A 72,089-nucleotide genomic window follows, 5' to 3' on the forward strand; every position below is an offset into this window, starting at 1 on the left:
GTCATCCGCACTCTGTTTCCGTGTCGATTCCCCAGTGTCTACCTCTGCTCAAAACACTTCTAATGTCACGACGAACGGCGTTCTAGGACGTACTCATCACAGGGACGAATCTGTGGAAAGTGCGTAGCTCTGGGACCTGTCTGTGTTGAAATGATTAAGTGTTGCACACAGGGCCCTGACAGGTGATTCATAGGAAAATATCTGTTTGGGGAAACGACTTCAGGTGGATACTCATTCATAACAGTGTCTTCTCCTTGGAGGAATGAAGATAGAACAGAGACGGACTATGGGCACTTTGGGTACTGTGAGTGAAGTGCAGCCTATGGTGCGTAGGCATCCCAAACACATAATGGATGTTCACGACCAGTTGTCATCCGTACTGTCTTTCGTGTCAAGAAAGCTTCACACATTGGGAGACAAGTGTGCTTGAGGAGGGATTCGTGGCAGTGTTCAGTCTGTCCAAGAAAGAAGCTGCTGGGACTGCATTGTGGCAAACAGGAATAGTCGCGAATAGGGCTCTAGTATCAGACGTCCATCCCCTTGACCCTAGGACATTCTGTTTCAGGCAAACTGCTTCAGGCGGATCCTCATATCTGACAGTCTCTTTCCAGTGGAGGAAAGATGATAGAACAAGGCCGGACAGAGGGCAGGTTGCATACTGTGTGTGAAGGGCAGGGAAATGCACTTAGGCCTCTAAGACACATACTGGCAGTGTATTGAACCCTTGAGAGTTCACAGAGTCTACCTCTGCTCCAAACACTTCAATTTTGCGAGACAACTGTGATATGGCACGTACTCATGACAAGGAAGCCTCTGTGCAAAACTGAATACAGTGGTACCTGTCTTTGTTGAAATCATGATGTGTTCCCTACAAGGCACTTACCTGTGTTCCGAGGAAGGTACCTATGCAGAGAAACGAGTCCGGGTGGATACTCAATCCAACCAGTGTGTTCTCCTTTTACGAAATAAGGTAGAACAGGGACGGACTATGGGCACCGCAGGTACACTGAGTGAAGTGCAGCCTAAGGCGCTTAGGCATCCCAAACACATAGTGGATGTTCAATACCTGTGGTTATCCTCACTCTGTTTCTCTGTCGAAAAGGCTTCAAACCTTTGGAGGGAAGTCTGTTTTAGGTGGGTTTCGAGGCCTTGTTGAATGTTTCATGAAAGAAGCTGTTAGGACTGCCTGTGTGCTAAACAGGAATAGGCGCGTATAGGGCTCTAGTGTCAGATGGCCATCCCCTCGAGCATAGGACATTCTGTTTGAGGCAAACTCCTTGAGGCGCATTCTCCTTTCTGACAGTGTCTTTCCAGTGGAGGAAAGCAGATAGAAAAAGGACGGAGAGAGGGCAGGTTGCATACTGTGAGTGAAGGGCAGGGTAATGCACTTGGCCTCACAGACACATACTCGACGTGCAGCACCCTTGATATTCCGCAGAGTCTAGCTCTGCTCAAAACACTTCAAATGTTCTGAGAAAACAGTGCCATGGGACGTACTCATTACAGGGATGCGTCTGTGCAAAGCTGGAAACTGTGGTACGTGTCTGTGGTGAGATCATGATGTGTTCCATATAGGGCTCTTACCTGTGTTCATAGTAAAGTGCTATTCAGGGAAACTAGTTCAGTTGGATACTCACTCATAACAGTGTCTTCTCCATTAAGGAATGAAGGTAGAACAAGGACGGACTATGGGCACTTCAGATACTGTGAATGAAGTGCAGGCTATAGCGTGTAGGCATCCAAAACCAATAAGGAATGTGCACGATATATGGTCATCCACACTCTGTTTCTGTGTCGATTCCCCAGTGTCCACCTCTGCTCAAAACACTTCTAATGTCACGAGGAACGGCGTTCTAGGACGTACTCATGACAGGGACGAATCTCTGGAAAGTGGGTAGCTCTGGGAACTGTCTGTGTTGAAATGATTAAGTGTTGCACACAGGGCCCTTACAGGTGATTCATAGGAAAATATCTGTTTGGGAAAACGACTTCAGGTGGATACTCATTCATAACAGTGTCTTCTCCTTGGAGGAATGAAGATAGAACAGAGACGGACTATGGGCACTTTGGGTACTGTGAGTGAAGTGCAGCCTATGGTGAGTAGGCATCCCAAACACATATGGATGTTCACGACCGGTTGTCATCCGTACTGTCTTTCTTGTCAAAAAAGCTTCACACATTGGGAGACAAGTGTGCTTGAGGAGGGATTCGTGGCAGTGTTCAGTCTGTCCAAGAAAGAAGCTGCTGGGACTGCATTGTGGGAAACAGGAATAGTCGCTTATAGGGCTCTAGTATCAGACGTCCATCGCCTTGACTCTAGGACCTTCTGTTTCAGGCAAACTGCATCAGGCGGATCCTCATATCTGACAGTGTCTTTCCAGTGGAGGAAAGCAGATAGAAAAAGGACGGACAGAGGGCAGGTTGCATACTATGAGGGAAGGGCAGGGTAATGCTCTTGCGCCTCTCAGACACATACTAGACGGGCAACACCCTTGATAGTCCACAGAGTCTACCTCTGCTCAAAACACTTCAAATGTCCTGAGATAACTGTGCCATGGGACGTACTCATGACAGGGATGCGTCTGTGTAAAGCTGGAAACTGTGGTACCTGTCTGTGGTGAGGTCATGATGTTTTCCATACAGGGCGCTTACCTGTGTACATAGTAAAGTGTCTATTCAGGGAAGCTAGTTCAGTTGGATACTCACTCATAACAGTGTCTTCTCCTTTAAGGAATGAAGGTAGAACAAGGACGGACTGTGGGCACTTCAGATACTGTGAATGAAGTGCAGGCTATAACGTGTAGGCATCCAAAACCAATAAGGAATGTGCACGACATGTGGTCATCCGCACTCTGTTTCCGTGTCGATTCCCCAGTGTCTACCTCTGCTCAAAACACTTCTAATGTCACGACGAACGGCGTTCTAGGACGTACTCATCACAGGGACGAATCTGTGGAAAGTGCGTAGCTCTGGGACCTGTCTGTGTTGAAATGATTAAGTGTTGCACACAGGGCCCTGACAGGTGATTCATAGGAAAATATCTGTTTGGGGAAACGACTTCAGGTGGATACTCATTCATAACAGTGTCTTCTCCTTGGAGGAATGAAGATAGAACAGAGACGGACTATGGGCACTTTGGGTACTGTGAGTGAAGTGCAGCCTATGGTGCGTAGGCATCCCAAACACATAATGGATGTTCACGACCAGTTGTCATCCGTACTGTCTTTCGTGTCAAGAAAGCTTCACACATTGGGAGACAAGTGTGCTTGAGGAGGGATTCGTGGCAGTGTTCAGTCTGTCCAAGAAAGAAGCTGCTGGGACTGCATTGTGGCAAACAGGAATAGTCGCGAATAGGGCTCTAGTATCAGACGTCCATCCCCTTGACCCTAGGACATTCTGTTTCAGGCAAACTGCTTCAGGCGGATCCTCATATCTGACAGTCTCTTTCCAGTGGAGGAAAGATGATAGAACAAGGCCGGACAGAGGGCAGGTTGCATACTGTGTGTGAAGGGCAGGGAAATGCACTTAGGCCTCTAAGACACATACTGGCAGTGGAAAACCCTTGAGAGTTCACAGAGTCTACCTCTGCTCCAAACACTTCAATTTTGCGAGACAACTGTGATATGGCACGTACTCATGACAAGGAAGCCTCTGTGCAAAACTGAATACAGTGGTACCTGTCTTTGTTGAAATCATGATGTGTTCCCTACAAGGCACTTACCTGTGTTCCGAGGAAGGTACCTATGCAGAGAAACGAGTCCGGGTGGATACTCAATCCAACCAGTGTGTTCTCCTTTTACGAAATAAGGTAGAACAGGGACGGACTATGGGCACCGCAGGTACACTGAGTGAAGTGCAGCCTAAGGCGCTTAGGCATCCCAAACACATAGTGGATGTTCAATACCTGTGGTTATCCTCACTCTGTTTTTCTGTGGAAAAGACTTCAAACCTTTGGAGGGAAGTCTGTTTTAGGTGGGTTTCGAGGCCTTGTTGAATGTTTCATGAAAGAAGCTGTTAGGACTGCCTGTGTGCTAAACAGGAATAGGCGCGTATAGGGCTCTAGTGTCAGATGGCCATCCCCTCGAGCATAGGACATTCTGTTTGAGGCAAACTCCTTGAGGCGCATTCTCCTTTCTTTTTTTTTTTTTTTTTTCCCAATTTATTTATTTTCAGAAAAACAGTATTCATTATTTTTTCACCACACCCAGTGCTCCATGCAAGCTGTGCCCTCTATAATACCTACCACCTGGTACCCCAACCTCCCACCCCCCCGCCACTTCAAACCCCTCAGACTGTTTTTCAGAGTCCATAGTCTCTCATGGTTCACCTCCCCTTCCAATTTACCCAAATTCCCTACTACTCTCTAACGCCCCTTGTCCTCCATGCTATTGGTTATGCTCCACAAATGAGTGAAACCATATGATAATTGACTCTCTCTGCTTGACTGATTTCACTCAGCATAATCTCTTCCAGTCCCGTCCATGTTGCTACAAAAGTTGGATATTCGTCCTTTCTGATGGAGGCATAATACTCCATAGTGTATATGGACCACATCTTCCTTATCCATTCATCCGTTGAAGGGCATCTTGGTTCTTTCCATAGTTTGGCGACTGTGGCCATTGCTGCTATAAACATTGGGGTACAGATGGCCCTTCTTTTCACGACATCTGTATCTTTGGGGTAAATACCCAGGAGTGCAATTGCAGGGTCGTAGGGAAGCTCTATTTTTAATTTCTTGAGGAATCTCCACACTGTTCTCCAAAGAGGCTGCACCAACTTGCATTCCCACCAACAGTGTAAGAGGGTTCCCCTTTCTCCACATCCTCTCCAACACATGTTGTTTCCTGTTTTGTTAATTTTGGCCATTCTAACTGGTGTAAGGTGATATCTCAATGTGGTTTTAATTTGAATCTCCCTGAGGGCTAATGATGAGGTAAAGGATCTATACTTGAGGAACTATAGAACACTCATGAAAGAAATTGAAGAAGACACAAAAAGATGGAAGACCATTCCATGCTCTTGGATCGGAAGAATAAACATCGTTAAAATGTCTATACTGCCTAGAGCAATCTATACTTTTAATGCCATTCCGATCAAAATTCCACCGGCATTCTTCAAAGAGCTGGAGCAAATAATCCAAAAATTTGTATGGAATCAGAAGAGACCCCGAATCGCTAAGGAAACGTTGAAAAACAAAAATAAAGCTGGCGGCATCACCTTACCTGATTTCAAGCTTTATTACAAAGCTGTGATCACCAAGACAGCATGGTACTGGCATAAAAACAGACACATAGACCAGTGGAACAGAGTAGAGAGCCCTGATATGGACCCTCAACTCTATGGTCAATTAATCTTCGACAAAACAGGAAAAAATATACAGTGGAAAAAAGACAGTCTCTTCAATAAATGGTGCTGGGAAAACTGGACAGCTATATGTAGAAGAATGAAACTCGACCATTCTCTTACACCGTACACAAAGATCAACTCAAAATGGATAAAAGACCTCAACGTGAGACAGGAATCTATCAGAATCTTAGAGGAGAACATAGGCAGTAATCTCTTCGATATCAGCCACAGCAACTTCTTTCAAGATACGTCTCCAAAGGCAAAGGAAACAAAAGCGAAAATAGACTTCTGGGACTTCATCAAAATCAAAAGCTTCTGCACAGCAAAGGAAACAGTCAAAAAAACAAAGAGGCAACCCACGGAATGGGAGAAGATATTTGCAAATGACAGTACAGACAAAAGGTTGATATCCAGGATCTATAATGAACTCCTCAAACTCAACACACACGAAACAGACAAACACATCAAAAAATGGGCAGAAGATATGAACAGACACTTCTCCAATCAAGAAATACAAATGGCTATCAGACACATGAAAAAATGCGCATTCTCCTTTCTGACAGTGTCTTTCCAGTGGAGGAAAGCAGATAGAAAAAGGACGGAGAGAGGGCAGGTTGCATACTGTGAGTGAAGGGCAGGGTAATGCACTTGGCCTCACAGACACATACTCGACGTGCAGCACCCTTGATATTCCGCAGAGTCTAGCTCTGCTCAAAACACTTCAAATGTTCTGAGAAAACAGTGCCATGGGACGTACTCATTACAGGGATGCGTCTGTGCAAAGCTGGAAACTGTGGTACGTGTCTGTGGTGAGATCATGATGTGTTCCATATAGGGCTCTTACCTGTGTTCATAGTAAAGTGCTATTCAGGGAAACTAGTTCAGTTGGATACTCACTCATAACAGTGTCTTCTCCATTAAGGAATGAAGGTAGAACAAGGACGGACTATGGGCACTTCAGATACTGTGAATGAAGTGCAGGCTATAGCGTGTAGGCATCCAAAACCAATAAGGAATGTGCACGACATATGGTCATCCACACTCTGTTTCTGTGTCGATTCCCCAGTGTCCACCTCTGCTCAAAACACTTCTAATGTCACGAGGAACGGCGTTCTAGGACGTACTCATGACAGGGACGAATCTCTGGAAAGTGGGTAGCTCTGGGAACTGTCTGTGTTGAAATGATTAAGTGTTGCACACAGGGCCCTTACAGGTGATTCATAGGAAAATATCTGTTTGGGAAAACGACTTCAGGTGGATACTCATTCATAACAGTGTCTTCTCCTTGGAGGAATGAAGATAGAACAGAGACGGACTATGGGCACTTTGGGTACTGTGAGTGAAGTGCAGCCTATGGTGAGTAGGCATCCCAAACACATATGGATGTTCACGACCGGTTGTCATCCGTACTGTCTTTCTTGTCAAAAAAGCTTCACACATTGGGAGACAAGTGTGCTTGAGGAGGGATTCGTGGCAGTGTTCAGTCTGTCCAAGAAAGAAGCTGCTGGGACTGCATTGTGGGAAACAGGAATAGTCGCTTATAGGGCTCTAGTATCAGACGTCCATCGCCTTGACTCTAGGACCTTCTGTTTCAGGCAAACTGCATCAGGCGGATCCTCATATCTGACAGTGTCTTTCCAGTGGAGGAAAGCAGATAGAAAAAGGACGGACAGAGGGCAGGTTGCATACTATGAGGGAAGGGCAGGGTAATGCTCTTGCGCCTCTCAGACACATACTAGACGGGCAACACCCTTGATAGTCCACAGAGTCTACCTCTGCTCAAAACACTTCAAATGTCCTGAGATAACTGTGCCATGGGACGTACTCATGACAGGGATGCGTCTGTGTAAAGCTGGAAACTGTGGTACCTGTCTGTGGTGAGGTCATGATGTTTTCCATACAGGGCGCTTACCTGTGTACATAGTAAAGTGTCTATTCAGGGAAGCTAGTTCAGTTGGATACTCACTCATAACAGTGTCTTCTCCTTTAAGGAATGAAGGTAGAACAAGGACGGACTGTGGGCACTTCAGATACTGTGAATGAAGTGCAGGCTATAACGTGTAGGCATCCAAAACCAATAAGGAATGTGCACGACATGTGGTCATCCGCACTCTGTTTCCGTGTCGATTCCCCAGTGTCTACCTCTGCTCAAAACACTTCTAATGTCACGACGAACGGCGTTCTAGGACGTACTCATCACAGGGACGAATCTGTGGAAAGTGCGTAGCTCTGGGACCTGTCTGTGTTGAAATGATTAAGTGTTGCACACAGGGCCCTGACAGGTGATTCATAGGAAAATATCTGTTTGGGGAAACGACTTCAGGTGGATACTCATTCATAACAGTGTCTTCTCCTTGGAGGAATGAAGATAGAACAGAGACGGACTATGGGCACTTTGGGTACTGTGAGTGAAGTGCAGCCTATGGTGCGTAGGCATCCCAAACACATAATGGATGTTCACGACCAGTTGTCATCCGTACTGTCTTTCGTGTCAAGAAAGCTTCACACATTGGGAGACAAGTGTGCTTGAGGAGGGATTCGTGGCAGTGTTCAGTCTGTCCAAGAAAGAAGCTGCTGGGACTGCATTGTGGCAAACAGGAATAGTCGCGAATAGGGCTCTAGTATCAGACGTCCATCCCCTTGACCCTAGGACATTCTGTTTCAGGCAAACTGCTTCAGGCGGATCCTCATATCTGACAGTCTCTTTCCAGTGGAGGAAAGATGATAGAACAAGGCCGGACAGAGGGCAGGTTGCATACTGTGTGTGAAGGGCAGGGAAATGCACTTAGGCCTCTAAGACACATACTGGCAGTGGAAAACCCTTGAGAGTTCACAGAGTCTACCTCTGCTCCAAACACTTCAATTTTGCGAGACAACTGTGATATGGCACGTACTCATGACAAGGAAGCCTCTGTGCAAAACTGAATACAGTGGTACCTGTCTTTGTTGAAATCATGATGTGTTCCCTACAAGGCACTTACCTGTGTTCCGAGGAAGGTACCTATGCAGAGAAACGAGTCCGGGTGGATACTCAATCCAACCAGTGTGTTCTCCTTTTACGAAATAAGGTAGAACAGGGACGGACTATGGGCACCGCAGGTACACTGAGTGAAGTGCAGCCTAAGGCGCTTAGGCATCCCAAACACATAGTGGATGTTCAATACCTGTGGTTATCCTCACTCTGTTTTTCTGTGGAAAAGACTTCAAACCTTTGGAGGGAAGTCTGTTTTAGGTGGGTTTCGAGGCCTTGTTGAATGTTTCATGAAAGAAGCTGTTAGGACTGCCTGTGTGCTAAACAGGAATAGGCGCGTATAGGGCTCTAGTGTCAGATGGCCATCCCCTCGAGCATAGGACATTCTGTTTGAGGCAAACTCCTTGAGGCGCATTCTCCTTTCTGACAGTGTCTTTCCAGTGGAGGAAAGCAGATAGAAAAAGGACGGAGAGAGGGCAGGTTGCATATTGTGAGTGAAGGGCAGGGTAATGCACTTGGCCTCACAGACACATACTCGACGTGCAGCACCCTTGATATTCCGCAGAGTCTAGCTCTGCTCAGAACACTTCAAATGTTCTGAGAAAACAGTGCCATGGGACGTACTCATTACAGGGATGCGTCTGTGCAAAGCTGGAAACTGTGCTACGTGTCTGTGGTGAGATCATGATGTGTTCCATATAGGGCTCTTACCTGTGTTCATAGTAAAGTGCTATTCAGGGAAACTAGTTCAGTTGGATACTCACTCATAACAGTGTCTTCTCCATTAAGGAATGAAGGTAGAACAAGGACGGACTATGGGCACTTCAGATACTGTGAATGAAGTGTAGGCTATAGCGTGTAGGCATCCAAAACCAATAAGGAATGTGCACGACATATGGTCATCCACACTCTGTTTCTGTGTCGATTCCCCAGTGTCCACCTCTGCTCAAAACACTTCTAATGTCACGAGGAACGGCGTTCTAGGACGTACTCATGACAGGGACGAATCTCTGGAAAGTGGGTAGCTCTGGGAACTGTCTGTGTTGAAATGATTAAGTGTTGCACACAGGGCCCTTACAGGTGATTCATAGGAAAATATCTGTTTGGGAAAACGACTTCAGGTGGATACTCATTCATAACAGTGTCTTCTCCTTGGAGGAATGAAGATAGAACAGAGACGGACTATGGGCACTTTGGGTACTGTGAGTGAAGTGCAGCCTATGGTGAGTAGGCATCCCAAACACATATGGATGTTCACGACCGGTTGTCATCCGTACTGTCTTTCTTGTCAAAAAAGCTTCACACATTGGGAGACAAGTGTGCTTGAGGAGGGATTCGTGGCAGTGTTCAGTCTGTCCAAGAAAGAAGCTGCTGGGACTGCATTGTGGGAAACAGGAATAGTCGCTTATAGGGCTCTAGTATCAGACGTCCATCGCCTTGACTCTAGGACCTTCTGTTTCAGGCAAACTGCATCAGGCGGATCCTCATATCTGACAGTGTCTTTCCAGTGGAGGAAAGCAGATAGAAAAAGGACGGACAGAGGGCAGGTTGCATACTATGAGGGAAGGGCAGGGTAATGCTCTTGCGCCTCTCAGACACATACTAGACGGGCAACACCCTTGATAGTCCACAGAGTCTACCTCTGCTCAAAACACTTCAAATGTCCTGAGATAACTGTGCCATGGGACGTACTCATGACAGGGATGCGTCTGTGTAAAGCTGGAAACTGTGGTACCTGTCTGTGGTGAGGTCATGATGTGTTCCATACAGGGCGCTTACCTGTGTACATAGTAAAGTGTCTATTCAGGGAAGCTAGTTCAGTTGGATACTCACTCATAACAGTGTCTTCTCCTTTAAGGAATGAAGGTAGAACAAGGACGGACTGTGGGCACTTCAGATACTGTGAATGAAGTGCAGGCTATAACGTGTAGGCATCCAAAACCAATAAGGAATGTGCACGACATGTGGTCATCCGCACTCTGTTTCCGTGTCGATTCCCCAGTGTCTACCTCTGCTCAAAACACTTCTAATGTCACGACGAACGGCGTTCTAGGACGTACTCATCACAGGGACGAATCTGTGGAAAGTGCGTAGCTCTGGGACCTGTCTGTGTTGAAATGATTAAGTGTTGCACACAGGGCCCTGACAGGTGATTCATAGGAAAATATCTGTTTGGGGAAACGACTTCAGGTGGATACTCATTCATAACAGTGTCTTCTCCTTGGAGGAATGAAGATAGAACAGAGACGGACTATGGGCACTTTGGGTACTGTGAGTGAAGTGCAGCCTATGGTGCGTAGGCATCCCAAACACATAATGGATGTTCACGACCAGTTGTCATCCGTACTGTCTTTCGTGTCAAGAAAGCTTCACACATTGGGAGACAAGTGTGCTTGAGGAGGGATTCGTGGCAGTGTTCAGTCTGTCCAAGAAAGAAGCTGCTGGGACTGCATTGTGGCAAACAGGAATAGTCGCGAATAGGGCTCTAGTATCAGACGTCCATCCCCTTGACCCTAGGACATTCTGTTTCAGGCAAACTGCTTCAGGCGGATCCTCATATCTGACAGTCTCTTTCCAGTGGAGGAAAGATGATAGAACAAGGCCGGACAGAGGGCAGGTTGCATACTGTGTGTGAAGGGCAGGGAAATGCACTTAGGCCTCTAAGACACATACTGGCAGTGGAAAACCCTTGAGAGTTCACAGAGTCTACCTCTGCTCCAAACACTTCAATTTTGCGAGACAACTGTGATATGGCACGTACTCATGACAAGGAAGCCTCTGTGCAAAACTGAATACAGTGGTACCTGTCTTTGTTGAAATCATGATGTGTTCCCTACAAGGCACTTACCTGTGTTCCGAGGAAGGTACCTATGCAGAGAAACGAGTCCGGGTGGATACTCAATCCAACCAGTGTGTTCTCCTTTTACGAAATAAGGTAGAACAGGGACGGACTATGGGCACCGCAGGTACACTGAGTGAAGTGCAGCCTAAGGCGCTTAGGCATCCCAAACACATAGTGGATGTTCAATACCTGTGGTTATCCTCACTCTGTTTTTCTGTGGAAAAGACTTCAAACCTTTGGAGGGAAGTCTGTTTTAGGTGGGTTTCGAGGCCTTGTTGAATGTTTCATGAAAGAAGCTGTTAGGACTGCCTGTGTGCTAAACAGGAATAGGCGCGTATAGGGCTCTAGTGTCAGATGGCCATCCCCTCGAGCATAGGACATTCTGTTTGAGGCAAACTCCTTGAGGCGCATTCTCCTTTCTGACAGTGTCTTTCCAGTGGAGGAAAGCAGATAGAAAAAGGACGGAGAGAGGGCAGGTTGCATACTGTGAGTGAAGGGCAGGGTAATGCACTTGGCCTCACAGACACATACTCGACGTGCAGCACCCTTGATATTCCGCAGAGTCTAGCTCTGCTCAAAACACTTCAAATGTTCTGAGAAAACAGTGCCATGGGACGTACTCATTACAGGGATGCGTCTGTGCAAAGCTGGAGACTGTGGTACGTGTCTGTGGTGAGATCATGATGTGTTCCATATAGGGCTCTTACCTGTGTTCATAGTAAAGTGCTATTCAGGGAAACTAGTTCAGTTGGATACTCACTCATAACAGTGTCTTCTCCATTAAGGAATGAAGGTAGAACAAGGACGGACTATGGGCAGTTCAGATACTGTGAATGAAGTGCAGGCTATAGCGTGTAGGCATCCAAAACCAATAAGGAATGTGCACGACATATGGTCATCCACACTCTGTTTCTGTGTCGATTCCCCAGTGTCCACCTCTGCTCAAAACACTTCTAATGTCACGACGAACGGCGTTCTAGGACGTACTCATGACAGGGACGAATCTCTGGAAAGTGGGTAGCTCTGGGAACTGTCTGTGTTGAAATGATTAAGTGTTGCACACAGGGCCCTTACAGGTGATTCATAGGAAAATATCTGTTTGGGAAAACGACTTCAGGTGGATACTCATTCATAACAGTGTCTTCTCCTTGGAGGAATGAAGATAGAACAGAGACGGACTATGGGCACTTTGGGTACTGTGAGTGAAGTGCAGCCTATGGTGAGTAGGCATCCCAAACACATATGGATGTTCACGACCGGTTGTCATCCGTACTGTCTTTCTTGTCAAAAAAGCTTCACACATTGGGAGACAAGTGTGCTTGAGGAGGGATTCGTGGCAGTGTTCAGTCTGTCCAAGAAAGAAGCTGCTGGGACTGCATTGTTGGAAACAGGAATAGTCGCTTATAGGGCTCTAGTATCAGACGTCCATCGCCTTGACTCTAGGACCTTCTGTTTCAGGCAAACTGCATCAGGCGGATCCTCATCTCTGACAGTGTCTTTCCAGTGGAGGAAAGCAGATAGAAAAAGGACGGACAGAGGGCAGGTTGCATACTATGAGGGAAGGGCAGGGTAATGCTCTTGCGCCTCTCAGACACATACTAGACGGGCAACACCCTTGATAGTCCACAGAGTCTACCTCTGCTCAAAACACTTCAAATGTCCTGAGATAACTGTGCCATGGGACGTACTCATGACAGGGATGCGTCTGTGTAAAGCTGGAAACTGTGGTACCTGTCTGTGGTGAGGTCATGATGTTTTCCATACAGGGCGCTTACCTGTGTACATAGTAAAGTGTCTATTCAGGGAAGCTAGTTCAGTTGGATACTCACTCATAACAGTGTCTTCTCCTTTAAGGAATGAAGGTAGAACAAGGACGGACTGTGGGCACTTCAGATACTGTGAATGAAGTGCAGGCTATAACGTGTAGGCATCCAAAACCAATAAGGAATGTGCACGACATGTGGTCATCCGCACTCTGTTTCCGTGTCGATTCCCCAGTGTCTACCTCTGCTCAAAACACTTCTAATGTCACGACGAACGGCGTTCTAGGACGTACTCATCACAGGGACGAATCTGTGGAAAGTGCGTAGCTCTGGGACCTGTCTGTGTTGAAATGATTAAGTGTTGCACACAGGGCCCTGACAGGTGATTCATAGGAAAATATCTGTTTGGGGAAACGACTTCAGGTGGATACTCATTCATAACAGTGTCTTCTCCTTGGAGGAATGAAGATAGAACAGAGACGGACTATGGGCACTTTGGGTACTGTGAGTGAAGTGCAGCCTATGGTGCGTAGGCATCCCAAACACATAATGGATGTTCACGACCAGTTGTCATCCGTACTGTCTTTCGTGTCAAGAAAGCTTCACACATTGGGAGACAAGTGTGCTTGAGGAGGGATTCGTGGCAGTGTTCAGTCTGTCCAAGAAAGAAGCTGCTGGGACTGCATTGTGGCAAACAGGAATAGTCGCGAATAGGGCTCTAGTATCAGACGTCCATCCCCTTGACCCTAGGACATTCTGTTTCAGGCAAACTGCTTCAGGCGGATCCTCATATCTGACAGTCTCTTTCCAGTGGAGGAAAGATGATAGAACAAGGCCGGACAGAGGGCAGGTTGCATACTGTGTGTGAAGGGCAGGGAAATGCACTTAGGCCTCTAAGACACATACTGGCAGTGGAAAACCCTTGAGAGTTCACAGAGTCTACCTCTGCTCCAAACACTTCAATTTTGCGAGACAACTGTGATATGGCACGTACTCATGACAAGGAAGCCTCTGTGCAAAACTGAATACAGTGGTACCTGTCTTTGTTGAAATCATGATGTGTTCCCTACAAGGCACTTACCTGTGTTCCGAGGAAGGTACCTATGCAGAGAAACGAGTCCGGGTGGATACTCAATCCAACCAGTGTGTTCTCCTTTTACGAAATAAGGTAGAACAGGGACGGACTATGGGCACCGCAGGTACACTGAGTGAAGTGCAGCCTAAGGCGCTTAGGCATCCCAAACACATAGTGGATGTTCAATACCTGTGGTTATCCTCACTCTGTTTTTCTGTGGAAAAGACTTCAAACCTTTGGAGGGAAGTCTGTTTTAGGTGGGTTTCGAGGCCTTGTTGAATGTTTCATGAAAGAAGCTGTTAGGACTGCCTGTGTGCTAAACAGGAATAGGCGCGTATAGGGCTCTAGTGTCAGATGGCCATCCCCTCGAGCATAGGACATTCTGTTTGAGGCAAACTCCTTGAGGCGCATTCTCCTTTCTTTTTTTTTTTTTTCCCAATTTATTTATTTTCAGAAAAACAGTATTCATTATTTTTTCACCACACCCAGTGCTCCATGCAAGCTGTGCCCTCTATAATACCTACCACCTGGTACCCCAACCTCCCACCCCCCCGCCACTTCAAACCCCTCAGACTGTTTTTCAGAGTCCATAGTCTCTCATGGTTCACCTCCCCTTCCAATTTACCCAAATTCCCTACTACTCTCTAACGCCCCTTGTCCTCCATGCTATTGGTTATGCTCCACAAATGAGTGAAACCATATGATAATTGACTCTCTCTGCTTGACTGATTTCACTCAGCATAATCTCTTCCAGTCCCGTCCATGTTGCTACAAAAGTTGGATATTCGTCCTTTCTGATGGAGGCATAATACTCCATAGTGTATATGGACCACATCTTCCTTATCCATTCATCCGTTGAAGGGCATCTTGGTTCTTTCCATAGTTTGGCGACTGTGGCCATTGCTGCTATAAACATTGGGGTACAGATGGCCCTTCTTTTCACGACATCTGTATCTTTGGGGTAAATACCCAGGAGTGCAATTGCAGGGTCGTAGGGAAGCTCTATTTTTAATTTCTTGAGGAATCTCCACACTGTTCTCCAAAGAGGCTGCACCAACTTGCATTCCCACCAACAGTGTAAGAGGGTTCCCCTTTCTCCACATCCTCTCCAACACATGTTGTTTCCTGTTTTGTTAATTTTGGCCATTCTAACTGGTGTAAGGTGATATCTCAATGTGGTTTTAATTTGAATCTCCCTGAGGGCTAATGATGAGGTAAAGGATCTATACTTGAGGAACTATAGAACACTCATGAAAGAAATTGAAGAAGACACAAAAAGATGGAAGACCATTCCATGCTCTTGGATCGGAAGAATAAACATCGTTAAAATGTCTATACTGCCTAGAGCAATCTATACTTTTAATGCCATTCCGATCAAAATTCCACCGGCATTCTTCAAAGAGCTGGAGCAAATAATCCAAAAATTTGTATGGAATCAGAAGAGACCCCGAATCGCTAAGGAAACGTTGAAAAACAAAAATAAAGCTGGCGGCATCACCTTACCTGATTTCAAGCTTTATTACAAAGCTGTGATCACCAAGACAGCATGGTACTGGCATAAAAACAGACACATAGACCAGTGGAACAGAGTAGAGAGCCCTGATATGGACCCTCAACTCTATGGTCAATTAATCTTCGACAAAACAGGAAAAAATATACAGTGGAAAAAAGACAGTCTCTTCAATAAATGGTGCTGGGAAAACTGGACAGCTATATGTAGAAGAATGAAACTCGACCATTCTCTTACACCGTACACAAAGATCAACTCAAAATGGATAAAAGACCTCAACGTGAGACAGGAATCTATCAGAATCTTAGAGGAGAACATAGGCAGTAATCTCTTCGATATCAGCCACAGCAACTTCTTTCAAGATACGTCTCCAAAGGCAAAGGAAACAAAAGCGAAAATAGACTTCTGGGACTTCATCAAAATCAAAAGCTTCTGCACAGCAAAGGAAACAGTCAAAAAAACAAAGAGGCAACCCACGGAATGGGAGAAGATATTTGCAAATGACAGTACAGACAAAAGGTTGATATCCAGGATCTATAATGAACTCCTCAAACTCAACACACACGAAACAGACAAACACATCAAAAAATGGGCAGAAGATATGAACAGACACTTCTCCAATCAAGAAATACAAATGGCTATCAGACACATGAAAAAATGCGCATTCTCCTTTCTGACAGTGTCTTTCCAGTGGAGGAAAGCAGATAGAAAAAGGACGGAGAGAGGGCAGGTTGCATACTGTGAGTGAAGGGCAGGGTAATGCACTTGGCCTCACAGACACATACTCGACGTGCAGCACCCTTGATATTCCGCAGAGTCTAGCTCTGCTCAGAACACTTCAAATGTTCTGAGAAAACAGTGCCATGGGACGTACTCATTACAGGGATGCGTCTGTGCAAAGCTGGAAACTGTGGTACGTGTCTGTGGTGAGATCATGATGTGTTCCATATAGGGCTCTTACCTGTGTTCATAGTAAAGTGCTATTCAGGGAAACTAGTTCAGTTGGATACTCACTCATAACAGTGTCTTCTCCATGAAGGAATGAAGGTAGAACAAGGACGGACTATGGGCACTTCAGATACTGTGAATGAAGTGCAGGCTATAGCGTGTAGGCATCCAAAACCAATAAGGAATGTGCACGACATATGGTCATCCACACTCTGTTTCTGTGTCGATTCCCCAGTGTCCACCTCTGCTCAAAACACTTCTAATGTCACGAGGAACGGCGTTCTAGGACGTACTCATGACAGGGACGAATCTCTGGAAAGTGGGTAGCTCTGGGAACTGTCTGTGTTGAAATGATTAAGTGTTGCACACAGGGCCCTTACAGGTGATTCATAGGAAAATATCTGTTTGGGAAAACGACTTCAGGTGGATACTCATTCATAACAGTGTCTTCTCCTTGGAGGAATGAAGATAGAACAGAGACGGACTATGGGCACTTTGGGTACTGTGAGTGAAGTGCAGCCTATGGTGAGTAGGCATCCCAAACACATATGGATGTTCACGACCGGTTGTCATCCGTACTGTCTTTCTTGTCAAAAAAGCTTCACACATTGGGAGACAAGTGTGCTTGAGGAGGGATTCGTGGCAGTGTTCAGTCTGTCCAAGAAAGAAGCTGCTGGGACTGCATTGTGGGAAACAGGAATAGTCGCTTATAGGGCTCTAGTATCAGACGTCCATCGCCTTGACTCTAGGACCTTCTGTTTCAGGCAAACTGCATCAGGCGGATCCTCATATCTGACAGTGTCTTTCCAGTGGAGGAAAGCAGATAGAAAAAGGACGGACAGAGGGCAGGTTGCATACTATGAGGGAAGGGCAGGGTAATGCTCTTGCGCCTCTCAGACACATACTAGACGGGCAACACCCTTGATAGTCCACAGAGTCTACCTCTGCTCAAAACACTTCAAATGTCCTGAGATAACTGTGCCATGGGACGTACTCATGACAGGGATGCGTCTGTGTAAAGCTGGAAACTGTGGTACCTGTCTGTGGTGAGGTCATGATGTTTTCCATACAGGGCGCTTACCTGTGTACATAGTAAAGTGTCTATTCAGGGAAGCTAGTTCAGTTGGATACTCACTCATAACAGTGTCTTCTCCTTTAAGGAATGAAGGTAGAACAAGGACGGACTGTGGGCACTTCAGATACTGTGAATGAAGTGCAGGCTATAACGTGTAGGCATCCAAAACCAATAAGGAATGTGCACGACATGTGGTCATCCGCACTCTGTTTCCGTGTCGATTCCCCAGTGTCTACCTCTGCTCAAAACACTTCTAATGTCACGACGAACGGCGTTCTAGGACGTACTCATCACAGGGACGAATCTGTGGAAAGTGCGTAGCTCTGGGACCTGTCTGTGTTGAAATGATTAAGTGTTGCACACAGGGCCCTGACAGGTGATTCATAGGAAAATATCTGTTTGGGGAAACGACTTCAGGTGGATACTCATTCATAACAGTGTCTTCTCCTTGGAGGAATGAAGATAGAACAGAGACGGACTATGGGCACTTTGGGTACTGTGAGTGAAGTGCAGCCTATGGTGCGTAGGCATCCCAAACACATAATGGATGTTCACGACCAGTTGTCATCCGTACTGTCTTTCGTGTCAAGAAAGCTTCACACATTGGGAGACAAGTGTGCTTGAGGAGGGATTCGTGGCAGTGTTCAGTCTGTCCAAGAAAGAAGCTGCTGGGACTGCATTGTGGCAAACAGGAATAGTCGCGAATAGGGCTCTAGTATCAGACGTCCATCCCCTTGACCCTAGGACATTCTGTTTCAGGCAAACTGCTTCAGGCGGATCCTCATATCTGACAGTCTCTTTCCAGTGGAGGAAAGATGATAGAACAAGGCCGGACAGAGGGCAGGTTGCATACTGTGTGTGAAGGGCAGGGAAATGCACTTAGGCCTCTAAGACACATACTGGCAGTGGAAAACCCTTGAGAGTTCACAGAGTCTACCTCTGCTCCAAACACTTCAATTTTGCGAGACAACTGTGATATGGCACGTACTCATGACAAGGAAGCCTCTGTGCAAAACTGAATACAGTGGTACCTGTCTTTGTTGAAATCATGATGTGTTCCCTACAAGGCACTTACCTGTGTTCCGAGGAAGGTACCTATGCAGAGAAACGAGTCCGGGTGGATACTCAATCCAACCAGTGTGTTCTCCTTTTACGAAATAAGGTAGAACAGGGACGGACTATGGGCACCGCAGGTACACTGAGTGAAGTGCAGCCTAAGGCGCTTAGGCATCCCAAACACATAGTGGATGTTCAATACCTGTGGTTATCCTCACTCTGTTTTTCTGTGGAAAAGACTTCAAACCTTTGGAGGGAAGTCTGTTTTAGGTGGGTTTCGAGGCCTTGTTGAATGTTTCATGAAAGAAGCTGTTAGGACTGCCTGTGTGCTAAACAGGAATAGGCGCGTATAGGGCTCTAGTGTCAGATGGCCATCCCCTCGAGCATAGGACATTCTGTTTGAGGCAAACTCCTTGAGGCGCATTCTCCTTTCTGACAGTGTCTTTCCAGTGGAGGAAAGCAGATAGAAAAAGGACGGAGAGAGGGCAGGTTGCATACTGTGAGTGAAGGGCAGGGTAATGCACTTGGCCTCACAGACACATACTCGACGTGCAGCACCCTTGATATTCCGCAGAGTCTAGCTCTGCTCAGAACACTTCAAATGTTCTGAGAAAACAGTGCCATGGGACGTACTCATTACAGGGATGCGTCTGTGCAAAGCTGGAAACTGTGGTACGTGTCTGTGGTGAGATCATGATGTGTTCCATATAGGGCTCTTACCTGTGTTCATAGTAAAGTGCTATTCAGGGAAACTAGTTCAGTTGGATACTCACTCATAACAGTGTCTTCTCCATTAAGGAATGAAGGTAGAACAAGGACGGACTATGGGCACTTCAGATACTGTGAATGAAGTGCAGGCTATAGCGTGTAGGCATCCAAAACCAATAAGGAATGTGCACGACATATGGTCATCCACACTCTGTTTCTGTGTCGATTCCCCAGTGTCCACCTCTGCTCAAAACACTTCTAATGTCACGAGGAACGGCGTTCTAGGACGTACTCATGACAGGGACGAATCTCTGGAAAGTGGGTAGCTCTGGGAACTGTCTGTGTTGAAATGATTAAGTGTTGCACACAGGGCCCTTACAGGTGATTCATAGGAAAATATCTGTTTGGGAAAACGACTTCAGGTGGATACTCATTCATAACAGTGTCTTCTCCTTGGAGGAATGAAGATAGAACAGAGACGGACTATGGGCACTTTGGGTACTGTGAGTGAAGTGCAGCCTATGGTGAGTAGGCATCCCAAACACATATGGATGTTCACGACCGGTTGTCATCCGTACTGTCTTTCTTGTCAAAAAAGCTTCACACATTGGGAGACAAGTGTGCTTGAGGAGGGATTCGTGGCAGTGTTCAGTCTGTCCAAGAAAGAAGCTGCTGGGACTGCATTGTGGGAAACAGGAATAGTCGCTTATAGGGCTCTAGTATCAGACGTCCATCGCCTTGACTCTAGGACCTTCTGTTTCAGGCAAACTGCATCAGGCGGATCCTCATATCTGACAGTGTCTTTCCAGTGGAGGAAAGCAGATAGAAAAAGGACGGACAGAGGGCAGGTTGCATACTATGAGGGAAGGGCAGGGTAATGCTCTTGCGCCTCTCAGACACATACTAGACGGGCAACACCCTTGATAGTCCACAGAGTCTACCTCTGCTCAAAACACTTCAAATGTCCTGAGATAACTGTGCCATGGGACGTACTCATGACAGGGATGCGTCTGTGTAAAGCTGGAAACTGTGGTACCTGTCTGTGGTGAGGTCATGATGTGTTCCATACAGGGCGCTTACCTGTGTACATAGTAAAGTGTCTATTCAGGGAAGCTAGTTCAGTTGGATACTCACTCATAACAGTGTCTTCTCCTTTAAGGAATGAAGGTAGAACAAGGACGGACTGTGGGCACTTCAGATACTGTGAATGAAGTGCAGGCTATAACGTGTAGGCATCCAAAACCAATAAGGAATGTGCACGACATGTGGTCATCCGCACTCTGTTTCCGTGTCGATTCCCCAGTGTCTACCTCTGCTCAAAACACTTCTAATGTCACGACGAACGGCGTTCTAGGACGTACTCATCACAGGGACGAATCTGTGGAAAGTGCGTAGCTCTGGGACCTGTCTGTGTTGAAATGATTAAGTGTTGCACACAGGGCCCTGACAGGTGATTCATAGGAAAATATCTGTTTGGGGAAACGACTTCAGGTGGATACTCATTCATAACAGTGTCTTCTCCTTGGAGGAATGAAGATAGAACAGAGACGGACTATGGGCACTTTGGGTACTGTGAGTGAAGTGCAGCCTATGGTGCGTAGGCATCCCAAACACATAATGGATGTTCACGACCAGTTGTCATCCGTACTGTCTTTCTTGTCAAGAAAGCTTCACACATTGGGAGACAAGTGTGCTTGAGGAGGGATTCGTGGCAGTGTTCAGTCTGTCCAAGAAAGAAGCTGCTGGGACTGCATTGTGGCAAACAGGAATAGTCGCGAATAGGGCTCTAGTATCAGACGTCCATCCCCTTGACCCTAGGACATTCTGTTTCAGGCAAACTGCTTCAGGCGGATCCTCATATCTGACAGTCTCTTTCCAGTGGAGGAAAGATGATAGAACAAGGCCGGACAGAGGGCAGGTTGCATACTGTGTGTGAAGGGCAGGGAAATGCACTTAGGCCTCTAAGACACATACTGGCAGTGGAAAACCCTTGAGAGTTCACAGAGTCTACCTCTGCTCCAAACACTTCAATTTTGCGAGACAACTGTGATATGGCACGTACTCATGACAAGGAAGCCTCTGTGCAAAACTGAATACAGTGGTACCTGTCTTTGTTGAAATCATGATGTGTTCCCTACAAGGCACTTACCTGTGTTCCGAGGAAGGTACCTATGCAGAGAAACGAGTCCGGGTGGATACTCAATCCAACCAGTGTGTTCTCCTTTTACGAAATAAGGTAGAACAGGGACGGACTATGGGCACCGCAGGTACACTGAGTGAAGTGCAGCCTAAGGCGCTTAGGCATCCCAAACACATAGTGGATGTTCAATACCTGTGGTTATCCTCACTCTGTTTTTCTGTGGAAAAGACTTCAAACCTTTGGAGGGAAGTCTGTTTTAGGTGGGTTTCGAGGCCTTGTTGAATGTTTCATGAAAGAAGCTGTTAGGACTGCCTGTGTGCTAAACAGGAATAGGCGCGTATAGGGCTCTAGTGTCAGATGGCCATCCCCTCGAGCATAGGACATTCTGTTTGAGGCAAACTCCTTGAGGCGCATTCTCCTTTCTTTTTTTTTTTTTTTTTTTTTTCCCAATTTATTTATTTTCAGAAAAACAGTATTCATTATTTTTTCACCACACCCAGTGCTCCATGCAAGCTGTGCCCTCTATAATACCTACCACCTGGTACCCCAACCTCCCACCCCCCCGCCACTTCAAACCCCTCAGACTGTTTTTCAGAGTCCATAGTCTCTCATGGTTCACCTCCCCTTCCAATTTACCCAAATTCCCTACTACTCTCTAACGCCCCTTGTCCTCCATGCTATTGGTTATGCTCCACAAATGAGTGAAACCATATGATAATTGACTCTCTCTGCTTGACTGATTTCACTCAGCATAATCTCTTCCAGTCCCGTCCATGTTGCTACAAAAGTTGGATATTCGTCCTTTCTGATGGAGGCATAATACTCCATAGTGTATATGGACCACATCTTCCTTATCCATTCATCCGTTGAAGGGCATCTTGGTTCTTTCCATAGTTTGGCGACTGTGGCCATTGCTGCTATAAACATTGGGGTACAGATGGCCCTTCTTTTCACGACATCTGTATCTTTGGGGTAAATACCCAGGAGTGCAATTGCAGGGTCGTAGGGAAGCTCTATTTTTAATTTCTTGAGGAATCTCCACACTGTTCTCCAAAGAGGCTGCACCAACTTGCATTCCCACCAACAGTGTAAGAGGGTTCCCCTTTCTCCACATCCTCTCCAACACATGTTGTTTCCTGTTTTGTTAATTTTGGCCATTCTAACTGGTGTAAGGTGATATCTCAATGTGGTTTTAATTTGAATCTCCCTGAGGGCTAATGATGAGGTAAAGGATCTATACTTGAGGAACTATAGAACACTCATGAAAGAAATTGAAGAAGACACAAAAAGATGGAAGACCATTCCATGCTCTTGGATCGGAAGAATAAACATCGTTAAAATGTCTATACTGCCTAGAGCAATCTATACTTTTAATGCCATTCCGATCAAAATTCCACCGGCATTCTTCAAAGAGCTGGAGCAAATAATCCAAAAATTTGTATGGAATCAGAAGAGACCCCGAATCGCTAAGGAAACGTTGAAAAACAAAAATAAAGCTGGCGGCATCACCTTACCTGATTTCAAGCTTTATTACAAAGCTGTGATCACCAAGACAGCATGGTACTGGCATAAAAACAGACACATAGACCAGTGGAACAGAGTAGAGAGCCCTGATATGGACCCTCAACTCTATGGTCAATTAATCTTCGACAAAACAGGAAAAAATATACAGTGGAAAAAAGACAGTCTCTTCAATAAATGGTGCTGGGAAAACTGGACAGCTATATGTAGAAGAATGAAACTCGACCATTCTCTTACACCGTACACAAAGATCAACTCAAAATGGATAAAAGACCTCAACGTGAGACAGGAATCTATCAGAATCTTAGAGGAGAACATAGGCAGTAATCTCTTCGATATCAGCCACAGCAACTTCTTTCAAGATACGTCTCCAAAGGCAAAGGAAACAAAAGCGAAAATAGACTTCTGGGACTTCATCAAAATCAAAAGCTTCTGCACAGCAAAGGAAACAGTCAAAAAAACAAAGAGGCAACCCACGGAATGGGAGAAGATATTTGCAAATGACAGTACAGACAAAAGGTTGATATCCAGGATCTATAATGAACTCCTCAAACTCAACACACACGAAACAGACAAACACATCAAAAAATGGGCAGAAGATATGAACAGACACTTCTCCAATCAAGAAATACAAATGGCTATCAGACACATGAAAAAATGCGCATTCTCCTTTCTGACAGTGTCTTTCCAGTGGAGGAAAGCAGATAGAAAAAGGACGGAGAGAGGGCAGGTTGCATACTGTGAGTGAAGGGCAGGGTAATGCACTTGGCCTCACAGACACATACTCGACGTGCAGCACCCTTGATATTCCGCAGAGTCTAGCTCTGCTCAGAACACTTCAAATGTTCTGAGAAAACAGTGCCATGGGACGTACTCATTACAGGGATGCGTCTGTGCAAAGCTGGAAACTGTGGTACGTGTCTGTGGTGAGATCATGATGTGTTCCATATAGGGCTCTTACCTGTGTTCATAGTAAAGTGCTATTCAGGGAAACTAGTTCAGTTGGATACTCACTCATAACAGTGTCTTCTCCATGAAGGAATGAAGGTAGAACAAGGACGGACTATGGGCACTTCAGATACTGTGAATGAAGTGCAGGCTATAGCGTGTAGGCATCCAAAACCAATAAGGAATGTGCACGACATATGGTCATCCACACTCTGTTTCTGTGTCGATTCCCCAGTGTCCACCTCTGCTCAAAACACTTCTAATGTCACGAGGAACGGCGTTCTAGGACGTACTCATGACAGGGACGAATCTCTGGAAAGTGGGTAGCTCTGGGAACTGTCTGTGTTGAAATGATTAAGTGTTGCACACAGGGCCCTTACAGGTGATTCATAGGAAAATATCTGTTTGGGAAAACGACTTCAGGTGGATACTCATTCATAACAGTGTCTTCTCCTTGGAGGAATGAAGATAGAACAGAGACGGACTATGGGCACTTTGGGTACTGTGAGTGAAGTGCAGCCTATGGTGAGTAGGCATCCCAAACACATATGGATGTTCACGACCGGTTGTCATCCGTACTGTCTTTCTTGTCAAAAAAGCTTCACACATTGGGAGACAAGTGTGCTTGAGGAGGGATTCGTGGCAGTGTTCAGTCTGTCCAAGAAAGAAGCTGCTGGGACTGCATTGTGGGAAACAGGAATAGTCGCTTATAGGGCTCTAGTATCAGACGTCCATCGCCTTGACTCTAGGACCTTCTGTTTCAGGCAAACTGCATCAGGCGGATCCTCATATCTGACAGTGTCTTTCCAGTGGAGGAAAGCAGATAGAAAAAGGACGGACAGAGGGCAGGTTGCATACTATGAGGGAAGGGCAGGGTAATGCTCTTGCGCCTCTCAGACACATACTAGACGGGCAACACCCTTGATAGTCCACAGAGTCTACCTCTGCTCAAAACACTTCAAATGTCCTGAGATAACTGTGCCATGGGACGTACTCATGACAGGGATGCGTCTGTGTAAAGCTGGAAACTGTGGTACCTGTCTGTGGTGAGGTCATGATGTTTTCCATACAGGGCGCTTACCTGTGTACATAGTAAAGTGTCTATTCAGGGAAGCTAGTTCAGTTGGATACTCACTCATAACAGTGTCTTCTCCTTTAAGGAATGAAGGTAGAACAAGGACGGACTGTGGGCACTTCAGATACTGTGAATGAAGTGCAGGCTATAACGTGTAGGCATCCAAAACCAATAAGGAATGTGCACGACATGTGGTCATCCGCACTCTGTTTCCGTGTCGATTCCCCAGTGTCTACCTCTGCTCAAAACACTTCTAATGTCACGACGAACGGCGTTCTAGGACGTACTCATCACAGGGACGAATCTGTGGAAAGTGCGTAGCTCTGGGACCTGTCTGTGTTGAAATGATTAAGTGTTGCACACAGGGCCCTGACAGGTGATTCATAGGAAAATATCTGTTTGGGGAAACGACTTCAGGTGGATACTCATTCATAACAGTGTCTTCTCCTTGGAGGAATGAAGATAGAACAGAGACGGACTATGGGCACTTTGGGTACTGTGAGTGAAGTGCAGCCTATGGTGCGTAGGCATCCCAAACACATAATGGATGTTCACGACCAGTTGTCATCCGTACTGTCTTTCGTGTCAAGAAAGCTTCACACATTGGGAGACAAGTGTGCTTGAGGAGGGATTCGTGGCAGTGTTCAGTCTGTCCAAGAAAGAAGCTGCTGGGACTGCATTGTGGCAAACAGGAATAGTCGCGAATAGGGCTCTAGTATCAGACGTCCATCCCCTTGACCCTAGGACATTCTGTTTCAGGCAAACTGCTTCAGGCGGATCCTCATATCTGACAGTCTCTTTCCAGTGGAGGAAAGATGATAGAACAAGGCCGGACAGAGGGCAGGTTGCATACTGTGTGTGAAGGGCAGGGAAATGCACTTAGGCCTCTAAGACACATACTGGCAGTGGAAAACCCTTGAGAGTTCACAGAGTCTACCTCTGCTCCAAACACTTCAATTTTGCGAGACAACTGTGATATGGCACGTACTCATGACAAGGAAGCCTCTGTGCAAAACTGAATACAGTGGTACCTGTCTTTGTTGAAATCATGATGTGTTCCCTACAAGGCACTTACCTGTGTTCCGAGGAAGGTACCTATGCAGAGAAACGAGTCCGGGTGGATACTCAATCCAACCAGTGTGTTCTCCTTTTACGAAATAAGGTAGAACAGGGACGGACTATGGGCACCGCAGGTACACTGAGTGAAGTGCAGCCTAAGGCGCTTAGGCATCCCAAACACATAGTGGATGTTCAATACCTGTGGTTATCCTCACTCTGTTTTTCTGTGGAAAAGACTTCAAACCTTTGGAGGGAAGTCTGTTTTAGGTGGGTTTCGAGGCCTTGTTGAATGTTTCATGAAAGAAGCTGTTAGGACTGCCTGTGTGCTAAACAGGAATAGGCGCGTATAGGGCTCTAGTGTCAGATGGCCATCCCCTCGAGCATAGGACATTCTGTTTGAGGCAAACTCCTTGAGGCGCATTCTCCTTTCTGACAGTGTCTTTCCAGTGGAGGAAAGCAGATAGAAAAAGGACGGAGAGAGGGCAGGTTGCATACTGTGAGTGAAGGGCAGGGTAATGCACTTGGCCTCACAGACACATACTCGACGTGCAGCACCCTTGATATTCCGCAGAGTCTAGCTCTGCTCAGAACACTTCAAATGTTCTGAGAAAACAGTGCCATGGGACGTACTCATTACAGGGATGCGTCTGTGCAAAGCTGGAAACTGTGGTACGTGTCTGTGGTGAGATCATGATGTGTTCCATATAGGGCTCTTACCTGTGTTCATAGTAAAGTGCTATTCAGGGAAACTAGTTCAGTTGGATACTCACTCATAACAGTGTCTTCTCCATTAAGGAATGAAGGTAGAACAAGGACGGACTATGGGCACTTCAGATACTGTGAATGAAGTGCAGGCTATAGCGTGTAGGCATCCAAAACCAATAAGGAATGTGCACGACATATGGTCATCCACACTCTGTTTCTGTGTCGATTCCCCAGTGTCCACCTCTGCTCAAAACACTTCTAATGTCACGACGAACGGCGTTCTAGGACGTACTCATGACAGGGACGAATCTCTGGAAAGTGGGTAGCTCTGGGAACTGTCTGTGTTGAAATGATTAAGTGTTGCACACAGGGCCCTTACAGGTGATTCATAGGAAAATATCTGTTTGGGAAAACGACTTCAGGTGGATACTCATTCATAACAGTGTCTTCTCCTTGGAGGAATGAAGATAGAACAGAGACGGACTATGGGCACTTTGGGTACTGTGAGTGAAGTGCAGCCTATGGTGAGTAGGCATCCCAAACACATATGGATGTTCACGACCGGTTGTCATCCGTACTGTCTTTCTTGTCAAAAAAGCTTCACACATTGGGAGACAAGTGTGCTTGAGGAGGGATTCGTGGCAGTGTTCAGTCTGTCCAAGAAAGAAGCTGCTGGGACTGCATTGTGGGAAACAGGAATAGTCGCTTATAGGGCTCTAGTATCAGACGTCCATCGCCTTGACTCTAGGACCTTCTGTTTCAGGCAAACTGCATCAGGCGGATCCTCATATCTGACAGTGTCTTTCCAGTGGAGGAAAGCAGATAGAAAAAGGACGGACAGAGGGCAGGTTGCATACTATGAGGGAAGGGCAGGGTAATGCTCTTGCGCCTCTCAGACACATACTAGACGGGCAACACCCTTGATAGTCCACAGAGTCTACCTCTGCTCAAAACACTTCAAATGTCCTGAGATAACTGTGCCATGGGACGTACTCATGACAGGGATGCGTCTGTGTAAAGCTGGAAACTGTGGTACCTGTCTGTGGTGAGGTCATGATGTTTTCCATACAGGGCGCTTACCTGTGTACATAGTAAAGTGTCTATTCAGGGAAGCTAGTTCAGTTGGATACTCACTCATAACAGTGTCTTCTCCTTTAAGGAATGAAGGTAGAACAAGGACGGACTGTGGGCACTTCAGATACTGTGAATGAAGTGCAGGCTATAACGTGTAGGCATCCAAAACCAATAAGGAATGTGCACGACATGTGGTCATCCGCACTCTGTTTCCGTGTCGATTCCCCAGTGTCTACCTCTGCTCAAAACACTTCTAATGTCACGACGAACGGCGTTCTAGGACGTACTCATCACAGGGACGAATCTGTGGAAAGTGCGTAGCTCTGGGACCTGTCTGTGTTGAAATGATTAAGTGTTGCACACAGGGCCCTGACAGGTGATTCATAGGAAAATATCTGTTTGGGGAAACGACTTCAGGTGGATACTCATTCATAACAGTGTCTTCTCCTTGGAGGAATGAAGATAGAACAGAGACGGACTATGGGCACTTTGGGTACTGTGAGTGAAGTGCAGCCTATGGTGCGTAGGCATCCCAAACACATAATGGATGTTCACGACCAGTTGTCATCCGTACTGTCTTTCGTGTCAAGAAAGCTTCACACATTGGGAGACAAGTGTGCTTGAGGAGGGATTCGTGGCAGTGTTCAGTCTGTCCAAGAAAGAAGCTGCTGGGACTGCATTGTGGCAAACAGGAATAGTCGCGAATAGGGCTCTAGTATCAGACGTCCATCCCCTTGACCCTAGGACATTCTGTTTCAGGCAAACTGCTTCAGGCGGATCCTCATATCTGACAGTCTCTTTCCAGTGGAGGAAAGATGATAGAACAAGGCCGGACAGAGGGCAGGTTGCATACTGTGTGTGAAGGGCAGGGAAATGCACTTAGGCCTCTAAGACACATACTGGCAGTGGAAAACCCTTGAGAGTTCACAGAGTCTACCTCTGCTCCAAACACTTCAATTTTGCGAGACAACTGTGATATGGCACGTACTCATGACAAGGAAGCCTCTGTGCAAAACTGAATACAGTGGTACCTGTCTTTGTTGAAATCATGATGTGTTCCCTACAAGGCACTTACCTGTGTTCCGAGGAAGGTACCTATGCAGAGAAACGAGTCCGGGTGGATACTCAATCCAACCAGTGTGTTCTCCTTTTACGAAATAAGGTAGAACAGGGACGGACTATGGGCACCGCAGGTACACTGAGTGAAGTGCAGCCTAAGGCGCTTAGGCATCCCAAACACATAGTGGATGTTCAATACCTGTGGTTATCCTCACTCTGTTTTTCTGTGGAAAAGACTTCAAACCTTTGGAGGGAAGTCTGTTTTAGGTGGGTTTCGAGGCCTTGTTGAATGTTTCATGAAAGAAGCTGTTAGGACTGCCTGTGTGCTAAACAGGAATAGGCGCGTATAGGGCTCTAGTGTCAGATGGCCATCCCCTCGAGCATAGGACATTCTGTTTGAGGCAAACTCCTTGAGGCGCATTCTCCTTTCTTTTTTTTTTTTTTTTTTTTTTTTTCCCAATTTATTTATTTTCAGAAAAACAGTATTCATTATTTTTTCACCACACCCAGTGCTCCATGCAAGCTGTGCCCTCTATAATACCTACCACCTGGTACCCCAACCTCCCACCCCCCCGCCACTTCAAACCCCTCAGACTGTTTTTCAGAGTCCATAGTCTCTCATGGTTCACCTCCCCTTCCAATTTACCCAAATTCCCTACTACTCTCTAACGCCCCTTGTCCTCCATGCTATTGGTTATGCTCCACAAATGAGTGAAACCATATGATAATTGACTCTCTCTGCTTGACTGATTTCACTCAGCATAATCTCTTCCAGTCCCGTCCATGTTGCTACAAAAGTTGGATATTCGTCCTTTCTGATGGAGGCATAATACTCCATAGTGTATATGGACCACATCTTCCTTATCCATTCATCCGTTGAAGGGCATCTTGGTTCTTTCCATAGTTTGGCGACTGTGGCCATTGCTGCTATAAACATTGGGGTACAGATGGCCCTTCTTTTCACGACATCTGTATCTTTGGGGTAAATACCCAGGAGTGCAATTGCAGGGTCGTAGGGAAGCTCTATTTTTAATTTCTTGAGGAATCTCCACACTGTTCTCCAAAGAGGCTGCACCAACTTGCATTCCCACCAACAGTGTAAGAGGGTTCCCCTTTCTCCACATCCTCTCCAACACATGTTGTTTCCTGTTTTGTTAATTTTGGCCATTCTAACTGGTGTAAGGTGATATCTCAATGTGGTTTTAATTTGAATCTCCCTGAGGGCTAATGATGAGGTAAAGGATCTATACTTGAGGAACTATAGAACACTCATGAAAGAAATTGAAGAAGACACAAAAAGATGGAAGACCATTCCATGCTCTTGGATCGGAAGAATAAACATCGTTAAAATGTCTATACTGCCTAGAGCAATCTATACTTTTAATGCCATTCCGATCAAAATTCCACCGGCATTCTTCAAAGAGCTGGAGCAAATAATCCAAAAATTTGTATGGAATCAGAAGAGACCCCGAATCGCTAAGGAAACGTTGAAAAACAAAAATAAAGCTGGCGGCATCACCTTACCTGATTTCAAGCTTTATTACAAAGCTGTGATCACCAAGACAGCATGGTACTGGCATAAAAACAGACACATAGACCAGTGGAACAGAGTAGAGAGCCCTGATATGGACCCTCAACTCTATGGTCAATTAATCTTCGACAAAACAGGAAAAAATATACAGTGGAAAAAAGACAGTCTCTTCAATAAATGGTGCTGGGAAAACTGGACAGCTATATGTAGAAGAATGAAACTCGACCATTCTCTTACACCGTACACAAAGATCAACTCAAAATGGATAAAAGACCTCAACGTGAGACAGGAATCTATCAGAATCTTAGAGGAGAACATAGGCAGTAATCTCTTCGATATCAGCCACAGCAACTTCTTTCAAGATACGTCTCCAAAGGCAAAGGAAACAAAAGCGAAAATAGACTTCTGGGACTTCATCAAAATCAAAAGCTTCTGCACAGCAAAGGAAACAGTCAAAAAAACAAAGAGGCAACCCACGGAATGGGAGAAGATATTTGCAAATGACAGTACAGACAAAAGGTTGATATCCAGGATCTATAATGAACTCCTCAAACTCAACACACACGAAACAGACAAACACATCAAAAAATGGGCAGAAGATATGAACAGACACTTCTCCAATCAAGAAATACAAATGGCTACCAGACACATGAAAAAATGCGCATTCTCCTTTCTGACAGTGTCTTTCCAGTGGAGGAAAGCAGATAGAAAAAGGACGGAGAGAGGGCAGGTTGCATACTGTGAGTGAAGGGCAGGGTAATGCACTTGGCCTCACAGACACATACTCGACGTGCAGCACCCTTGATATTCTGCAGAGTCTAGCTCTGCTCAGAACACTTCAAATGTTCTGAGAAAACAGTGCCATGGGACGTACTCATTACAGGGATGCGTCTGTGCAAAGCTGGAAACTGTGGTACGTGTCTGTGGTGAGATCATGATGTGTTCCATATAGGGCTCTTACCTGTGTTCATAGTAAAGTGCTATTCAGGGAAACTAGTTCAGTTGGATACTCACTCATAACAGTGTCTTCTCCATGAAGGAATGAAGGTAGAACAAGGACGGACTATGGGCACTTCAGATACTGTGAATGAAGTGCAGGCTATAGCGTGTAGGCATCCAAAACCAATAAGGAATGTGCACGACATATGGTCATCCACACTCTGTTTCTGTGTCGATTCCCCAGTGTCCACCTCTGCTCAAAACACTTCTAATGTCACGAGGAACGGCGTTCTAGGACGTACTCATGACAGGGACGAATCTCTGGAAAGTGGGTAGCTCTGGGAACTGTCTGTGTTGAAATGATTAAGTGTTGCACACAGGGCCCTTACAGGTGATTCATAGGAAAATATCTGTTTGGGAAAACGACTTCAGGTGGATACTCATTCATAACAGTGTCTTCTCCTTGGAGGAATGAAGATAGAACAGAGACGGACTATGGGCACTTTGGGTACTGTGAGTGAAGTGCAGCCTATGGTGAGTAGGCATCCCAAACACATATGGATGTTCACGACCGGTTGTCATCCGTACTGTCTTTCTTGTCAAAAAAGCTTCACACATTGGGAGACAAGTGTGCTTGAGGAGGGATTCGTGGCAGTGTTCAGTCTGTCCAAGAAAGAAGCTGCTGGGACTGCATTGTGGGAAACAGGAATAGTCGCTTATAGGGCTCTAGTATCAGACGTCCATCGCCTTGACTCTAGGACCTTCTGTTTCAGGCAAACTGCATCAGGCGGATCCTCATATCTGACAGTGTCTTTCCAGTGGAGGAAAGCAGATAGAAAAAGGACGGACAGAGGGCAGGTTGCATACTATGAGGGAAGGGCAGGGTAATGCTCTTGCGCCTCTCAGACACATACTAGACGGGCAACACCCTTGATAGTCCACAGAGTCTACCTCTGCTCAAAACACTTCAAATGTCCTGAGATAACTGTGCCATGGGACGTACTCATGACAGGGATGCGTCTGTGTAAAGCTGGAAACTGTGGTACCTGTCTGTGGTGAGGTCATGATGTTTTCCATACAGGGCGCTTACCTGTGTACATAGTAAAGTGTCTATTCAGGGAAGCTAGTTCAGTTGGATACTCACTCATAACAGTGTCTTCTCCTTTAAGGAATGAAGGTAGAACAAGGACGGACTGTGGGCACTTCAGATACTGTGAATGAAGTGCAGGCTATAACGTGTAGGCATCCAAAACCAATAAGGAATGTGCACGACATGTGGTCATCCGCACTCTGTTTCCGTGTCGATTCCCCAGTGTCTACCTCTGCTCAAAACACTTCTAATGTCACGACGAACGGCGTTCTAGGACGTACTCATCACAGGGACGAATCTGTGGAAAGTGCGTAGCTCTGGGACCTGTCTGTGTTGAAATGATTAAGTGTTGCACACAGGGCCCTGACAGGTGATTCATAGGAAAATATCTGTTTGGGGAAACGACTTCAGGTGGATACTCATTCATAACAGTGTCTTCTCCTTGGAGGAATGAAGATAGAACAGAGACGGACTATGGGCACTTTGGGTACTGTGAGTGAAGTGCAGCCTATGGTGCGTAGGCATCCCAAACACATAATGGATGTTCACGACCAGTTGTCATCCGTACTGTCTTTCGTGTCAAGAAAGCTTCACACATTGGGAGACAAGTGTGCTTGAGGAGGGATTCGTGGCAGTGTTCAGTCTGTCCAAGAAAGAAGCTGCTGGGACTGCATTGTGGCAAACAGGAATAGTCGCGAATAGGGCTCTAGTATCAGACGTCCATCCCCTTGACCCTAGGACATTCTGTTTCAGGCAAACTGCTTCAGGCGGATCCTCATATCTGACAGTCTCTTTCCAGTGGAGGAAAGATGATAGAACAAGGCCGGACAGAGGGCAGGTTGCATACTGTGTGTGAAGGGCAGGGAAATGCACTTAGGCCTCTAAGACACATACTGGCAGTGGAAAACCCTTGAGAGTTCACAGAGTCTACCTCTGCTCCAAACACTTCAATTTTGCGAGACAACTGTGATATGGCACGTACTCATGACAAGGAAGCCTCTGTGCAAAACTGAATACAGTGGTACCTGTCTTTGTTGAAATCATGATGTGTTCCCTACAAGGCACTTACCTGTGTTCCGAGGAAGGTACCTATGCAGAGAAACGAGTCCGGGTGGATACTCAATCCAACCAGTGTGTTCTCCTTTTACGAAATAAGGTAGAACAGGGACGGACTATGGGCACCGCAGGTACACTGAGTGAAGTGCAGCCTAAGGCGCTTAGGCATCCCAAACACATAGTGGATGTTCAATACCTGTGGTTATCCTCACTCTGTTTTTCTGTGGAAAAGACTTCAAACCTTTGGAGGGAAGTCTGTTTTAGGTGGGTTTCGAGGCCTTGTTGAATGTTTCATGAAAGAAGCTGTTAGGACTGCCTGTGTGGTAAACAGGAATAGGCGCGTATAGGGCTCTAGTGTCAGATGGCCATCCCCTCGAGCATAGGACATTCTGTTTGAGGCAAACTCCTTGAGGCGCATTCTCCTTTCTTTTTTTTTTTTTTTTTCCAATTTATTTATTTTCAGAAAAACAGTATTCATTATTTTTTCACCACACCCAGTGCTCCATGCAAGCTGTGCCCTCTATAATACCTACCACCTGGTACCCCAACCTCCCACCCCCCCGCCACTTCAAACCCCTCAGACTGTTTTTCAGAGTCCATAGTCTCTCATGGTTCACCTCCCCTTCCAATTTACCCAAATTCCCTACTACTCTCTAACGCCCCTTGTCCTCCATGCTATTGGTTATGCTCCACAAATGAGTGAAACCATATGATAATTGACTCTCTCTGCTTGACTGATTTCACTCAGCATAATCTCTTCCAGTCCCGTCCATGTTGCTACAAAAGTTGGATATTCGTCCTTTCTGATGGAGGCATAATACTCCATAGTGTATATGGACCACATCTTCCTTATCCATTCATCCGTTGAAGGGCATCTTGGTTCTTTCCATAGTTTGGCGACTGTGGCCATTGCTGCTATAAACATTGGGGTACAGATGGCCCTTCTTTTCACGACATCTGTATCTTTGGGGTAAATACCCAGGAGTGCAATTGCAGGGTCGTAGGGAAGCTCTATTTTTAATTTCTTGAGGAATCTCCACACTGTTCTCCAAAGAGGCTGCACCAACTTGCATTCCCACCAACAGTGTAAGAGGGTTCCCCTTTCTCCACATCCTCTCCAACACATGTTGTTTCCTGTTTTGTTAATTTTGGCCATTCTAACTGGTGTAAGGTGATATCTCAATGTGGTTTTAATTTGAATCTCCCTGAGGGCTAATGATGAGGTAAAGGATCTATACTTGAGGAACTATAGAACACACATGAAAGAAATTGAAGAAGACACAAAAAGATGGAAGACCATTCCATGCTCTTGGATCGGAAGAATAAACATCGTTAAAATGTCTATAGTGCCTAGAGCAATCTATACTTTTAATGCCATTCCGATCAAAATTCCACCGGCATTCTTCAAAGAGCTGGAGCAAATAATCCAAAAATTTGTATGGAATCAGAAGAGACCCCGAATCGCTAAGGAAACGTTGAAAAACAAAAATAAAGCTGGCGGCATCACCTTACCTGATTTCAAGCTTTATTACAAAGCTGTGATCACCAAGACAGCATGGTACTGGCATAAAAACAGACACATAGACCAGTGGAACAGAGTAGAGAGCCCTGATATGGACCCTCAACTCTATGGTCAATTAATCTTCGACAAAACAGGAAAAAATATACAGTGGAAAAAAGACAGTCTCTTCAATAAATGGTGCTGGGAAAACTGGACAGCTATATGTAGAAGAATGAAACTCGACCATTCTCTTACACCGTACACAAAGATCAACTCAAAATGGATAAAAGACCTCAACGTGAGACAGGAATCTATCAGAATCTTAGAGGAGAACATAGGCAGTAATCTCTTCGATATCAGCCACAGCAACTTCTTTCAAGATACGTCTCCAAAGGCAAAGGAAACAAAAGCGAAAATAGACTTCTGGGACTTCATCAAAATCAAAAGCTTCTGCACAGCAAAGGAAACAGTCAAAAAAACAAAGAGGCAACCCACGGAATGGGAGAAGATATTTGCAAATGACAGTACAGACAAAAGGTTGATATCCAGGATCTATAATGAACTCCTCAAACTCAACACACACGAAACAGACAAACACATCAAAAAATGGGCAGAAGATATGAACAGACACTTCTCCAATCAAGAAATACAAATGGCTATCAGACACATGAAAAAATGCGCATTCTCCTTTCTGACAGTGTCTTTCCAGTGGAGGAAAGCAGATAGAAAAAGGACGGAGAGAGGGCAGGTTGCATACTGTGAGTGAAGGGCAGGGTAATGCACTTGGCCTCACAGACACATACTCGACGTGCAGCACCCTTGATATTCCGCAGAGTCTAGCTCTGCTCAGAACACTTCAAATGTTCTGAGAAAACAGTGCCATGGGACGTACTCATTACAGGGATGCGTCTGTGCAAAGCTGGAAACTGTGGTACGTGTCTGTGGTGAGATCATGATGTGTTCCATATAGGGCTCTTACCTGTGTTCATAGTAAAGTGCTATTCAGGGAAACTAGTTCAGTTGGATACTCATTCATAACAGTGTCTTCTCCATTAAGGAATGAAGGTAGAACAAGGACGGACTATGGGCACTTCAGATACTGTGAATGAAGTGCAGGCTATAGCGTGTAGGCATCCAAAACCAATAAGGAATGTGCACGACATATGGTCATCCACACTCTGTTTCTGTGTCGATTCCCCAGTGTCCACCTCTGCTCAAAACACTTCTAATGTCACGAGGAACGGCGTTCTAGGACGTACTCATGACAGGGACGAATCTCTGGAAAGTGGGTAGCTCTGGGAACTGTCTGTGTTGAAATGATTAAGTGTTGCACACAGGGCCCTTACAGGTGATTCATAGGAAAATATCTGTTTGGGAAAACGACTTCAGGTGGATACTCATTCATAACAGTGTCTTCTCCTTGGAGGAATGAAGATAGAACAGAGACGGACTATGGGCACTTTGGGTACTGTGAGTGAAGTGCAGCCTATGGTGAGTAGGCATCCCAAACACATATGGATGTTCACGACCGGTTGTCATCCGTACTGTCTTTCTTGTCAAAAAAGCTTCACACATTGGGAGACAAGTGTGCTTGAGGAGGGATTCGTGGCAGTGTTCAGTCTGTCCAAGAAAGAAGCTGCTGGGACTGCATTGTGGGAAACAGGAATAGTCGCTTATAGGGCTCTAGTATCAGACGTCCATCGCCTTGACTCTAGGACCTTCTGTTTCAGGCAAACTGCATCAGGCGGATCCTCATATCTGACAGTGTCTTTCCAGTGGAGGAAAGCAGATAGAAAAAGGACGGACAGAGGGCAGGTTGCATACTATGAGGGAAGGGCAGGGTAATGCTCTTGCGCCTCTCAGACACATACTAGACGGGCAACACCCTTGATAGTCCACAGAGTCTACCTCTGCTCAAAACACTTCAAATGTCCTGAGATAACTGTGCCATGGGACGTACTCATGACAGGGATGCGTCTGTGTAAAGCTGGAAACTGTGGTACCTGTCTGTGGTGAGGTCATGATGTTTTCCATACAGGGCGCTTACCTGTGTACATAGTAAAGTGTCTATTCAGGGAAGCTAGTTCAGTTGGATACTCACTCATAACAGTGTCTTCTCCTTTAAGGAATGAAGGTAGAACAAGGACGGACTGTGGGCACTTCAGATACTGTGAATGAAGTGCAGGCTATAACGTGTAGGCATCCAAAACCAATAAGGAATGTGCACGACATGTGGTCATCCGCACTCTGTTTCCGTGTCGATTCCCCAGTGTCTACCTCTGCTCAAAACACTTCTAATGTCACGACGAACGGCGTTCTAGGACGTACTCATCACAGGGACGAATCTGTGGAAAGTGCGTAGCTCTGGGACCTGTCTGTGTTGAAATGATTAAGTGTTGCACACAGGGCCCTGACAGGTGATTCATAGGAAAATATCTGTTTGGGGAAACGACTTCAGGTGGATACTCATTCATAACAGTGTCTTCTCCTTGGAGGAATGAAGATAGAACAGAGACGGACTATGGGCACTTTGGGTACTGTGAGTGAAGTGCAGCCTATGGTGCGTAGGCATCCCAAACACATAATGGATGTTCACGACCAGTTGTCATCCGTACTGTCTTTCGTGTCAAGAAAGCTTCACACATTGGGAGACAAGTGTGCTTGAGGAGGGATTCGTGGCAGTGTTCAGTCTGTCCAAGAAAGAAGCTGCTGGGACTGCATTGTGGCAAACAGGAATAGTCGCGAATAGGGCTCTAGTATCAGACGTCCATCCCCTTGACCCTAGGACATTCTGTTTCAGGCAAACTGCTTCAGGCGGATCCTCATATCTGACAGTCTCTTTCCAGTGGAGGAAAGATGATAGAACAAGGCCGGACAGAGGGCAGGTTGCATACTGTGTGTGAAGGGCAGGGAAATGCACTTAGGCCTCTAAGACACATACTGGCAGTGGAAAACCCTTGAGAGTTCACAGAGTCTACCTCTGCTCCAAACACTTCAATTTTGCGAGACAACTGTGATATGGCACGTACTCATGACAAGGAAGCCTCTGTGCAAAACTGAATACAGTGGTACCTGTCTTTGTTGAAATCATGATGTGTTCCCTACAAGGCACTTACCTGTGTTCCGAGGAAGGTACCTATGCAGAGAAACGAGTCCGGGTGGATACTCAATCCAACCAGTGTGTTCTCCTTTTACGAAATAAGGTAGAACAGGGACGGACTATGGGCACCGCAGGTACACTGAGTGAAGTGCAGCCTAAGGCGCTTAGGCATCCCAAACACATAGTGGATGTTCAATACCTGTGGTTATCCTCACTCTGTTTTTCTGTGGAAAAGACTTCAAACCTTTGGAGGGAAGTCTGTTTTAGGTGGGTTTCGAGGCCTTGTTGAATGTTTCATGAAAGAAGCTGTTAGGACTGCCTGTGTGCTAAACAGGAATAGGCGCGTATAGGGCTCTAGTGTCAGATGGCCATCCCCTCGAGCATAGGACATTCTGTTTGAGGCAAACTCCTTGAGGCGCATTCTCCTTTCTGACAGTGTCTTTCCAGTGGAGGAAAGCAGATAGAAAAAGGACGGAGAGAGGGCAGGTTGCATACTGTGAGTGAAGGGCAGGGTAATGCACTTGGCCTCACAGACACATACTCGACGTGCAGCACCCTTGATATTCCGCAGAGTCTAGCTCTGCTCAGAACACTTCAAATGTTCTGAGAAAACAGTGCCATGGGACGTACTCATTACAGGGATGCGTCTGTGCAAAGCTGGAAACTGTGGTACGTGTCTGTGGTGAGATCATGATGTGTTCCATATAGGGCTCTTACCTGTGTTCATAGTAAAGTGCTATTCAGGGAAACTAGTTCAGTTGGATACTCACTCATAACAGTGTCTTCTCCATTAAGGAATGAAGGTAGAACAAGGACGGTCTATGGGCACTTCAGATACTGTGAATGAAGTGCAGGCTATAGCGTGTAGGCATCCAAAACCAATAAGGAATGTGCACGACATATGGTCATCCACACTCTGTTTCTGTGTCGATTCCCCAGTGTCCACCTCTGCTCAAAACACTTCTAATGTCACGAGGAATGGCGTTCTAGGACGTACTCATGACAGGGACGAATCTCTGGAAAGTGGGTAGCTCTGGGAACTGTCTGTGTTGAAATGATTAAGTGTTGCACACAGGGCCCTTACAGGTGATTCATAGGAAAATATCTGTTTGGGAAAACGACTTCAGGTGGATACTCATTCATAACAGTGTCTTCTCCTTGGAGGAATGAAGATAGAACAGAGACGGACTATGGGCACTTTGGGTACTGTGAGTGAAGTGCAGCCTATGGTGAGTAGGCATCCCAAACACATATGGATGTTCACGACCGGTTGTCATCCGTACTGTCTTTCTTGTCAAAAAAGCTTCACATATTGGGAGACAAGTGTGCTTGAGGAGGGATTCGTGGCAGTGTTCAGTCTGTCCAAGAAAGAAGCTGCTGGGACTGCATTGTGGGAAACAGGAATAGTCGCTTATAGGGCTCTAGTATCAGACGTCCATCGCCTTGACTCTAGGACCTTCTGTTTCAGGCAAACTGCATCAGGCGGATCCTCATATCTGACAGTGTCTTTCCAGTGGAGGAAAGCAGATAGAAAAAGGACGGACAGAGGGCAGGTTGCATACTATGAGGGAAGGGCAGGGTAATGCTCTTGCGCCTCTCAGACACATACTAGACGGGCAACACCCTTGATAGTCCACAGAGTCTACCTCTGCTCAAAACACTTCAAATGTCCTGAGATAACTGTGCCATGGGACGTACTCATGACAGGGATGCGTCTGTGTAAAGCTGGAAACTGTGGTACCTGTCTGTGGTGAGGTCATGATGTGTTCCATACAGGGCGCTTACCTGTGTACATAGTAAAGTGTCTATTCAGGGAAGCTAGTTCAGTTGGATACTCACTCATAACAGTGTCTTCTCCTTTAAGGAATGAAGGTAGAACAAGGACGGACTGTGGGCACTTCAGACACTGTGAATGAAGTGCAGGCTATAACGTGTAGGCATCCAAAACCAATAAGGAATGTGCACGACATGTGGTCATCCGCACTCTGTTTCCATGTCGATTCCCCAGTGTCTACCTCTGCTCAAAACACTTCTAATGTCACGACGAACGGCGTTCTAGGACGTACTCATCACAGGGACGAATCTGTGGAAAGTGCGTAGCTCTGGGAACTGTCTGTGTTGAAATGATTAAGTGTTGCACACAGGGCCCTGACAGGTGATTCATAGGAAAATATCTGTTTGGGGAAACGACTTCAGGTGGATACTCATTCATAACAGTGTCTTCTCCTTGGAGGAATGAAGATAGAACAGAGACGGACTATGGGCACTTTGGGTACTGTGAGTGAAGTGCAGCCTATGGTGCGTAGGCATCCCAAACACATAATGGATGTTCACGACCAGTTGTCATCCGTACTGTCTTTCGTGTCAAGAAAGCTTCACACATTGGGAGACAAGTGTGCTTGAGGAGGGATTCGTGGCAGTGTTCAGTCTGTCCAAGAAAGAAGCTGCTGGGACTGCATTGTGGCAAACAGGAATAGTCGCGAATAGGGCTCTAGTATCAGACGTCCATCCCCTTGACCCTAGGACATTCTGTTTCAGGCAAACTGCTTCAGGCAGATCCTCATATCTGACAGTCTCTTTCCAGTGGAGGAAAGATGATAGAACAAGGCCGGACAGAGGGCAGGTTGCATACTGTGTGTGAAGGGCAGGGAAATGCACTTAGGCCTCTAAGACACATACTGGCAGTGGAAAACCCTTGAGAGTTCACAGAGTCTACCTCTGCTCCAAACACTTCAATTTTGCGAGACAACTGTGATATGGCACGTACTCATGACAAGGAAGCCTCTGTGCAAAACTGAATACAGTGGTACCTGTCTTTGTTGAAATCATGATGTGTTCCCTACAAGGCACTTACCTGTGTTCCGAGGAAGGTACCTATGCAGAGAAACGAGTCCGGGTGGATACTCAATCCAACCAGTGTGTTCTCCTTTTACGAAATAAGGTAGAACAGGGACGGACTATGGGCACCGCAGGTACACTGAGTGAAGTGCAGCCTAAGGCGCTTAGGCATCCCAAACACATAGTGGATGTTCAATACCTGTGGTTATCCTCACTCTGTTTTTCTGTGGAAAAGACTTCAAACCTTTGGAGGGAAGTCTGTTTTAGGTGGGTTTCGAGGCCTTGTTGAATGTTTCATGAAAGAAGCTGTTAGGACTGCCTGTGTGCTAAACAGGAATAGGCGCGTATAGGGCTCTAGTGTCAGATGGCCATCCCCTCGAGCATAGGACATTCTGTTTGAGGCAAACTCCTTGAGGCGCATTCTCCTTTCTTTTTTTTTTTTTTCCCAATTTATTTATTTTCAGAATAACAGTATTCTTTATTTTTTCACCACACCCAGTGCTCCATGCAAGCTGTGCCCTCTATAATACCCACCACCTGGTACCCCAACCTCCCACCCCCCCGCCACTTCAAACCCCTCAGACTGTTTTTCAGAGTCCATAGTCTCTCATGGTTCACCTCCCCTTCCAATTTACCCAAATTCCCTACTACTCTCTAACACCCCTTGTCCTACATGCTATTGGTTATGCTCCACAAATGAGTGAAACCATATGATAATTGACTCTCTCTGCTTGACTGATTTCACTCAGCATAATCTCTTCCAGTCCCGTCCATGTTGCTACAAAAGTTGGATATTCGTCCTTTCTGATGGAGGCATAATACTCCATAGTGTATATGGACCACATCTTCCTTATCCATTCATCCGTTGAAGGGCATCTTGGTTCTTTCCATAGTTTGGCGACTGTGGCCATTGCTGCTATAAACATTGGGGTACAGATGGCCCTTCTTTTCACGACATCTGTATCTTTGGGGTAAATACCCAGGAGTGCAATTGCAGGGTCGTAGGGAAGCTCTATTTTTAATTTCTTGAGGAATCTCCACACTGTTCTCCAAAGAGGCTGCACCAACTTGCATTCCCACCAACAGTGTAAGAGGGTTCCCCTTTCTCCACATCCTCTCCAACACATGTTGTTTCCTGTTTTGTTAATTTTGGCCATTCTAACTGGTGTAAGGTGATATCTCAATGTGGTTTTAATTTGAATCTCCCTGAGGGCTAATGATGAGGTAAAGGATCTATACTTGAGGAACTATAGAACACTCATGAAAGAAATTGAAGAAGACACAAAAAGATGGAAGACCATTCCATGCTCTTGGATCGGAAGAATAAACATCGTTAAAATGTCTATACTGCCTAGAGCAATCTATACTTTTAATGCCATTCCGATCAAAATTCCACCGGCATTCTTCAAAGAGCTGGAGCAAATAATCCAAAAATTTGTATGGAATCAGAAGAGACCCCGAATCGCTAAGGAAACGTTGAAAAACAAAAATAAAGCTGGCGGCATCACCTTACCTGATTTCAAGCTTTATTACAAAGCTGTGATCACCAAGACAGCATGGTACTGGCATAAAAACAGACACATAGACCAGTGGAACAGAGTAGAGAGCCCTGATATGGACCCTCAACTCTATGGTCAATTAATCTTCGACAAAACAGGAAAAAATATACAGTGGAAAAAAGACAGTCTCTTCAATAAATGGTGCTGGGAAAACTGGACAGCTATATGTAGAAGAATGAAACTCGACCATTCTCTTACACCGTACACAAAGATCAACTCAAAATGGATAAAAGACCTCAACGTGAGACAGGAATCTATCAGAATCTTAGAGGAGAACATAGGCAGTAATCTCTTCGATATCAGCCACAGCAACTTCTTTCAAGATACGTCTCCAAAGGCAAAGGAAACAAAAGCGAAAATAGACTTCTGGGACTTCATCAAAATCAAAAGCTTCTGCACAGCAAAGGAAACAGTCAAAAAAACAAAGAGGCAACCCACGGAATGGGAGAAGATATTTGCAAATGACAGTACAGACAAAAGGTTGATATCCAGGATCTATAATGAACTCCTCAAACTCAACACACACGAAACAGACAAACACATCAAAAAATGGGCAGAAGATATGAACAGACACTTCTCCAATCAAGAAATACAAATGGCTACCAGACACATGAAAAAATGCGCATTCTCCTTTCTGACAGTGTCTTTCCAGTGGAGGAAAGCAGATAGAAAAAGGACGGAGAGAGGGCAGGTTGCATACTGTGAGTGAAGGGCAGGGTAATGCACTTGGCCTCACAGACACATACTCGACGTGCAGCACCCTTGATATTCCGCAGAGTCTAGCTCTGCTCAGAACACTTCAAATGTTCTGAGAAAACAGTGCCATGGGACGTACTCATTACAGGGATGCGTCTGTGCAAAGCTGGAAACTGTGGTACGTGTCTGTGGTGAGATCATGATGTGTTCCATATAGGGCTCTTACCTGTGTTCATAGTAAAGTGCTATTCAGGGAAACTAGTTCAGTTGGATACTCACTCATAACAGTGTCTTCTCCATTAAGGAATGAAGGTAGAACAAGGACGGACTATGGGCACTTCAGATACTGTGAATGAAGTGCAGGCTATAGCGTGTAGGCATCCAAAACCAATAAGGAATGTGCACGACATATGGTCATCCACACTCTGTTTCTGTGTCGATTCCCCAGTGTCCACCTCTGCTCAAAACACTTCTAATGTCACGAGGAACGGCGTTCTAGGACGTACTCATGACAGGGACGAATCTCTGGAAAGTGGGTAGCTCTGGGAACTGTCTGTGTTGAAATGATTAAGTGTTGCACACAGGGCCCTTACAGGTGATTCATAGGAAAATATCTGTTTGGGAAAACGACTTCAGGTGGATACTCATTCATAACAGTGTCTTCTCCTTGGAGGAATGAAGATAGAACAGAGACGGACTATGGGCACTTTGGGTACTGTGAGTGAAGTGCAGCCTATGGTGAGTAGGCATCCCAAACACATATGGATGTTCACGACCGGTTGTCATCCGTACTGTCTTTCTTGTCAAAAAAGCTTCACACATTGGGAGACAAGTGTGCTTGAGGAGGGATTCGTGGCAGTGTTCAGTCTGTCCAAGAAAGAAGCTGCTGGGACTGCATTGTGGGAAACAGGAATAGTCGCTTATAGGGCTCTAGTATCAGACGTCCATCGCCTTGACTCTAGGACCTTCTGTTTCAGGCAAACTGCATCAGGCGGATCCTCATATCTGACAGTGTCTTTCCAGTGGAGGAAAGCAGATAGAAAAAGGACGGACAGAGGGCAGGTTGCATACTATGAGGGAAGGGCAGGGTAATGCTCTTGCGCCTCTCAGACACATACTAGACGGGCAACACCCTTGATAGTCCACAGAGTCTACCTCTGCTCAAAACACTTCAAATGTCCTGAGATAACTGTGCCATGGGACGTACTCATGACAGGGATGCGTCTGTGTAAAGCTGGAAACTGTGGTACCTGTCTGTGGTGAGGTCATGATGTTTTCCATACAGGGCGCTTACCTGTGTACATAGTAAAGTGTCTATTCAGGGAAGCTAGTTCAGTTGGATACTCACTCATAACAGTGTCTTCTCCTTTAAGGAATGAAGGTAGAACAAGGACGGACTGTGGGCACTTCAGATACTGTGAATGAAGTGCAGGCTATAACGTGTAGGCATCCAAAACCAATAAGGAATGTGCACGACATGTGGTCATCCGCACTCTGTTTCCGTGTCGATTCCCCAGTGTCTACCTCTGCTCAAAACACTTCTAATGTCACGAGGAACGGCGTTCTAGGACGTACTCATCACAGGGACGAATCTGTGGAAAGTGCGTAGCTCTGGGACCTGTCTGTGTTGAAATGATTAAGTGTTGCACACAGGGCCCTGACAGGTGATTCATAGGAAAATATCTGTTTGGGGAAACGACTTCAGGTGGATACTCATTCATAACAGTGTCTTCTCCTTGGAGGAATGAAGATAGAACAGAGACGGACTATGGGCACTTTGGGTACTGTGAGTGAAGTGCAGCCTATGGTGCGTAGGCATCCCAAACACATAATGGATGTTCACGACCAGTTGTCATCCGTACTGTCTTTCGTGTCAAGAAAGCTTCACACATTGGGAGACAAGTGTGCTTGAGGAGGGATTCGTGGCAGTGTTCAGTCTGTCCAAGAAAGAAGCTGCTGGGACTGCATTGTGGCAAACAGGAATAGTCGCGAATAGGGCTCTAGTATCAGACGTCCATCCCCTTGACCCTAGGACATTCTGTTTCAGGCAAACTGCTTCAGGCGGATCCTCATATCTGACAGTCTCTTTCCAGTGGAGGAAAGATGATAGAACAAGGCCGGACAGAGGGCAGGTTGCATACTGTGTGTGAAGGGCAGGGAAATGCACTTAGGCCTCTAAGACACATACTGGCAGTGGAAAACCCTTGAGAGTTCACAGAGTCTACCTCTGCTCCAAACACTTCAATTTTGCGAGACAACTGTGATATGGCACGTACTCATGACAAGGAAGCCTCTGTGCAAAACTGAATACAGTGGTACCTGTCTTTGTTGAAATCATGATGTGTTCCCTACAAGGCACTTACCTGTGTTCCGAGGAAGGTACCTATGCAGAGAAACGAGTCCTGGTGGATACTCAATCCAACCAGTGTGTTCTCCTTTTACGAAATAAGGTAGAACAGGGACGGACTATGGGCACCGCAGGTACACTGAGTGAAGTGCAGCCTAAGGCGCTTAGGCATCCCAAACACATAGTGGATGTTCAATACCTGTGGTTATCCTCACTCTGTTTTTCTGTGGAAAAGACTTCAAACCTTTGGAGGGAAGTCTGTTTTAGGTGGGTTTCGAGGCCTTGTTGAATGTTTCATGAAAGAAGCTGTTAGGACTGCCTGTGTGCTAAACAGGAATAGGCGCGTATAGGGCTCTAGTGTCAGATGGCCATCCCCTCGAGCATAGGACATTCTGTTTGAGGCAAACTCCTTGAGGCGCATTCTCCTTTCTTTTTTTTTTTTTTTTTTTTTTTCCCAATTTATTTATTTTCAGAAAAACAGTATTCATTATTTTTTCACCACACCCAGTGCTCCATGCAAGCTGTGCCCTCTATAATACCTACCACCTGGTACCCCAACCTCCCACCCCCCCGCCACTTCAAACCCCTCAGACTGTTTTTCAGAGTCCATAGTCTCTCATGGTTCACCTCCCCTTCCAATTTACCCAAATTCCCTACTACTCTCTAACGCCCCTTGTCCTCCATGCTATTGGTTATGCTCCACAAATGAGTGAAACCATATGATAATTGACTCTCTCTGCTTGACTGATTTCACTCAGCATAATCTCTTCCAGTCCCGTCCATGTTGCTACAAAAGTTGGATATTCGTCCTTTCTGATGGAGGCATAATACTCCATAGTGTATATGGACCACATCTTCCTTATCCATTCATCCGTTGAAGGGCATCTTGGTTCTTTCCATAGTTTGGCGACTGTGGCCATTGCTGCTATAAACATTGGGGTACAGATGGCCCTTCTTTTCACGACATCTGTATCTTTGGGGTAAATACCCAGGAGTGCAATTGCAGGGTCGTAGGGAAGCTCTATTTTTAATTTCTTGAGGAATCTCCACACTGTTCTCCAAAGAGGCTGCACCAACTTGCATTCCCACCAACAGTGTAAGAGGGTTCCCCTTTCTCCACATCCTCTCCAACACATGTTGTTTCCTGTTTTGTTAATTTTGGCCATTCTAACTGGTGTAAGGTGATATCTCAATGTGGTTTTAATTTGAATCTCCCTGAGGGCTAATGATGAGGTAAAGGATCTATACTTGAGGAACTATAGAACACTCATGAAAGAAATTGAAGAAGACACAAAAAGATGGAAGACCATTCCATGCTCTTGGATCGGAAGAATAAACATCGTTAAAATGTCTATACTGCCTAGAGCAATCTATACTTTTAATGCCATTCCGATCAAAATTCCACCGGCATTCTTCAAAGAGCTGGAGCAAATAATCCAAAAATTTGTATGGAATCAGAAGAGACCCCGAATCGCTAAGGAAACGTTGAAAAACAAAAATAAAGCTGGCGGCATCACCTTACCTGATTTCAAGCTTTATTACAAAGCTGTGATCACCAAGACAGCATGGTACTGGCATAAAAACAGACACATAGACCAGTGGAACAGAGTAGAGAGCCCTGATATGGACCCTCAACTCTATGGTCAATTAATCTTCGACAAAACAGGAAAAAATATACAGTGGAAAAAAGACAGTCTCTTCAATAAATGGTGCTGGGAAAACTGGACAGCTATATGTAGAAGAATGAAACTCGACCATTCTCTTACACCGTACACAAAGATCAACTCAAAATGGATAAAAGACCTCAACGTGAGACAGGAATCTATCAGAATCTTAGAGGAGAACATAGGCAGTAATCTCTTCGATATCAGCCACAGCAACTTCTTTCAAGATACGTCTCCAAAGGCAAAGGAAACAAAAGCGAAAATAGACTTCTGGGACTTCATCAAAATCAAAAGCTTCTGCACAGCAAAGGAAACAGTCAAAAAAACAAAGAGGCAACCCACGGAATGGGAGAAGATATTTGCAAATGACAGTACAGACAAAAGGTTGATATCCAGGATCTATAATGAACTCCTCAAACTCAACACACACGAAACAGACAAACACATCAAAAAATGGGCAGAAGATATGAACAGACACTTCTCCAATCAAGAAATACAAATGGCTACCAGACACATGAAAAAATGCGCATTCTCCTTTCTGACAGTGTCTTTCCAGTGGAGGAAAGCAGATAGAAAAAGGACGGAGAGAGGGCAGGTTGCATACTGTGAGTGAAGGGCAGGGTAATGCACTTGGCCTCACAGACACATACTCGACGTGCAGCACCCTTGATATTCCGCAGAGTCTAGCTCTGCTCAGAACACTTCAAATGTTCTGAGAAAACAGTGCCATGGGACGTACTCATTACAGGGATGCGTCTGTGCAAAGCTGGAAACTGTGGTACGTGTCTGTGGTGAGATCATGATGTGTTCCATATAGGGCTCTTACCTGTGTTCATAGTAAAGTGCTATTCAGGGAAACTAGTTCAGTTGGATACTCACTCATAACAGTGTCTTCTCCATTAAGGAATGAAGGTAGAACAAGGACGGACTATGGGCACTTCAGATACTGTGAATGAAGTGCAGGCTATAGCGTGTAGGCATCCAAAACCAATAAGGAATGTGCACGACATATGGTCATCCACACTCTGTTTCTGTGTCGATTCCCCAGTGTCCACCTCTGCTCAAAACACTTCTAATGTCACGAGGAACGGCGTTCTAGGACGTACTCATGACAGGGACGAATCTCTGGAAAGTGGGTAGCTCTGGGAACTGTCTGTGTTGAAATGATTAAGTGTTGCACACAGGGCCCTTACAGGTGATTCATAGGAAAATATCTGTTTGGGAAAACGACTTCAGGTGGATACTCATTCATAACAGTGTCTTCTCCTTGGAGGAATGAAGATAGAACAGAGACGGACTATGGGCACTTTGGGTACTGTGAGTGAAGTGCAGCCTATGGTGAGTAGGCATCCCAAACACATATGGATGTTCACGACCGGTTGTCATCCGTACTGTCTTTCTTGTCAAAAAAGCTTCACACATTGGGAGACAAGTGTGCTTGAGGAGGGATTCGTGGCAGTGTTCAGTCTGTCCAAGAAAGAAGCTGCTGGGACTGCATTGTGGGAAACAGGAATAGTCGCTTATAGGGCTCTAGTATCAGACGTCCATCGCCTTGACTCTAGGACCTTCTGTTTCAGGCAAACTGCATCAGGCGGATCATCATATCTGACAGTGTCTTTCCAGTGGAGGAAAGCAGATAGAAAAAGGACGGACAGAGGGCAGGTTGCATACTATGAGGGAAGGGCAGGGTAATGCTCTTGCGCCTCTCAGACACATACTAGACGGGCAACACCCTTGATAGTCCACAGAGTCTACCTCTGCTCAAAACACTTCAAATGTCCTGAGATAACTGTGCCATGGGACGTACTCATGACAGGGATGCGTCTGTGTAAAGCTGGAAACTGTGGTACCTGTCTGTGGTGAGGTCATGATGTTTTCCATACAGGGCGCTTACCTGTGTACATAGTAAAGTGTCTATTCAGGGAAGCTAGTTCAGTTGGATACTCACTCATAACAGTGTCTTCTCCTTTAAGGAATGAAGGTAGAACAAGGACGGACTGTGGGCACTTCAGATACTGTGAATGAAGTGCAGGCTATAACGTGTAGGCATCCAAAACCAATAAGGAATGTGCACGACATGTGGTCATCCGCACTCTGTTTCCGTGTCGATTCCCCAGTGTCTACCTCTGCTCAAAACACTTCTAATGTCACGACGAACGGCGTTCTAGGACGTACTCATCACAGGGACGAATCTGTGGAAAGTGCGTAGCTCTGGGACCTGTCTGTGTTGAAATGATTAAGTGTTGCACACAGGGCCCTGACAGGTGATTCATAGGAAAATATCTGTTTGGGGAAACGACTTCAGGTGGATACTCATTCATAACAGTGTCTTCTCCTTGGAGGAATGAAGATAGAACAGAGACGGACTATGGGCACTTTGGGTACTGTGAGTGAAGTGCAGCCTATGGTGCGTAGGCATCCCAAACACATAATGGATGTTCACGACCAGTTGTCATCCGTACTGTCTTTCGTGTCAAGAAAGCTTCACACATTGGGAGACAAGTGTGCTTGAGGAGGGATTCGTGGCAGTGTTCAGTCTGTCCAAGAAAGAAGCTGCTGGGACTGCATTGTGGCAAACAGGAATAGTCGCGAATAGGGCTCTAGTATCAGACGTCCATCCCCTTGACCCTAGGACATTCTGTTTCAGGCAAACTGCTTCAGGCGGATCCTCATATCTGACAGTCTCTTTCCAGTGGAGGAAAGATGATAAAACAAGGCCGGACAGAGGGCAGGTTGCATACTGTGTGTGAAGGGCAGGGAAATGCACTTAGGCCTCTAAGACACATACTGGCAGTGGAAAACCCTTGAGAGTTCACAGAGTCTACCTCTGCTCCAAACACTTCAATTTTGCGAGACAACTGTGATATGGCACGTACTCATGACAAGGAAGCCTCTGTGCAAAACTGAATACAGTGGTACCTGTCTTTGTTGAAATCATGATGTGTTCCCTACAAGGCACTTACCTGTGTTCCGAGGAAGGTACCTATGCAGAGAAACGAGTCCGGGTGGATACTCAATCCAACCAGTGTGTTCTCCTTTTACGAAATAAGGTAGAACAGGGACGGACTATGGGCACCGCAGGTACACTGAGTGAAGTGCAGCCTAAGGCGCTTAGGCATCCCAAACACATAGTGGATGTTCAATACCTGTGGTTATCCTCACTCTGTTTTTCTGTGGAAAAGACTTCAAACCTTTGGAGGGAAGTCTGTTTTAGGTGGGTTTCGAGGCCTTGTTGAATGTTTCATGAAAGAAGCTGTTAGGACTGCCTGTGTGCTAAACAGGAATAGGCGCGTATAGGGCTCTAGTGTCAGATGGCCATCCCCTCGTGCATAGGACATTCTGTTTGAGGCAAACTCCTTGAGGCGCATTCTCCTTTCTGACAGTGTCTTTCCAGTGGAGGAAAGCAGATAGAAAAAGGACGGAGAGAGGGCAGGTTGCATACTGTGAGTGAAGGGCAGGGTAATGCACTTGGCCTCACAGACACATACTCGACGTGCAGCACCCTTGATATTCCGCAGAGTCTAGCTCTGCTCAGAACACTTCAAATGTTCTGAGAAAACAGTGCCATGGGACGTACTCATTACAGGGATGCGTCTGTGCAAAGCTGGAAACTGTGGTACGTGTCTGTGGTGAGATCATGATGTGTTCCATATAGGGCTCTTACCTGTGTTCATAGTAAAGTGCTATTCAGGGAAACTAGTTCAGTTGGATACTCACTCATAACAGTGTCTTCTCCATTAAGGAATGAAGGTAGAACAAGGACGGACTATGGGCACTTCAGATACTGTGAATGAAGTGCAGGCTATAGCGTGTAGGCATCCAAAACCAATAAGGAATGTGCACGACATATGGTCATCCACACTCTGTTTCTGTGTCGATTCCCCAGTGTCCACCTCTGCTCAAAACACTTCTAATGTCACGAGGAACGGCGTTCTAGGACGTACTCATGACAGGGACGAATCTCTGGAAAGTGGGTAGCTCTGGGAACTGTCTGTGTTGAAATGATTAAGTGTTGCACACAGGGCCCTTACAGGTGATTCATAGGAAAATATCTGTTTGGGAAAACGACTTCAGGTGGATACTCATTCATAACAGTGTCTTCTCCTTGGAGGAATGAAGATAGAACAGAGACGGACTATGGGCACTTTGGGTACTGTGAGTGAAGTGCAGCCTATGGTGAGTAGGCATCCCAAACACATATGGATGTTCACGACCGGTTGTCATCCGTACTGTCTTTCTTGTCAAAAAAGCTTCACACATTGGGAGACAAGTGTGCTTGAGGAGGGATTCGTGGCAGTGTTCAGTCTGTCCAAGAAAGAAGCTGCTGGGACTGCATTGTGGGAAACAGGAATAGTCGCTTATAGGGCTCTAGTATCAGACGTCCATCGCCTTGACTCTAGGACCTTCTGTTTCAGGCAAACTGCATCAGGCGGATCCTCATATCTGACAGTGTCTTTCCAGTGGAGGAAAGCAGATAGAAAAAGGACGGACAGAGGGCAGGTTGCATACTATGAGGGAAGGGCAGGGTAATGCTCTTGCGCCTCTCAGACACATACTAGACGGGCAACACCCTTGATAGTCCACAGAGTCTACCTCTGCTCAAAACACTTCAAATGTCCTGAGATAACTGTGCCATGGGACGTACTCATGACAGGGATGCGTCTGTGTAAAGCTGGAAACTGTGGTACCTGTCTGTGGTGAGGTCATGATGTTTTCCATACAGGGCGCTTACCTGTGTACATAGTAAAGTGTCTATTCAGGGAAGCTAGTTCAGTTGGATACTCACTCATAACAGTGTCTTCTCCTTTAAGGAATGAAGGTAGAACAAGGACGGACTGTGGGCACTTCAGATACTGTGAATGAAGTGCAGGCTATAACGTGTAGGCATCCAAAACCAATAAGGAATGTGCACGACATGTGGTCATCCGCACTCTGTTTCCGTGTCGATTCCCCAGTGTCTACCTCTGCTCAAAACACTTCTAATGTCACGACGAACGGCGTTCTAGGACGTACTCATCACAGGGACGAATCTGTGGAAAGTGCGTAGCTCTGGGACCTGTCTGTGTTGAAATGATTAAGTGTTGCACACAGGGCCCTGACAGGTGATTCATAGGAAAATATCTGTTTGGGGAAACGACTTCAGGTGGATACTCATTCATAACAGTGTCTTCTCCTTGGAGGAATGAAGATAGAACAGAGACGGACTATGGGCACTTTGGGTACTGTGAGTGAAGTGCAGCCTATGGTGCGTAGGCATCCCAAACACATAATGGATGTTCACGACCAGTTGTCATCCGTACTGTCTTTCGTGTCAAGAAAGCTTCACACATTGGGAGACAAGTGTGCTTGAGGAGGGATTCGTGGCAGTGTTCAGTCTGTCCAAGAAAGAAGCTGCTGGGACTGCATTGTGGCAAACAGGAATAGTCGCGAATAGGGCTCTAGTATCAGACGTCCATCCCCTTGACCCTAGGACATTCTGTTTCAGGCAAACTGCTTCAGGCGGATCCTCATATCTGACAGTCTCTTTCCAGTGGAGGAAAGATGATAGAACAAGGCCGGACAGAGGGCAGGTTGCATACTGTGTGTGAAGGGCAGGGAAATGCACTTAGGCCTCTAAGACACATACTGGCAGTGGAAAACCCTTGAGAGTTCACAGAGTCTACCTCTGCTCCAAACACTTCAATTTTGCGAGACAACTGTGATATGGCACGTACTCATGACAAGGAAGCCTCTGTGCAAAACTGAATACAGTGGTACCTGTCTTTGTTGAAATCATGATGTGTTCCCTACAAGGCACTTACCTGTGTTCCGAGGAAGGTACCTATGCAGAGAAACGAGTCCTGGTGGATACTCAATCCAACCAGTGTGTTCTCCTTTTACGAAATAAGGTAGAACAGGGACGGACTATGGGCACCGCAGGTACACTGAGTGAAGTGCAGCCTAAGGCGCTTAGGCATCCCAAACACATAGTGGATGTTCAATACCTGTGGTTATCCTCACTCTGTTTTTCTGTGGAAAAGACTTCAAACCTTTGGAGGGAAGTCTGTTTTAGGTGGGTTTCGAGGCCTTGTTGAATGTTTCATGAAAGAAGCTGTTAGGACTGCCTGTGTGCTAAACAGGAATAGGCGCGTATAGGGCTCTAGTGTCAGATGGCCATCCCCTCGAGCATAGGACATTCTGTTTGAGGCAAACTCCTTGAGGCGCATTCTCCTTTCTGACAGTGTCTTTCCAGTGGAGGAAAGCAGATAGAAAAAGGACGGAGAGAGGGCAGGTTGCATACTGTGAGTGAAGGGCAGGGTAATGCACTTGGCCTCACAGACACATACTCGACGTGCAGCACCCTTGATATTCCGCAGAGTCTAGCTCTGCTCAAAACACTTCAAATGTTCTGAGAAAACAGTGCCATGGGACGTACTCATTACAGGGATGCGTCTGTGCAAAGCTGGAAACTGTGCTACGTGTCTGTGGTGAGATCATGATGTGTTCCATATAGGGCTCTTACCTGTGTTCATAGTAAAGTGCTATTCAGGGAAACTAGTTCAGTTGGATACTCACTCATAACAGTGTCTTCTCCATGAAGGAATGAAGGTAGAACAAGGACGGACTATGGGCACTTCAGATACTGTGAATGAAGTGCAGGCTATAGCGTGTAGGCATCCAAAACCAATAAGGAATGTGCACGACATATGGTCATCCACACTCTGTTTCTGTGTCGATTCCCCAGTGTCCACCTCTGCTCAAAACACTTCTAATGTCACGAGGAACGGCGTTCTAGGACGTACTCATGACAGGGACGAATCTCTGGAAAGTGGGTAGCTCTGGGAACTGTCTGTGTTGAAATGATTAAGTGTTGCACACAGGGCCCTTACAGGTGATTCATAGGAAAATATCTGTTTGGGAAAACGACTTCAGGTGGATACTCATTCATAACAGTGTCTTCTCCTTGGAGGAATGAAGATAGAACAGAGACGGACTATGGGCACTTTGGGTACTGTGTGTGAAGTGCAGCCTATGGTGAGTAGGCATCCCAAACACATATGGATGTTCACGACCGGTTGTCATCCGTACTGTCTTTCTTGTCAAAAAAGCTTCACACATTGGGAGACAAGTGTGCTTGAGGAGGGATTCGTGGCAGTGTTCAGTCTGTCCAAGAAAGAAGCTGCTGGGACTGCATTGTGGGAAACAGGAATAGTCGCTTATAGGGCTCTAGTATCAGACGTCCATCGCCTTGACTCTAGGACCTTCTGTTTCAGGCAAACTGCATCAGGCGGATCCTCATATCTGACAGTGTCTTTCCAGTGGAGGAAAGCAGATAGAAAAAGGACGGACAGAGGGCAGGTTGCATACTATGAGGGAAGGGCAGGGTAATGCTCTTGCGCCTCTCAGACACATACTAGACGGGCAACACCCTTGATAGTCCACAGAGTCTACCTCTGCACAAAACACTTCAAATGTCCTGAGATAACTGTGCCATGGGACGTACTCATGACAGGGATGCGTCTGTGTAAAGCTGGAAACTGTGGTACCTGTCTGTGGTGAGGTCATGATGTTTTCCATACAGGGCGCTTACCTGTGTACATAGTAAAGTGTCTATTCAGGGAAGCTAGTTCAGTTGGATACTCACTCATAACAGTGTCTTCTCCTTTAAGGAATGAAGGTAGAACAAGGACGGACTGTGGGCACTTCAGATACTGTGAATGAAGTGCAGGCTATAACGTGTAGGCATCCAAAACCAATAAGGAATGTGCACGACATGTGGTCATCCGCACTCTGTTTCCGTGTCGATTCCCCAGTGTCTACCTCTGCTCAAAACACTTCTAATGTCACGAGGAACGGCGTTCTAGGACGTACTCATCACAGGGACGAATCTGTGGAAAGTGCGTAGCTCTGGGACCTGTCTGTGTTGAAATGATTAAGTGTTGCACACAGGGCCCTGACAGGTGATTCATAGGAAAATATCTGTTTGGGGAAACGACTTCAGGTGGATACTCATTCATAACAGTGTCTTCTCCTTGGAGGAATGAAGATAGAACAGAGACGGACTATGGGCACTTTGGGTACTGTGAGTGAAGTGCAGCCTATGGTGCGTAGGCATCCCAAACACATAATGGATGTTCACGACCAGTTGTCATCCGTACTGTCTTTCGTGTCAAGAAAGCTTCACACATTGGGAGACAAGTGTGCTTGAGGAGGGATTCGTGGCAGTGTTCAGTCTGTCCAAGAAAGAAGCTGCTGGGACTGCATTGTGGCAAACAGGAATAGTCGCGAATAGGGCTCTAGTATCAGACGTCCATCCCCTTGACCCTAGGACATTCTGTTTCAGGCAAACTGCTTCAGGCGGATCCTCATATCTGACAGTCTCTTTCCAGTGGAGGAAAGATGATAGAACAAGGCCGGACAGAGGGCAGGTTGCATACTGTGTGTGAAGGGCAGGGAAATGCACTTAGGCCTCTAAGACACATACTGGCAGTGGAAAACCCTTGAGAGTTCACAGAGTCTACCTCTGCTCCAAACACTTCAATTTTGCGAGACAACTGTGATATGGCACGTACTCATGACAAGGAAGCCTCTGTGCAAAACTGAATACAGTGGTACCTGTCTTTGTTGAAATCATGATGTGTTCCCTACAAGGCACTTACCTGTGTTCCGAGGAAGGTACCTATGCAGAGAAACGAGTCCGGGTGGATACTCAATCCAACCAGTGTGTTCTCCTTTTACGAAATAAGGTAGAACAGGGACGGACTATGGGCACCGCAGGTACACTGAGTGAAGTGCAGCCTAAGGCGCTTAGGCATCCCAAACACATAGTGGATGTTCAATACCTGTGGTTATCCTCACTCTGTTTTTCTGTGGAAAAGACTTCAAACCTTTGGAGGGAAGTCTGTTTTAGGTGGGTTTCGAGGCCTTGTTGAATGTTTCATGAAAGAAGCTGTTAGGACTGCCTGTGTGCTAAACAGGAATAGGCGCGTATAGGGCTCTAGTGTCAGATGGCCATCCCCTCGAGCATAGGACATTCTGTTTGAGGCAAACTCCTTGAGGCGCATTCTCCTTTCTGACAGTGTCTTTCCAGTGGAGGAAAGCAGATAGAAAAAGGACGGAGAGAGGGCAGGTTGCATACTGTGAGTGAAGGGCAGGGTAATGCACTTGGCCTCACAGACACATACTCGACGTGCAGCACCCTTGATATTCCGCAGAGTCTAGCTCTGCTCAGAACACTTCAAATGTTCTGAGAAAACAGTGCCATGGGACGTACTCATTACAGGGATGCGTCTGTGCAAAGCTGGAAACTGTGGTACGTGTCTGTGGTGAGATCATGATGTGTTCCATATAGGGCTCTTACCTGTGTTCATAGTAAAGTGCTATTCAGGGAAACTAGTTCAGTTGGATACTCACTCATAACAGTGTCTTCTCCATTAAGGAATGAAGGTAGAACAAGGACGGACTATGGGCACTTCAGATACTGTGAATGAAGTGCAGGCTATAGCGTGTAGGCATCCAAAACCAATAAGGAATGTGCACGACATATGGTCATCCACACTCTGTTTCTGTGTCGATTCCCCAGTGTCCACCTCTGCTCAAAACACTTCTAATGTCACGAGGAACGGCGTTCTAGGACGTACTCATGACAGGGACGAATCTCTGGAAAGTGGGTAGCTCTGGGAACTGTCTGTGTTGAAATGATTAAGTGTTGCACACAGGGCCCTTACAGGTGATTCATAGGAAAATATCTGTTTGGGAAAACGACTTCAGGTGGATACTCATTCATAACAGTGTCTTCTCCTTGGAGGAATGAAGATAGAACAGAGACGGACTATGGGCACTTTGGGTACTGTGAGTGAAGTGCAGCCTATGGTGAGTAGGCATCCCAAACACATATGGATGTTCACGACCGGTTGTCATCCGTACTGTCTTTCTTGTCAAAAAAGCTTCACACATTGGGAGACAAGTGTGCTTGAGGAGGGATTCGTGGCAGTGTTCAGTCTGTCCAAGAAAGAAGCTGCTGGGACTGCATTGTGGGAAACAGGAATAGTCGCTTATAGGGCTCTAGTATCAGACGTCCATCGCCTTGACTCTAGGACCTTCTGTTTCAGGCAAACTGCATCAGGCGGATCCTCATATCTGACAGTGTCTTTCCAGTGGAGGAAAGCAGATAGAAAAAGGACGGACAGAGGGCAGGTTGCATACTATGAGGGAAGGGCAGGGTAATGCTCTTGCGCCTCTCAGACACATACTAGACGGGCAACACCCTTGATAGTCCACAGAGTCTACCTCTGCTCAAAACACTTCAAATGTCCTGAGATAACTGTGCCATGGGACGTACTCATGACAGGGATGCGTCTGTGTAAAGCTGGAAACTGTGGTACCTGTCTGTGGTGAGGTCATGATGTTTTCCATACAGGGCGCTTACCTGTGTACATAGTAAAGTGTCTATTCAGGGAAGCTAGTTCAGTTGGATACTCACTCATAACAGTGTCTTCTCCTTTAAGGAATGAAGGTAGAACAAGGACGGACTGTGGGCACTTCAGATACTGTGAATGAAGTGCAGGCTATAACGTGTAGGCATCCAAAACCAATAAGGAATGTGCACGACATGTGGTCATCCGCACTCTGTTTCCGTGTCGATTCCCCAGTGTCTACCTCTGCTCAAAACACTTCTAATGTCACGACGAACGGCGTTCTAGGACGTACTCATCACAGGGACGAATCTGTGGAAAGTGCGTAGCTCTGGGACCTGTCTGTGTTGAAATGATTAAGTGTTCCACACAGGGCCCTGACAGGTGATTCATAGGAAAATATCTGTTTGGGGAAACGACTTCAGGTGGATACTCATTCATAACAGTGTCTTCTCCTTGGAGGAATGAAGATAGAACAGAGACGGACTATGGGCACTTTGGGTACTGTGAGTGAAGTGCAGCCTATGGTGCGTAGGCATCCCAAACACATAATGGATGTTCACGACCAGTTGTCATCCGTACTGTCTTTCGTGTCAAGAAAGCTTCACACATTGGGAGACAAGTGTGCTTGAGGAGGGATTCGTGGCAGTGTTCAGTCTGTCCAAGAAAGAAGCTGCTGGGACTGCATTGTGGCAAACAGGAATAGTCGCGAATAGGGCTCTAGTATCAGACGTCCATCCCCTTGACCCTAGGACATTCTGTTTCAGGCAAACTGCTTCAGGCGGATCCTCATATCTGACAGTCTCTTTCCAGTGGAGGAAAGATGATAGAACAAGGCCGGACAGAGGGCAGGTTGCATACTGTGTGTGAAGGGCAGGGAAATGCACTTAGGCCTCTAAGACACATACTGGCAGTGGAAAACCCTTGAGAGTTCACAGAGTCTACCTCTGCTCCAAACACTTCAATTTTGCGAGACAACTGTGATATGGCACGTACTCATGACAAGGAAGCCTCTGTGCAAAACTGAATACAGTGGTACCTGTCTTTGTTGAAATCATGATGTGTTCCCTACAAGGCACTTACCTGTGTTCCGAGGAAGGTACCTATGCAGAGAAACGAGTCCTGGTGGATACTCAATCCAACCAGTGTGTTCTCCTTTTACGAAATAAGGTAGAACAGGGACGGACTATGGGCACCGCAGGTACACTGAGTGAAGTGCAGCCTAAGGCGCTTAGGCATCCCAAACACATAGTGGATGTTCAATACCTGTGGTTATCCTCACTCTGTTTTTCTGTGGAAAAGACTTCAAACCTTTGGAGGGAAGTCTGTTTTAGGTGGGTTTCGAGGCCTTGTTGAATGTTTCATGAAAGAAGCTGTTAGGACTGCCTGTGTGCTAAACAGGAATAGGCGCGTATAGGGCTCTAGTGTCAGATGGCCATCCCCTCGAGCATAGGACATTCTGTTTGAGGCAAACTCCTTGAGGCGCATTCTCCTTTCTGACAGTGTCTTTCCAGTGGAGGAAAGCAGATAGAAAAAGGACGGAGAGAGGGCAGGTTGCATACTGTGAGTGAAGGGCAGGGTAATGCACTTGGCCTCACAGACACATACTCGACGTGCAGCACCCTTGATATTCCGCAGAGTCTAGCTCTGCTCAAAACACTTCAAATGTTCTGAGAAAACAGTGCCATGGGACGTACTCATTACAGGGATGCGTCTGTGCAAAGCTGGAAACTGTGCTACGTGTCTGTGGTGAGATCATGATGTGTTCCATATAGGGCTCTTACCTGTGTTCATAGTAAAGTGCTATTCAGGGAAACTAGTTCAGTTGGATACTCACTCATAACAGTGTCTTCTCCATGAAGGAATGAAGGTAGAACAAGGACGGACTATGGGCACTTCAGATACTGTGAATGAAGTGCAGGCTATAGCGTGTAGGCATCCAAAACCAATAAGGAATGTGCACGACATATGGTCATCCACACTCTGTTTCTGTGTCGATTCCCCAGTGTCCACCTCTGCTCAAAACACTTCTAATGTCACGAGGAACGGCGTTCTAGGACGTACTCATGACAGGGACGAATCTCTGGAAAGTGGGTAGCTCTGGGAACTGTCTGTGTTGAAATGATTAAGTGTTGCACACAGGGCCCTTACAGGTGATTCATAGGAAAATATCTGTTTGGGAAAACGACTTCAGGTGGATACTCATTCATAACAGTGTCTTCTCCTTGGAGGAATGAAGATAGAACAGAGACGGACTATGGGCACTTTGGGTACTGTGAGTGAAGTGCAGCCTATGGTGAGTAGGCATCCCAAACACATATGGATGTTCACGACCGGTTGTCATCCGTACTGTCTTTCTTGTCAAAAAAGCTTCACACATTGGGAGACAAGTGTGCTTGAGGAGGGATTCGTGGCAGTGTTCAGTCTGTCCAAGAAAGAAGCTGCTGGGACTGCATTGTGGGAAACAGGAATAGTCGCTTATAGGGCTCTAGTATCAGACGTCCATCGCCTTGACTCTAGGACCTTCTGTTTCAGGCAAACTGCATCAGGCGGATCCTCATATCTGACAGTGTCTTTCCAGTGGAGGAAAGCAGATAGAAAAAGGACGGACAGAGGGCAGGTTGCATACTATGAGGGAAGGGCAGGGTAATGCTCTTGCGCCTCTCAGACACATACTAGACGGGCAACACCCTTGATAGTCCACAGAGTCTACCTCTGCACAAAACACTTCAAATGTCCTGAGATAACTGTGCCATGGGACGTACTCATGACAGGGATGCGTCTGTGTAAAGCTGGAAACTGTGGTACCTGTCTGTGGTGAGGTCATGATGTTTTCCATACAGGGCGCTTACCTGTGTACATAGTAAAGTGTCTATTCAGGGAAGCTAGTTCAGTTGGATACTCACTCATAACAGTGTCTTCTCCTTTAAGGAATGAAGGTAGAACAAGGACGGACTGTGGGCACTTCAGATACTGTGAATGAAGTGCAGGCTATAACGTGTAGGCATCCAAAACCAATAAGGAATGTGCACGACATGTGGTCATCCGCACTCTGTTTCCGTGTCGATTCCCCAGTGTCTACCTCTGCTCAAAACACTTCTAATGTCACGAGGAACGGCGTTCTAGGACGTACTCATCACAGGGACGAATCTGTGGAAAGTGCGTAGCTCTGGGACCTGTCTGTGTTGAAATGATTAAGTGTTGCACACAGGGCCCTGACAGGTGATTCATAGGAAAATATCTGTTTGGGGAAACGACTTCAGGTGGATACTCATTCATAACAGTGTCTTCTCCTTGGAGGAATGAAGATAGAACAGAGACGGACTATGGGCACTTTGGGTACTGTGAGTGAAGTGCAGCCTATGGTGCGTAGGCATCCCAAACACATAATGGATGTTCACGACCAGTTGTCATCCGTACTGTCTTTCGTGTCAAGAAAGCTTCACACATTGGGAGACAAGTGTGCTTGAGGAGGGATTCGTGGCAGTGTTCAGTCTGTCCAAGAAAGAAGCTGCTGGGACTGCATTGTGGCAAACAGGAATAGTCGCGAATAGGGCTCTAGTATCAGACGTCCATCCCCTTGACCCTAGGACATTCTGTTTCAGGCAAACTGCTTCAGGCGGATCCTCATATCTGACAGTCTCTTTCCAGTGGAGGAAAGATGATAGAACAAGGCCGGACAGAGGGCAGGTTGCATACTGTGTGTGAAGGGCAGGGAAATGCACTTAGGCCTCTAAGACACATACTGGCAGTGGAAAACCCTTGAGAGTTCACAGAGTCTACCTCTGCTCCAAACACTTCAATTTTGCGAGACAACTGTGATATGGCACGTACTCATGACAAGGAAGCCTCTGTGCAAAACTGAATACAGTGGTACCTGTCTTTGTTGAAATCATGATGTGTTCCCTACAAGGCACTTACCTGTGTTCCGAGGAAGGTACCTATGCAGAGAAACGAGTCCTGGTGGATACTCAATCCAACCAGTGTGTTCTCCTTTTACGAAATAAGGTAGAACAGGGACGGACTATGGGCACCGCAGGTACACTGAGTGAAGTGCAGCCTAAGGCGCTTAGGCATCCCAAACACATAGTGGATGTTCAATACCTGTGGTTATCCTCACTCTGTTTTTCTGTGGAAAAGACTTCAAACCTTTGGAGGGAAGTCTGTTTTAGGTGGGTTTCGAGGCCTTGTTGAATGTTTCATGAAAGAAGCTGTTAGGACTGCCTGTGTGCTAAACAGGAATAGGCGCGTATAGGGCTCTAGTGTCAGATGGCCATCCCCTCGAGCATAGGACATTCTGTTTGAGGCAAACTCCTTGAGGCGCATTCTCCTTTCTGACAGTGTCTTTCCAGTGGAGGAAAGCAGATAGAAAAAGGACGGAGAGAGGGCAGGTTGCATACTGTGAGTGAAGGGCAGGGTAATGCACTTGGCCTCACAGACACATACTCGACGTGCAGCACCCTTGATATTCCGCAGAGTCTAGCTCTGCTCAGAACACTTCAAATGTTCTGAGAAAACAGTGCCATGGGACGTACTCATTACAGGGATGCGTCTGTGCAAAGCTGGAAACTGTGGTACGTGTCTGTGGTGAGATCATGATGTGTTCCATATAGGGCTCTTACCTGTGTTCATAGTAAAGTGCTATTCAGGGAAACTAGTTCAGTTGGATACTCACTCATAACAGTGTCTTCTCCATTAAGGAATGAAGGTAGAACAAGGACGGACTATGGGCACTTCAGATACTGTGAATGAAGTGCAGGCTATAGCGTGTAGGCATCCAAAACCAATAAGGAATGTGCACGACATATGGTCATCCACACTCTGTTTCTGTGTCGATTCCCCAGTGTCCACCTCTGCTCAAAACACTTCTAATGTCACGAGGAACGGCGTTCTAGGACGTACTCATGACAGGGACGAATCTCTGGAAAGTGGGTAGCTCTGGGAACTGTCTGTGTTGAAATGATTAAGTGTTGCACACAGGGCCCTTACAGGTGATTCATAGGAAAATATCTGTTTGGGAAAACGACTTCAGGTGGATACTCATTCATAACAGTGTCTTCTCCTTGGAGGAATGAAGATAGAACAGAGACGGACTATGGGCACTTTGGGTACTGTGAGTGAAGTGCAGCCTATGGTGAGTAGGCATCCCAAACACATATGGATGTTCACGACCGGTTGTCATCCGTACTGTCTTTCTTGTCAAAAAAGCTTCACACATTGGGAGACAAGTGTGCTTGAGGAGGGATTCGTGGCAGTGTTCAGTCTGTCCAAGAAAGAAGCTGCTGGGACTGCATTGTGGGAAACAGGAATAGTCGCTTATAGGGCTCTAGTATCAGACGTCCATCGCCTTGACTCTAGGACCTTCTGTTTCAGGCAAACTGCATCAGGCGGATCCTCATATCTGACAGTGTCTTTCCAGTGGAGGAAAGCAGATAGAAAAAGGACGGACAGAGGGCAGGTTGCATACTATGAGGGAAGGGCAGGGTAATGCTCTTGCGCCTCTCAGACACATACTAGACGGGCAACACCCTTGATAGTCCACAGAGTCTACCTCTGCTCAAAACACTTCAAATGTCCTGAGATAACTGTGCCATGGGACGTACTCATGACAGGGATGCGTCTGTGTAAAGCTGGAAACTGTGGTACCTGTCTGTGGTGAGGTCATGATGTGTTCCATACAGGGCGCTTACCTGTGTACATAGTAAAGTGTCTATTCAGGGAAGCTAGTTCAGTTGGATACTCACTCATAACAGTGTCTTCTCCTTTAAGGAATGAAGGTAGAACAAGGACGGACTGTGGGCACTTCAGATACTGTGAATGAAGTGCAGGCTATAACGTGTAGGCATCCAAAACCAATAAGGAATGTGCACGACATGTGGTCATCCGCACTCTGTTTCCGTGTCGATTCCCCAGTGTCTACCTCTGCTCAAAACACTTCTAATGTCACGACGAACGGCGTTCTAGGACGTACTCATCACAGGGACGAATCTGTGGAAAGTGCGTAGCTCTGGGACCTGTCTGTGTTGAAATGATTAAGTGTTGCACACAGGGCCCTGACAGGTGATTCATAGGAAAATATCTGTTTGGGGAAACGACTTCAGGTGGATACTCATTCATAACAGTGTCTTCTCCTTGGAGGAATGAAGATAGAACAGAGTCGGACTATGGGCACTTTGGGTACTGTGAGTGAAGTGCAGCCTATGGTGCGTAGGCATCCCAAACACATAATGGATGTTCACGACCAGTTGTCATCCGTACTGTCTTTCGTGTCAAGAAAGCTTCACACATTGGGAGACAAGTGTGCTTGAGGAGGGATTCGTGGCAGTGTTCAGTCTGTCCAAGAAAGAAGCTGCTGGGACTGCATTGTGGCAAACAGGAATAGTCGCGAATAGGGCTCTAGTATCAGACGTCCATCCCCTTGACCCTAGGACATTCTGTTTCAGGCAAACTGCTTCAGGCGGATCCTCATATCTGACAGTCTCTTTCCAGTGGAGGAAAGATGATAGAACAAGGCCGGACAGAGGGCAGGTTGCATACTGTGTGTGAAGGGCAGGGAAATGCACTTAGGCCTCTAAGACACATACTGGCAGTGGAAAACCCTTGAGAGTTCACAGAGTCTACCTCTGCTCCAAACACTTCAATTTTGCGAGACAACTGTGATATGGCACGTACTCATGACAAGGAAGCCTCTGTGCAAAACTGAATACAGTGGTACCTGTCTTTGTTGAAATCATGATGTGTTCCCTACAAGGCACTTACCTGTGTTCCGAGGAAGGTACCTATGCAGAGAAACGAGTCCGGGTGGATACTCAATCCAACCAGTGTGTTCTCCTTTTACGAAATAAGGTAGAACAGGGACGGACTATGGGCACCGCAGGTACACTGAGTGAAGTGCAGCCTAAGGCGCTTAGGCATCCCAAACACATAGTGGATGTTCAATACCTGTGGTTATCCTCACTCTGTTTTTCTGTGGAAAAGACTTCAAACCTTTGGAGGGAAGTCTGTTTTAGGTGGGTTTCGAGGCCTTGCTGAATGTTTCATGAAAGAAGCTGTTAGGACTGCCTGTGTGCTAAACAGGAATAGGCGCGTATAGGGCTCTAGTGTCAGATGGCCATCCCCTCGAGCATAGGACATTCTGTTTGAGGCAAACTCCTTGAGGCGCATTCTCCTTTCTGACAGTGTCTTTCCAGTGGAGGAAAGCAGATAGAAAAAGGACGGAGAGAGGGCAGGTTGCATACTGTGAGTGAAGGGCAGGGTAATGCACTTGGCCTCACAGACACATACTCGACGTGCAGCACCCTTGATATTCCGCAGAGTCTAGCTCTGCTCAAAACACTTCAAATGTTCTGAGAAAACAGTGCCATGGGACGTACTCATGACAGGGATGCGTCTGTGCAAAGCTGGAAACTGTGGTACGTGTCTGTGGTGAGATCATGATGTGTTCCATATAGGGCTCTTACCTGTGTTCATAGTAAAGTGCTATTCAGGGAAACTAGTTCAGTTGGATACTCACTCATAACAGTGTCTTCTCCATTAAGGAATGAAGGTAGAACAAGGACGGACTATGGGCACTTCAGATACTGTGAATGAAGTGCAGGCTATAGCGTGTAGGCATCCAAAACCAATAAGGAATGTGCACGACATATGGTCATCCACACTCTGTTTCTGTGTCGATTCCCCAGTGTCCACCTCTGCTCAAAACACTTCTAATGTCACGAGGAACGGCGTTCTAGGACGTACTCATGACAGGGACGAATCTCTGGAAAGTGGGTAGCTCTGGGAACTGTCTGTGTTGAAATGATTAAGTGTTGCACACAGGGCCCTTACAGGTGATTCATAGGAAAATATCTGTTTGGGAAAACGACTTCAGGTGGATACTCATTCATAACAGTGTCTTCTCCTTGGAGGAATGAAGATAGAACAGAGACGGACTATGGGCACTTTGGGTACTGTGAGTGAAGTGCAGCCTATGGTGAGTAGGCATCCCAAACACATATGGATGTTCACGACCGGTTGTCATCCGTACTGTCTTTCTTGTCAAAAAAGCTTCACACATTGGGAGACAAGTGTGCTTGAGGAGGGATTCGTGGCAGTGTTCAGTCTGTCCAAGAAAGAAGCTGCTGGGACTGCATTGTGGGAAACAGGAATAGTCGCTTATAGGGCTCTAGTATCAGACGTCCATCGCCTTGACTCTAGGACCTTCTGTTTCAGGCAAACTGCATCAGGCGGATCCTCATATCTGACAGTGTCTTTGCAGTGGAGGAAAGCAGATAGAAAAAGGACGGACAGAGGGCAGGTTGCATACTATGAGGGAAGGGCAGGGTAATGCTCTTGCGCCTCTCAGACACATACTAGACGGGCAACACCCTTGATAGTCCACAGAGTCTACCTCTGCTCAAAACACTTCAAATGTCCTGAGATAACTGTGCCATGGGACGTACTCATGACAGGGATGCGTCTGTGTAAAGCTGGAAACTGTGGTACCTGTCTGTGGTGAGGTCATGATGTTTTCCATACAGGGCGCTTACCTGTGTACATAGTAAAGTGTCTATTCAGGGAAGCTAGTTCAGTTGGATACTCACTCATAACAGTGTCTTCTCCTTTAAGGAATGAAGGTAGAACAAGGACGGACTGTGGGCACTTCAGATACTGTGAATGAAGTGCAGGCTATAACGTGTAGGCATCCAAAACCAATAAGGAATGTGCACGACATGTGGTCATCCGCACTCTGTTTCCGTGTCGATTCCCCAGTGTCTACCTCTGCTCAAAACACTTCTAATGTCACGACGAACGGCGTTCTAGGACGTACTCATCACAGGGACGAATCTGTGGAAAGTGCGTAGCTCTGGGACCTGTCTGTGTTGAAATGATTAAGTGTTGCACACAGGGCCCTGACAGGTGATTCATAGGAAAATATCTGTTTGGGGAAACGACTTCAGGTGGATACTCATTCATAACAGTGTCTTCTCCTTGGAGGAATGAAGATAGAACAGAGACGGACTATGGGCACTTTGGGTACTGTGAGTGAAGTGCAGCCTATGGTGCGTAGGCATCCCAAACACATAATGGATGTTCACGACCAGTTGTCATCCGTACTGTCTTTCGTGTCAAGAAAGCTTCACACATTGGGAGACAAGTGTGCTTGAGGAGGGATTCGTGGCAGTGTTCAGTCTGTCCAAGAAAGAAGCTGCTGGGACTGCATTGTGGCAAACAGGAATAGTCGCGAATAGGGCTCTAGTATCAGACGTCCATCCCCTTGACCCTAGGACATTCTGTTTCAGGCAAACTGCTTCAGGCGGATCCTCATATCTGACAGTCTCTTTCCAGTGGAGGAAAGATGATAGAACAAGGCCGGACAGAGGGCAGGTTGCATACTGTGTGTGAAGGGCAGGGAAATGCACTTAGGCCTCTAAGACACATACTGGCAGTGGAAAACCCTTGAGAGTTCACAGAGTCTACCTCTGCTCCAAACACTTCAATTTTGCGAGACAACTGTGATATGGCACGTACTCATGACAAGGAAGCCTCTGTGCAAAACTGAATACAGTGGTACCTGTCTTTGTTGAAATCATGATGTGTTCCCTACAAGGCACTTACCTGTGTTCCGAGGAAGGTACCTATGCAGAGAAACGAGTCCGGGTGGATACTCAATCCAACCAGTGTGTTCTCCTTTTACGAAATAAGGTAGAACAGGGACGGACTATGGGCACCGCAGGTACACTGAGTGAAGTGCAGCCTAAGGCGCTTAGGCATCCCAAACACATAGTGGATGTTCAATACCTGTGGTTATCCTCACTCTGTTTTTCTGTGGAAAAGACTTCAAACCTTTGGAGGGAAGTCTGTTTTAGGTGGGTTTCGAGGCCTTGTTGAATGTTTCATGAAAGAAGCTGTTAGGACTGCCTGTGTGCTAAACAGGAATAGGCGCGTATAGGGCTCTAGTGTCAGATGGCCATCCCCTCGAGCATAGGACATTCTGTTTGAGGCAAACTCCTTGAGGCGCATTCTCCTTTCTGACAGTGTCTTTCCAGTGGAGGAAAGCAGATAGAAAAAGGACGGAGAGAGGGCAGGTTGCATACTGTGAGTGAAGGGCAGGGTAATGCACTTGGCCTCACAGACACATACTCGACGTGCAGCACCCTTGATATTCCGCAGAGTCTAGCTCTGCTCAAAACACTTCAAATGTTCTGAGAAAACAGTGCCATGGGACGTACTCATGACAGGGATGCGTCTGTGCAAAGCTGGAAACTGTGGTACGTGTCTGTGGTGAGATCATGATGTGTTCCATATAGGGCTCTTACCTGTGTTCATAGTAAAGTGCTATTCAGGGAAACTAGTTCAGTTGGATACTCACTCATAACAGTGTCTTCTCCATGAAGGAATGAAGGTAGAACAAGGACGGACTATGGGCACTTCAGATACTGTGAATGAAGTGCAGGCTATAGCGTGTAGGCATCCAAAACCAATAAGGAATGTGCACGACATATGGTCATCCACACTCTGTTTCTGTGTCGATTCCCCAGTGTCCACCTCTGCTCAAAACACTTCTAATGTCACGAGGAACGGCGTTCTAGGACGTACTCATGACAGGGACGAATCTCTGGAAAGTGGGTAGCTCTGGGAACTGTCTGTGTTGAAATGATTAAGTGTTGCACACAGGGCCCTTACAGGTGATTCATAGGAAAATATCTGTTTGGGAAAACGACTTCAGGTGGATACTCATTCATAACAGTGTCTTCTCCTTGGAGGAATGAAGATAGAACAGAGACGGACTATGGGCACTTTGGGTACTGTGAGTGAAGTGCAGCCTATGGTGAGTAGGCATCCCAAACACATATGGATGTTCACGACCGGTTGTCATCCGTACTGTCTTTCTTGTCAAAAAAGCTTCACACATTGGGAGACAAGTGTGCTTGAGGAGGGATTCGTGGCAGTGTTCAGTCTGTCCAAGAAAGAAGCTGCTGGGACTGCATTGTGGGAAACAGGAATAGTCGCTTATAGGGCTCTAGTATCAGACGTCCATCGCCTTGACTCTAGGACCTTCTGTTTCAGGCAAACTGCATCAGGCGGATCCTCATATCTGACAGTGTCTTTCCAGTGGAGGAAAGCAGATAGAAAAAGGACGGACAGAGGGCAGGTTGCATACTATGAGGGAAGGGCAGGGTAATGCTCTTGCGCCTCTCAGACACATACTAGACGGGCAACACCCTTGATAGTCCACAGAGTCTACCTCTGCTCAAAACACTTCAAATGTCCTGAGATAACTGTGCCATGGGACGTACTCATGACAGGGATGCGTCTGTGTAAAGCTGGAAACTGTGGTACCTGTCTGTGGTGAGGTCATGATGTTTTCCATACAGGGCGCTTACCTGTGTACATAGTAAAGTGTCTATTCAGGGAAGCTAGTTCAGTTGGATACTCACTCATAACAGTGTCTTCTCCTTTAAGGAATGAAGGTAGAACAAGGACGGACTGTGGGCACTTCAGATACTGTGAATGAAGTGCAGGCTATAACGTGTAGGCATCCAAAACCAATAAGGAATGTGCACGACATGTGGTCATCCGCACTCTGTTTCCGTGTCGATTCCCCAGTGTCTACCTCTGCTCAAAACACTTCTAATGTCACGACGAACGGCGTTCTAGGACGTACTCATCACAGGGACGAATCTGTGGAAAGTGCGTAGCTCTGGGACCTGTCTGTGTTGAAATGATTAAGTGTTGCACACAGGGCCCTGACAGGTGATTCATAGGAAAATATCTGTTTGGGGAAACGACTTCAGGTGGATACTCATTCATAACAGTGTCTTCTCCTTGGAGGAATGAAGATAGAACAGAGACGGACTATGGGCACTTTGGGTACTGTGAGTGAAGTGCAGCCTATGGTGCGTAGGCATCCCAAACACATAATGGATGTTCACGACCAGTTGTCATCCGTACTGTCTTTCGTGTCAAGAAAGCTTCACACATTGGGAGACAAGTGTGCTTGAGGAGGGATTCGTGGCAGTGTTCAGTCTGTCCAAGAAAGAAGCTGCTGGGACTGCATTGTGGCAAACAGGAATAGTCGCGAATAGGGCTCTAGTATCAGACGTCCATCCCCTTGACCCTAGGACATTCTGTTTCAGGCAAACTGCTTCAGGCGGATCCTCATATCTGACAGTCTCTTTCCAGTGGAGGAAAGATGATAGAACAAGGCCGGACAGAGGGCAGGTTGCATACTGTGTGTGAAGGGCAGGGAAATGCACTTAGGCCTCTAAGACACATACTGGCAGTGGAAAACCCTTGAGAGTTCACAGAGTCTACCTCTGCTCCAAACACTTCAATTTTGCGAGACAACTGTGATATGGCACGTACTCATGACAAGGAAGCCTCTGTGCAAAACTGAATACAGTGGTACCTGTCTTTGTTGAAATCATGATGTGTTCCCTACAAGGCACTTACCTGTGTTCCGAGGAAGGTACCTATGCAGAGAAACGAGTCCGGGTGGATACTCAATCCAACCAGTGTGTTCTCCTTTTACGAAATAAGGTAGAACAGGGACGGACTATGGGCACCGCAGGTACACTGAGTGAAGTGCAGCCTAAGGCGCTTAGGCATCCCAAACACATAGTGGATGTTCAATACCTGTGGTTATCCTCACTCTGTTTTTCTGTGGAAAAGACTTCAAACCTTTGGAGGGAAGTCTGTTTTAGGTGGGTTTCGAGGCCTTGTTGAATGTTTCATGAAAGAAGCTGTTAGGACTGCCTGTGTGCTAAACAGGAATAGGCGCGTATAGGGCTCTAGTGTCAGATGGCCATCCCCTCGAGCATAGGACATTCTGTTTGAGGCAAACTCCTTGAGGCGCATTCTCCTTTCTGACAGTGTCTTTCCAGTGGAGGAAAGCAGATAGAAAAAGGACGGAGAGAGGGCAGGTTGCATACTGTGAGTGAAGGGCAGGGTAATGCACTTGGCCTCACAGACACATACTCGACGTGCAGCACCCTTGATATTCCGCAGAGTCTAGCTCTGCTCAAAACACTTCAAATGTTCTGAGAAAACAGTGCCATGGGACGTACTCATGACAGGGATGCGTCTGTGCAAAGCTGGAAACTGTGGTACGTGTCTGTGGTGAGATCATGATGTGTTCCATATAGGGCTCTTACCTGTGTTCATAGTAAAGTGCTATTCAGGGAAACTAGTTCAGTTGGATACTCACTCATAACAGTGTCTTCTCCATGAAGGAATGAAGGTAGAACAAGGACGGACTATGGGCACTTCAGATACTGTGAATGAAGTGCAGGCTATAGCGTGTAGGCATCCAAAACCAATAAGGAATGTGCACGACATATGGTCATCCACACTCTGTTTCTGTGTCGATTCCCCAGTGTCCACCTCTGCTCAAAACACTTCTAATGTCACGAGGAACGGCGTTCTAGGACGTACTCATGACAGGGACGAATCTCTGGAAAGTGGGTAGCTCTGGGAACTGTCTGTGTTGAAATGATTAAGTGTTGCACACAGGGCCCTTACAGGTGATTCATAGGAAAATATCTGTTTGGGAAAACGACTTCAGGTGGATACTCATTCATAACAGTGTCTTCTCCTTGGAGGAATGAAGATAGAACAGAGACGGACTATGGGCACTTTGGGTACTGTGAGTGAAGTGCAGCCTATGGTGAGTAGGCATCCCAAACACATATGGATGTTCACGACCGGTTGTCATCCGTACTGTCTTTCTTGTCAAAAAAGCTTCACACATTGGGAGACAAGTGTGCTTGAGGAGGGATTCGTGGCAGTGTTCAGTCTGTCCAAGAAAGAAGCTGCTGGGACTGCATTGTGGGAAACAGGAATAGTCGCTTATAGGGCTCTAGTATCAGACGTCCATCGCCTTGACTCTAGGACCTTCTGTTTCAGGCAAACTGCATCAGGCGGATCCTCATATCTGACAGTGTCTTTGCAGTGGAGGAAAGCAGATAGAAAAAGGACGGACAGAGGGCAGGTTGCATACTATGAGGGAAGGGCAGGGTAATGCTCTTGCGCCTCTCAGACACATACTAGACGGGCAACACCCTTGATAGTCCACAGAGTCTACCTCTGCTCAAAACACTTCAAATGTCCTGAGATAACTGTGCCATGGGACGTACTCATGACAGGGATGCGTCTGTGTAAAGCTGGAAACTGTGGTACCTGTCTGTGGTGAGGTCATGATGTGTTCCATACAGGGCGCTTACCTGTGTACATAGTAAAGTGTCTATTCAGGGAAGCTAGTTCAGTTGGATACTCACTCATAACAGTGTCTTCTCCTTTAAGGAATGAAGGTAGAACAAGGACGGACTGTGGGCACTTCAGATACTGTGAATGAAGTGCAGGCTATAACGTGTAGGCATCCAAAACCAATAAGGAATGTGCACGACATGTGGTCATCCGCACTCTGTTTCCGTGTCGATTCCCCAGTGTCTACCTCTGCTCAAAACACTTCTAATGTCACGAGGAACGGCGTTCTAGGACGTACTCATCACAGGGACG

The sequence above is a fragment of the Neovison vison genome, chromosome 13 (genome assembly GCF_020171115.1).
Source record: "Neovison vison isolate M4711 chromosome 13, ASM_NN_V1, whole genome shotgun sequence".
NCBI classification, from domain to species: Eukaryota; Metazoa; Chordata; class Mammalia; order Carnivora; family Mustelidae; genus Neogale; species Neogale vison.